Genomic DNA, 72,089 nt, shown 5'->3' on the forward strand with positions numbered 1-72,089 from the left:
ATAATAGATGTTTTTTTTTATGAAATAAAGGGTTTTTTTTTTTAGCTTTAGACTTTTAAATATTGCCCCTCCTTTAAAAAAAAAGTCTGGATCCGCCACTGCACGCAGGTCCTTTTGCTAGTTCACCCTATAAGCGAGAGTGGTTGGCAAGGGTGGCAATTTCCGACTCGACCCGTTACACGACTTGAAACCCACGCAGGAAAAACACGACACGAACACGACCCATTTATAAACGGGTAATTTTCGGGTCAACCCGCCACTGACCCATTTATAAACGGGTGGATTTCGGGTCAATCCGCCAACCCGTTTAATTACCTGTTTAACCCGTTTAACAAACGGGTCGTGTTACTACCTGCCAACCCGCGAAAAAAATTAAAGAAATTGAACCTTCAGCACACCCAATGGGTTTCGAACCCCAGTCAATTCCACCCCTCTCCTTGCTCCTTATCCATCTTGGTGTTGATAAATTTGTGATTATATGTTACAACATTTGATATTTATAATGTCTTTACAAACTGATGAGCACTTAATTATTACATTTTTATCCCTAAATTATATTTGTTAGTAATTATTCCTTATTATTTGAATTAATTATGCATCTAGGGTTTAGGGTTTAACATTTTAATCCCTAAACCCTAAACCCTAAACCCTAAACCCTAAACTCTAATCCCTAAACCCTAAACCCTAAACTCTAAACTCTAAACACTAAACTCTAATCCCTAAACCCTAACCCTAAATCCTAAACCCTACCCTAAACCCTAAACTCTAAACTCTAAACAATAAAAACTCTAATCCCTAAACCCTAATCCTAAACTCTAAACCCTAAACTCTAAATCCTAATCCCTAAACTCTAATCCCCATAAACTCTAAACTCTAAACTCTAATCCCTAAACCCTAATCCCAAAAGAAATTTCGTATAACTTATAAAATTTGTATCATATCACTTTTTTAGCGGAGGTGCAATATTGACTAAGTATGAAAAATGGTTTTTCGGAATAATCATTTTCTCAAGATAATTTTTGGCGGTTTTTATTCCTTACACATCAAATAAGAAAACTTGATTTTATGGGATTTTAGTATGAAGTATATATTGACTTAATGAGCCATCATTTTTAGCCTAAATCGTATTTTGCATTAAAACTGATTTTTCATATTTTGATTTGGTGGGAATTTGATTTTCTAGTACTTTATTTGAATCCAAATGGGGGGTACTTCCTTATTTACATTATAAACTTAAGTAAATGGAGAAATATAAAAATAAATGAAAGTAAAAGGACAAAGACTTAAGTTATAGTACAAAACTCATTTACCTTACAACCCAATAACCTGCTTACAACCCGATTAAAACCCTAGGTCAGCCCACATATATAAGGTAAAATTTCTCTCTATCTCTATCACATTCCAAAACCTAAAACTCACAGCCGTCATCTCCTTCTTTTCTCTCTCCCTCTGTCTGCATCCCTCACAACGGTCCCCTGCCTCACACAAAGGCTTCTCCCTCTCGTCTCTCCCTCCCATCCTCTGCATCTCTCAGTTCTTACATTCAGGGTGGTAGATGTGATCCAATGAAGATGCGACAGGAAAAAGCACGATTGGAGAGGAGGCAGCATGAAGGTAAAGCTGGCTTTGTTTCTTCCTTTATTCTTTGCCATCATTTTGGCTTTGAAGATTCTTAATTTTATAAGAATGCAACCAATAACTTTGTTTTTCATATTTATAACTTCTTGCGTGGATGTTATCTCTTTTGGTGCCTTTGTGGTCTTAATTTGTTGAGTGTCCTTATCCAGATGCAAAGAACGGTTGAGATTGATCCAAACTTGAAGATCCTAGAGGAACTTGAAAGATTAACTGGATTCTCTCCATCCCAATCTGCCGAGTGCTCTAATACCATCATTAACAATGGTGGCTGAATATTTGAGTTGGGAATGTGATGTTGTATTTTATGTTGTAATTTAATCAAAGATTTTTTTGTTTATGTTTGATTTGGATTTTAGAGTGACTTTGAAGTTTTTAATTTTATTGTCATTTTGGAATGTTTGATTTGGCAGAATATTTGATAGAATTTAAATTTGAAGCAAGCAGGTTATTAAACAGGTTATTATGTTATTAAACAGGTCATTAAAGAGGTAGTTTACCTGTTTATGACCTAACCCAAGCAAGTTAGTAAACAGGTTATTAAACAGGTAGGTTACCTGTTTATGACCTAACCCAACCTGTTTAGTAAACAGGTCATAAACAGGTCGTGTCGTGTCAACCCGTTTATAAACAGGTTGGGTTTGGGTTTGCATTTCCTAACACGATTAATAAATGGATCGTGTTTGGGTTGGGGTTTCTTGACACGTTTAAAAGTTTGACACAACATGAACCCGACACGACATGACCCATTGCCAGCCCCAACAGCCCCTCCAGTTGAAATGAATCCGCTTCTTCATTTATTACTCTATTTACCACTATATTAATTTGAAACATATACTTGCAATTAATCACATCATCTACCCATTACTCCATAAAAAAAGAAAAATAAATAAATGAAGAAAAATTGCTACCTCTTCTCTTTCAGGCCAATAACTTGCCCTTTTTTTCCCCTTTCACTTTATTGTCTTGTTGTGCACAATTTGCCTTTTTTTTTTCCACACCTTTCACATTAGTCAACATCTACTACCCAATATTCATCCCTTTGTCTCTCTTTCCCCATCTCAAAAGTTTTTTTTTTCTTTTTGTCCAAGAGTAAAAGGATCATTTCACAAAGGGATTAGGTCTTGAAAAGCAGTGGCCAATCCTGGCCATAGGATTTCTTTATTGAGCTCCTTGATAAGAAAAAGACTCAGGCCACTCTTGACTTGGTAATCAAGCATAAGCCTCGTATTAGGAGTTTTTTTCTTCTTCAAATGATTGTGCATTTTTACCAATGGTTTTAAACCTATACAAGTAAAAATATGTTTTTAAAACGGTACAAGTAAGAATACTTTATTTAAAATAATACTTCTTGAAAAGAAAAAGTCCTTTATTGTTTTTTGGTAACATTAACAATGATTCTTATTGAATTTACAGTTTCGAAGCATGAGTTTCTCTTTTCGTTTTATTCCTTTTGTTCTTTCACAAGGTAGCTAGTTTCATCAAGCATTCTCTGCTTTCGTCAATAACTTCATTGAAGCTAATGGCAAAGCTGATGCAATACAATTCCTTGTTGAGCCCATCTAAGATTTCAAAGCAAGTAACAAATTTTATAGAGCTCGGAGAATTACGGAAACTAGCAACATCATGGAAAGGGCACCAGACGATTTTGATGACATCTTTTCATTTTGGATGAGGAAATGGTGTTTGTATGCTGAAATGAGAAACAGTTTCATTGAAACAGACTGAAAGATTTTGACTAGAGATTCTGAAATGACGAAAAGGCAGAGGTAAAAAAGTTTTGTTCACTCATAACTTCATCTTTATCTCCATCTTGGGTAAAAGTTGCAAAAAATTAATGTAGCCATCATCAGCTTTCTCTGTTGTAACATTCAATCAACTAGTCCCAATTTAATAATTCAGTAGGAACACTGCATGCATTAATAAAATATGCTAGTGGGCAGGCCACACTTTTTTTTAATATTTTGGGTCAAGGCTGCCGACATTTTCTTTTTTTGTATTTTCGCTTCTTTCTGTTCCTTTTCTCTTTCATTGTCCTCCTTTTCGGGTCAACGTTCATCATCTTCTTCTTCTTCAGAAAACCCAAACTCGTGGGTACTATTCATTAGTCAAGAAGTCTGATTTCGAAAGCTCAAATCAGCAAAGTTCCTTCATCAAAGTTGTTCGTCTGTTCGAATACTATATCATACCCAAACATGAGCATCATCAGACGGGTCTAGCTACCTCGAAAAGCTTGTTTCTGCAGCTCGGTTTTCAACAGTTTTCTTTAATCTCCAGTGCTCGTTTGACAAAACGACCTTCTCTAAGGTTGTTCCTCAGTTTGAGAACTATGACATATCCAAAAATCAGAGCAATCCAACTACTCTAGCTATGTCTGTGGTAAGCATGTTCGTCACTTCCTCAGATTCTGTTATTATCACTGTACAGTACCTTATTCACTCTTGTATGTCACTTTATTCAACGGCTCAGATGACAATACTTCCTTCATGAAGGTCGTTCAAAAGTCTTTTCGGCAGTGGTACACCTGAAACAAGCTTTTGTTAGTTTTCAAGTGTTGTTTGAGTTGGTTATTTTATTTCTCTTTGGGAGCTTCACCCAGTATTTCGGACCAATATTAAGGTAAAGTTTTAAGATGCTTTTATTTCTGGAAATTTGTGTCTGAGTTGTTGGCCCAAGCCAGTTTTGAAAATGGAAGGACCAAAAGATAATTTAAAATAAGTATAAGTGCCAAAGTGCAAACAAAGGAAAATATAAAAACCAAAGTGAAATTATGGATAAGTCTGAAGACTGAAATGTATTGGAAAAAGTATAGGGGCCACGCCACAGTAAAAAATATATGGGAGATTCACTAATATACCTAATATAGGAGCCCAAATTATAAAAATACCCTATATAAAATGGATTTTAGAAATACACCCAAAGCTCATTTATAACATAACAAAAAGGCTTTTAACTTCTTTTAAATTACAAAACTGCCATTGATTTCTCAAAACAAACCCAATTCCAAAATATATAAACAAGCCCAAAATACTTAATAAGACATCAAAGTAATTTAATAATCAAAATTAAATTCAATATGGCCAATTGTCATTTTTTTGGTTTTTTTTGGGTTTGTTTATAGAAATTAAATGGTGTAGGGTTTATTTATAGTTTTAGTGTTAAGAATGGGTATTTGACTAAATATCTCAAAATATATATACATCGATCTTTATTTCTGGCTTTATTTCTCTAGTATTTGTAGGTAGTTGTTGTATGGCGTTAGTGAAATACTGAGCATTCGGATTGTGGATAGTGCTAATTTGCTGCTAACTTCAGGTTTGTTTTTCTCAGACATTTTAAATTTCAATTACCGACTACCTCTTGGCACAGACTTATGCGTTGGCTAGTTGACTTTTGTTTTTTTGTTTTTTGTTTTTTGTTTTTTTTTTACTATGAGTGAGAAATTAAATAGTGCTCGTTTGACATTGATTATTTTGATAAAAATCACTTTCTTTGACAACAAAGTGTTAGAGTAAATATACATTTATATATAAAAGGGTTGCCATAACTATTGATGACAAAAACTAGCATAAACTATACAGAAACTGCTTCTAAATTCTTTGAAACCACTGTGAAGCTGATATATATTGCAAAGAACATTTGATTTGTAAAAAAAAACCTATGCATGCTAAACTTTTATTTTAGGGGTTAACAAAAAAGTGGTGGGCCTGTTTGGGAGTGCTAAAAGTGCTTTCTAACAAACAAAAATACTTTTGACAGCTTTTGATATAAAATGTTATAAGTGTTTCTAGGTTGTGGAAGCGCTTTATGGAGAAGAACCTACTATGTGCTTTTTCATAAAACACTCATAAGTGCTTTTCTAGGAAGCAATTGGATTATTTTATGAAAATTTAACATCTTTATAATAAAAGCGCTTTTGCCAGAAGTGCTTCCTAGAGAAGCAGTCCCAAGCAAGTGTTAGAAGCATTTCTTTCCAACAAGCAGGTTAAGGGTTTTAGTACCCTTTGGCGCATACTTTTTGAAACATTCTTCACAACCAATTCCGTTTGATTTGTTGACCAAAGCCAAAAATTAAGTGAAAAATCCAAACCAACCGATTCGGTTTGGTCGGTTTGGCAGTTTATCAATTTTAAATTGCAGCCCTAGGTGAAATGGAATATGGGGCGACAACTATGGTGAGATAAGAGGGTGGGAGCCGCGTCTGGAAGTTAGATTGGGGTAGGGGCTGTTTGGCCTCGTAGCCTAGCATGGGTTGGGGGTTCCCCTTGAGGTGGGCGATGTCCCTTTAGAAGATAGAGTTAAAATATTTTTTCTCATTTTTTAAATTCTTCTTTAAAAACAATCAAGGGAGCTGACCCTTGGGGGCTTTAGGTTGCTTTGCCTGGGCCTTGTTGCACACACGCATACTTGTATGGATTAATCGCAAACTCAATAATACACGATCTACTCTTCAGACAAATAGGGTGCCTAAGATTTAAGGACTAGTATTCCTTATTGCGAATTAATATTCTTGTTTGACATATAAGTACAACTTCCACAAAAAAACTTTTGATTGATCGCATTTAGTAAATTCACCATCTATCGAGAACATGCATACTTTTCTTAGTATCTCTACATGAATGACTAGAGAACAATCATCCTTCTATTTAACCAAACATAAGATGCCCCAGTTTTTATGGATTATCAATACTCAATTAATAATCCTATGGCTATGAACTATATTGACTATGAGGATGAGAGAGCAAGGTCTCATGAATCTAATTAACTTTTTTACTCTATCTATTTCATATCCATTGGACTATTGTTTAAGCATAGAACTATTAATAGGAATATTTCAATCAGTAATGATCTCGTCATTAATTTAATTTAATTTCTAAGAGCATCTATAATCATGCTCTCTACTTTTTAGTTAAAATATAGCTTGAAACACACAAAAGCTATTTTAGGATCTCTCTATAAAATTTGAACTCTAATCATAGTCCCTAGTTTAGGGAGTCATAAATACTATAAATATTTTTTATTCAATATAATTGGTCAATCTCTATAAATAAAATAAAATAAAAATAGTTAGTATTAATTAAAAGTTTAAAATATGCATAAAACAAAGAGGCATTAAATTATAGGGAGCCACTAGGAGTCCTTTTTCTCTTCTCAGATTTAGGAGCTCCTAGAGGTCTCCCTATTTTAGGAGGTGGATAGGGAGCTTTGGTTGGAGAGTTGTATTTTTTCAATTCCTCTCAAAAATTTGTCTAAGAAGATGGTTTATGAAGTCCATTGTGGATGCTCTAAGTAAATATAGATAATATCCATAAAAGATTACATAAAATGATTAGGTTATATGAGATATTTCCCACACAATATATAGTGGAACAATATTTTAGGTGGCCCTATGAGTTGGGCTTGACTAAGCATCTATTAATCGTGTGTTTATGGCTGGCTCGACTGAACTCATTTTGGGAGTTTCACTAAAACACCCAAAATGGGGGCTGAAATTATAAAAAAAACCAACACCTAAAACACTTTATAAACACACCCAAAACCCATCATTACACACACTCAAAACCCATTTATAAACACACCCAAAAAATATACAATTGTTGATTGTGGGGTTGATTTTGGGTGTGTTTCTATGTTTAAATAGTCTTTGGGTTTTTTATAAATACATGTCTAAGATTAGGTTTATTTATAAATATCTAACTCATATTTTTTAAGAGAGCTTAGAGCATCTACAATGGACTCCCTAAAACACATTTTTAGACAAATTTTACGGATGAATTGAAAAATAGGGAGACCTCTAGGAGCTTGTAAATTTGAGGAGAGAGAATTTGAGGAGAGAGAGAGAGAGAGAGAGAGAGAGAGAGAGAGTCCTAGTGACTCCCTATAATTTGATGCTTGGGGGACCTATTAAGACGCAAGGAGGTGCATCTGCACCTTCCCTCGCCGGAAAAACAAAGTAAAAGTCTTTGTCCTTTTACTTTTATTTATTTTTGTATTACTCCATTTACTTTACAATGTAAATAAGGAAGTACCCCCCATTTGGATTCAAATAAAAATACTAGAAAATCAAATTCCCACCAAATCAAAATATGAAAAATCGGTTTTAGTGCAAAATACGATTTAGGCTAAAAATGATGGCTCATTTAGTCAATATATACTTCATACTAAAATCCCATAAAATCAAGTTTTCTTATTTGATGTGTAAGGAATAAAAGCCGCCAAAAATTATCTTGAGAAAATTATTATTCCGAAAATTCTTTTTTCATACTTAGTCAATATTGCACCTTAGCTAAAAATATTCTGGGTCCGCCATGCTCCCTTATTTTAATAGTATCTTAACCATTTATTTAATGTCAACTATTTTTTGTTGTTGCTTTTGTGTCTGCACTTTATTCAAAATTTTAATTTAAAAATATTAAAAATATTTATGACTCTTTAAACTAGGGAGTATGGTTGGAGTTGAAATTTGATAGAGAACTCCTAAAATAACTTTCTAGTATTTTTAGCTAAATTTTAATTTAAAAATATTGAGCATGATTGTAGGTGCTCTTGAACTCAAGTTTAGCCCGAGTTTATGAAATATTGAAAAATCAACCAAATGCAAATAAGAATGATAATATAGTATAACCCTAAAAGATTGATCGTCACTCTAAGGGAAAAAAAAAATCAATGAACATTTTTAAGTACACCTTGTATGCGTAATACGGTACAAGTTTAGATTGTGTTTACTGTATTTTATAAAATTACAATAATATGGTTACGTAGTAAATCTTGTACGCGTGTTACAATATAAGTATAGTCGAAATAACAGTGGGATTTATATAAAATAAACTCAACTCCAAGTAAATATTGATAGATAGGATAGGCCTCGCCCTCTCTACTTAAAAGTCTTAACTCAACTCCAATTATTAAAAAAGGAAGAAGATAACAAAAACGGACTATACTTATTTCTAAAAAGGACTACGTTTGCATGCATTACATGGTGCTTGGCAGCTTGCTTATAAATAATTTATGTAAAGTGAAATTAATCGGAGAATGAACCAATAATGATAATGATAACAATAGGGAATCTGCTGTTCAAGTCAGTAAAATCATCATCACGATTTAAGACCCAAGTAAAGCACTTGTGACATTTTAGACACTCTTTTCTTTTTTAGAGCAAGGCCGCCTAGATCGATGAATCCCTCTTAGTCAAGGTCTAAAATATCGATGATATCGAAAATATCGGTAGTTCAAAAATACGGAAATTTTAATGGAAATATCGGGATATTATCGATATTAATAAAAATTGAATAAAAACCACAGAAATTGTAAGAAAAACTTGAAAATTTTTATTGAAACTTTGGAGAATGTTTATTAATTTAGTCAATTATCTATTAGTTTATCACAAAAAATTAGAAGGAAATGTATTGCATGATGGATTTAAGTTGATTATACAGCGAGCTGCCAAACACTGTGAGTGTAGAAAATATGTAGTAATTAATGAAAAAAGATTAAACACACCATAATCATTTATATATAATAATTTACTACAATATTTTACACTTTATACATTGCATGATAAGATACATGAATGATTTAGTACCACATAGGGTTCCTATGAGGTTCAAAGATTTATTCTCATGTGAAAATTTGATTCTTGCAAAAAGAATTCAAAACAAAACAATATAAATATAAATATTTTAGCATATTATCACAAAAACATAAGTGATATGGTGGTTAAGGTGTTAGAGGAGTAAAATGGGAGGGGTTCAAATCCCCTTTGTGTTTTTTTTTCTCCCTTTTTCTCCCTTTTTTTCCCTTTTTCCCCCCTTCTTTTTCTTTTGTTTTCCTTTACATCAATATTTTCGATATTTTAGCGATATTACACCGATATTTTGATAAAATATTTCTGAAGTGTGAGCGAAATTATCGACATTGATATTTTCCGATATTGTCAATATTTATACGATATGTACATGGATATGTTCCAAAATATCCGTGATTCTTCGTCGATATTATCGATATTTCAGACTATGCTATGATTTAGGTCCTATAATTAATTTAAATTATTAAGACAGAAGAGAGAGAAAAAAGAAGAGAGAATCTAATCTAGGGGAACAACTGGTGTCAGTTAGAAAAAGAGGCTGCTATATTATCAGAGCCGGCCCTGGCCCAGGGCTACCAGGGCCACAGCTCGGGGCCCAAAATACAATGGGGCACAAATTTTTCTTAGTATATATATAACTAGGCCTGGGCGCGGATCGGTTTGGAACGGTAGAGGGCTCTTCCGTTAACCAAACCACAGACTTCGATAGACCATTTTCTCTTCCGTTAACCAAACCAAAGATTTCGGTAGACTTCCGATCGGTTAACCTAACATTCGGTTCGGAACGGGTCGGTAGGCCGGTACTACCATAATAAAAACATACTAATAAAAATACAATTTATAATAATTTCACATGACATAAGTTCTTGAACAAATACACCAAATTATCTTTGTAAAATACAAAATCAAATAACCTAGTTTTAAAGTTACAAACAAACATTAAAACTACATAATAAAATAGCAAATAACGTTACAAAACAATAAGAAATTAGTTTAAACGCTTCAAAGAACCAAAAATTGCAGCATAGAGGCCTAGTAATCTTCAATCCAAATCTGATTTGTGTACTGTAGCCAAAGAAAAAGAAAGTTAAGAAGAAATATCAAGTACTTGGGCATGTTATTTGAGATAAAGGAAGGTTATTAATCAGTATACCATTCAATATGTACTCATGGACTAGCAACCACTTTCTCTTTCATTTGAGAACTAGAATATACCTCTACATCATTAAACAAATTATGAAAGTGAGAAAATAAACATATGTCATAGACTGAGCTGCAGCTTTTCTTTTTAAGTTATTCAGTGGTGGAAGTGAGGGAATAGCATTTGATGAAATATCCACAGTTTGTGCAGAGGTTGGTGTAGGAGTTAAACTTACGTTTGACATAGGACTAGTAGATAAACTGAAGGTTTTTGCAATTGAAACACAAATTAATTAAATTAAACAAAAAGACATGAGTGATATTACATATAGCTTTCTGCAATTGAAACTAAAGCTTAAAGCTAAATGATTCATTCCTTGCAATATTTAAATACTAAGACATTTGAATAGTCAACATTTGTTCCAATTCATATAGCTTTTAATCAATATATTTGCCACGTTTTGCACCAAAAAAGAAAGAAGAAAAGTTGCAGGTCCCTCTGCAACTTCTCATCTCCTTTTCGTTTTTCTTATTTTTTGTTCTGCTGGGCTAAGAGAAAAGTAATAAATTCTTTTGAAAAGCAAAGTACCTTTTAGATCGATTGTAGAAGATAAGAGAGCGATGGTTGCTGTATAAATCAGTGTGAAATGATAAGAGTTCTTCTTATGCAAAATACCCTGCTTGAAGAGATGAGGGCGATGGTTGTGCGGCCAAGCTAACAGAGAGAAGGGAAAGTTAAGATATTTGGGGGTTAGAGGGCGGCTGAATGAAACTAAAAGAGGGAAAGTTAAATTTTAGGGTTAATGTGGGTAGTGTTTCAGTGTTTTGCAGTCTACAATAACTTAATATCCAGACACTAATAAATAGATACATATATTAGTACTTAAATAATAAAATAATTATAAATATCGGATCGGTACGGGTTTTCGTTGGATTAGGGATATTGTTAACCGTTAACCAAACCAAACGTTTCGGTACGGATCGGATCGGAATAATTAAAATTAAAAAATAATTATTTAACCAAACCAAACCAAACCGTCGGTATGCGGATAATTCGAATGAGATGCCCACCCCTATCCGCCGAAGTCTGTGGTTTGGTTAACGGAAGAGCCCTCTACCGTTCCAAACCGATCCAAGCCCAGGCCTACTTCATACTAAAATCCCTATCCGTCAGTGGGTATCTCATCCGAATTATCCGTGTACCGACGGTTTGGTTTGGTTTGGTTAAATAATTATTTTTTAATTTTAATTATTCCGACCCGATCCGTACCAAAACGTTTGGTTTGGTTAACGGTTAACAATATCCCTAATCGGACGGAAATCCGTACCTATCCGATATTTATAATTATTTTATTATTTAAGTACTAATATATGTATCTATTTATTAGTGGCTGGATATAAGTTATTGTAGACTGCAAAACACTGAAACACTACCCACATTAACCCTAAAATTTAACTTTCCCTCTTTTAGTTTCATTCAGCCGCCCTCTAACCCCCAAATATCTTAACTTTCCCTTCTCTCTGTTAGCTTGGCCGCACAACCATCGCTCTCATCTCTTCAAGCAGGGTATTTTGCATAAGAAGAACTCTTATCATTTCACACTGATTTATACAGCAACCATCGCTCTCTTATCTTCTACAATCGATCTAAAAGGTACTTTGCTTTTCAAAAGAATTTATTACTTTTCTCTTAGCCCAGCATAACAAAAAATAAGAAAAACTAAAAGGAGATGAGAAGTTGCAGAGGGACCTGCAACTTTTCTTCTTTCTTTTTTGGTGCAAAACGTGGCAAATATATTGATTAAAAGCTATATGAATTGGAACAAATGTTGACTATTCAAATGTCTTAGTATTTAAATATTGCAAGGAATGAATCATTTAGCTTTAAGCTTTAGTTTCAATTGCAGAAAGCTATATGTAATATCACTCATGTCTTTTTGTTTAATTTAATTAATTTGTGTTTCAATTGCAAAAACCTTCAGTTCATCTACTAGTCCTATGTCAAACGTAAGTTCAACTCCTACACCAACCTCTGCACAAACTGTGGATATTTCATCAAATGCTATTCCCTCACTTCCACCACTGAATAACTTAAAAAGAAAAGCTGCAGCTCAGTCTATGACATATGTTTATTTTCTCACTTTCATAATTTGTTTAATGATGTAGAGGTATATTCTAGTTCTCAAATGAAAGAGAAAGTGGTTGCTAGTCCATCTTGAGTACATATTGAATGGTATACTGATTAATAACCTTCCTTTATCTCAAATAACATGCCCAAGTACTTGATATTTCTTCTTAACTTTCTTTTTCTTTGGCTACAGTACACAAATCAGATTTGGATTGAAGATTACTAGGCCTCTATGCTGCAATTTTTGGTTCTTTGAAGCGTTTAAACTAATTTCTTATTGTTTGGTAACGTTATTTGCTATTTTATTATGTAGTTTTAATGTTTGTTTGTAACTTTAAAACTAAGTTATTTGATTTTGTATTTTACAAAGATAATTTGGTGTATTTGTTCAAAAACTTATGTCATGTGAAATTATTATAAATTGTATTTTTATTAGTATGTTTTTATTATGGTAGTACCGGCCTACCGACCTGTTCCGAACCGAATGTTAGGTTAACTGATCCGAAGTCTACCGAAGTCTTTGGTTTGGTTAACGGAAGAGAAAATGGTCTACCGAAGTCTGTGGTTTGGTTAACGGAAGAGCCCTCTACCGTTCCAAACCGATCCGCGCCCAGGCCTACTTCATACTAAAATCCCATAAAATCAAGTTTTCTTATTTGATGTGTAAGGAACAAAAGCCGCCAAAAATTATCTTGAGAAAATGATTAGTCCGAAAAACTATTTTTCATACTTAGTCAATATTGAGTTGAACATTTCATGCTTGAGTGTGATTGATCATATTTTTAGTTTCTTTATTGATATTGCCTCTAACTTGTTGTGGTGATTGTTTAGATTTTTATTGTCATTAGTTCTATTTAATATAAAATATAAAACTCTGGAAATCTTAAAAAGACAAAAAAGAAAAATAAGACATACGTCAAAGTCTAAAAAAGATCTTTAGAAAAATATTTTCTTAAAAAAAATCAATGCTTAGTTTATTTTTAAAAAAAACTACAGTTTCAGTTATTAATGTTTGTACATGGGCACACTTTAGATTTTCGCCCTAGGCGCTTGAGAGCTGAGGACCGGCTCTGTATATTATACACTAACACAAAAGTGATTGTGTATGCTTTCTCGAGACTTCTTTGCCTGTAAAGTGACACTTGTGTAGGTCCTTGTAGTCCATTGGTTTGCACTTTGAGGGAGAAAATTTTTGTTGTAAAAGATGGGTTTGAACTCAAAAGCAAGACAACATGAACGAATCCTAAAGTAAATAGACAAAATGACTTTTCTTCTTTTTCAGACGCATAAAAGATAAGACAATCGAGAAGAGAGAGGCCCACTGATTTGTTTGTGCCAAACGTTTTAATCTTTTCTTGTTTTTGTTTTGTTTTTTTATTAGAGCAATTAGAGTTTTCAAATGAACTGCTAGCTACCCTAATTACATCATTCTCACTGATTGATTGAGGCTTAATTATATTTGAGATTTTCTATTTAAACCCCACACTTCTCTTAGTTCACCCCATCTTTTAATTAAAATTTTCACAATTTCTAAGAAAACCCCACTATCTTCCCAAACTACCCTTAAATACACCCCAAACTGAAAAAATAAAAATAAAAGAGATTTTCTATTTAAACCCCATAATTTTCTTTGTTCCTAGCGGAAAAAAAACACAAACAAATGGAACTCCAAACCTGAAATTTAATTTGTATTTTTCTAAAACTTAATATGAAGAGTGGTGGGGTGTGCGTATAGATATACTAGGGTTAATTATTAAGTTGGATGACCTCTTTTGTCTTTTTACACAATAATAAAACTTACAACTTAATGATTTAAGCATTGGGGTGAACTAAGAGAAGTGTGAGGTTTAAATAGAAAATCTCTTATATTTTGATCCACATCATTGGATTTGGAGGAGTGAGGAGAGAAATGGATGGAATTAATGGTAAACCCAATGTTATGCCATCCCATCCCATTGTCATTTTTAAACTCACCCAAAAGTCATAGTTATGATTTGAGATTTCTTTTACTCGTTTGTGTAAAGGGGGATTAAGTGGCGACGACATAAGATACATCAAATAATGCATTGCATGTGTCAAAGTTTTATAATTGAGTTGTCAAAGTTTTATAATTGCATGTCTCAAATCGTAACCGTATGTGTAATTTTATATAAAGATTGATCGTCCCTGTGAGGAAAAAAAAAATCAATGACCAAACTTGAATGAAGCAAACGCAAGCTATTTCATAAAAAGATGTGAGCTGCTAACGAGATTTGTCAGCTGGGCACACCAAAGCTCAAGCTGGGGTCATTTTAACAAGGGGAGAATTTCACTTAGACTCCCTGAAGTTTGGTATAATTAGAGTCAGATCCCACATGTTTCATTTACAACCACACCCCTTTTGTTAGTCTCTCTATCTCTACAAATCTACCGGTGTTAACTAGGGGTGGGCAAAAAAACCGATAAACCGAATTAAACCGAACTGAAAAATGAGATTTTTTTTTACCAACCCGAAAAAGTCAACATTGGACCTGACCCGAACTGTTGGCTTCGGTTCAAGCTTCGGGTCTAAAAAATTTTGAACCGATGGACCTGAACCGAACCGCATAATATTTAATTATATATGCATTTTCCATGTGTCATTGTCTAATTGGCTTAAAGAAGATTTTCCGTATGTCACTGCCTGGGGTTGCTTACAGCGGATCCCTCATTAATTTTTTTCTTCCTACGCGACTCTCACTCACTTTCACTTAGACTCAGTCTTCTCTTCTCTTCTCTCTAGGGGTGAGCACGGGTCGGGTTGGGTCGGGTATGAGCCCAAACCGTACGCCGACCGGAGGTCATCGTCATGCCCATTTTGGAGACCGCCGCCGCGCCGAGGAGATGCAAGACCGACTACAATCGACACGCCGAGGAGTCGGTGCAGTTTGGTTTGGTTTGGCGAACATCGATGGAAGAGGATTGAACTGGGATTGAGGGCTTGAGGACCACTTCGTGGTTGGGGGGTATGGGGAGGAAGAAGAAGCCGAGGAAGAAGACGGAGAGAAGAACAAAAGAAGAAGAAAATGCAGCCAGCGGGATGAAGAAGAACAAAGAGAAAGATGGAGAGAGAAGAGAAGAAATAAGAAATGATGGCTGGGAGAAAAGAAGAAAAAGCAGATGAAGAAGATGGGAGAGATGGATAGAAGAGAAGAAAGAAGGAAAGGAATGATGACGGTTGGGAGAAAAGAAAAAGAAATGAAGAAGAAAAGAAGAAAAAGCAAAGGAAGAAGATGGAGAGAATAACGAAAGAAGAAAAAGATGGAGAGAGAAGAGAAGAAAGAATGAAAGAAATGATGACGGTTGGGAGAAAAGAAAAAGAAAAGGAGAGTTTGTGGGACGGTTAGATTGTAATAATCATACAATTGTAATATTTATTACAATCTAACCGTCCCACAAACGCTCCTTTTCTTTTTCTTTTCTCCCAACTGTCATCATTTCTTTCATTCTTTCTTCTGTTCTCTCCATCTTTTTCTTCTTTCGTTATTCTCTCTCTCCATCTTCTTCCTTTGCTTTTTCTTCTTTTCTTCTTCATTTCTTTTTCTTTTCTCCCAACCGTCATCATTCCTTTCCTTCTTTCTTCTCTTCTATCCATCTCTCCCATCTTCTTCATATGCTTTTTCTTCTTTTCTCCCAGCCATCATTTCTTATTTCTTCTCTTCTCTCTCCATCTTTCTCTTTGTTCTTCTTCATCCCGCTGGCTGCATTTTCTTCTTCTTTTGTTCTTCTCTCCATCTTCTTCCTCGGCTTCTTCTTCCTCCCCATACCCCCCAACCACGAAGTGGTCCTCAAGCCCTCAATCCCAGTTCAATCCTCTTCCATCGATGTTCGCCGAACCAAACCAAACCGCACCGACTCCTCGGCGTGCCGATTGTAGTCGGTCTTGCATCTCCTCGGCGCGGCGGCGGTCTCCAAAATGGGCATGCCGATGACCTCCGGTCGGCATACGGTTTGGGCTCATACCCGACCCAACCCGACCCGTGCTCACCCCTAGTATATTCTATTGATTGGAGGTAGAAAGTGAAAGTATCCCAACAAAACCTTTTCACAGCAAAAAGAATATGGAACCCGATGCAATTGCATCTTAATAATCATGTCCAACTAGATATTTGGGCCCAAACAAAGAAAATCCAATTTCTCTCTCAATTAAAAGTGGACGTTCTGGAAATTATTTATATGTCCCATTGCTAAACTCACCATCTAATTAGCTAATTAGATGATACGTTAATGGAGGAATTTCATTTTTGTCTAGACCAATATTAGGATAGAAGAAGGTAAGGGTTATAAATTAGCACTGAAATACTACAACAGAATTTTTTTTGGGTGATATTATTTGTGCTGCACTTTAAGCTATCCTTCATGAATTTACTTTTGTTTAAGAGACCCTTAATTTTTCCCTTTTTGGAAGTTCCCTAGTTAAATATTTGCTGCTGCTAATCTATTTAAATCTGTAATTTGTAATCTGTATGTGATTTAAATTTGTTTAAATCTGTTTTGACTCTGTTTCTTGCATCTTTGAATAGGAAATTATCTTTAAGGCTTTTGGAAGAATGGATGCAGCAGATTTTTTGTAAGGATATTATCTTTATGTGTATTTTTGTGATGGGTTGTAATCTTTAATTTCATAAGTTTAATTTGGTTTGTGTATTATTTTTTGTAATGGTTTGTAAGAGATTATATTTCCTTTCCTTGGTTGGTTGGTTAAATGTGTGAATGTGAGATTCATTTAGTTTAGAAACTTAGATTGGAATGATGGATTTTTATAGGTTGAATTTACATAATTTCAGGTTTTGAAAGATACGTAAAAAGTGTTTTGGGCTTGTTCATAAGAATTTAATAGGTTTTGGCAATTTGACTACAAAAAAAGTGTTTTGGCTGAATGAAACTAAATCTGATTTGAGTTTTGTTTTGCTAAAAAAATATGATTTGGGCTTTTTTTGGCTGAAAGTAAATAAGATTTGGGCTTTTGAAAATGTTAAAATTGGGCTCAAGCCCAAACTGATTAGAACACAGAATCGACCTGAAAACCGAGGTCCATTTCTAATTTAGCCCAATTTCGGGTTTCACCCTAGACCCGACCCGATCCGAAAACTGAGTTTTTCATCGGTTTGGCCCGCGGGTCGGCCAAAATTTGACCCGACCCAAACCGTGCCCAGGCCTAATGTTAACTATAATTCAAAGGTCAAAATAAAGACTAAAAATTAAACAAAATAAAATAAATAAATAAATAAATCCTAGAACACCCCAAGAACCTAAGCCCAGAAAACCACCCCACCCTCGTCGCTCATAATCATCGTTTCAAACCTGCTATGATTGACATAAAAACTAAAGTTTAGTTGCATATCTAGAAACGCTTCGTTTCAATTCTAATGAAACCAAATCACCATCCATGAAACAACCTGGAATTAGATGGGAGGATTTCAAATTAAATTGAAACAGAGCATCTCATCGGTTGCATATCATATCATATCATGTGTGAATCCATTGATGATGGGACAATTGAGAGATCTAAGAACCCCATGACCTTTAGCAAATCAAGGAGTGGGAGGTGGGTGTTTGGCAAACGTGTTTGTCATAGTAGGAATTGAGAAACAGAAATAAGAGAGAGATATACCGGCGGTGACTGTGGTTATGATGGTTGGGTGTCTTGAGAAGTTTTTTGGTGGGGGAGGAGGAAGAGTGTTCATAGATTATGAGTTACAATTGCTATGTGATTTGTTTGGTTGGGTTTTTGATTGGTTTACCTTTGATTTTTTCATAATTAAAATTGTAGGTGTTGAACCGCTTGCATTTTTCGTTTGAGAATTTCCTTGGTCTTATTTTTAATGACAACCCAGAACTCCACTTTCAGCTTTGCTAATTCAGCTCCCAAACTGAGGCTCACCCGCCGAACCCTACAATATTTGGCGGGCAAGGAAACTGTAGCAATAATTGCTAGATAGGTACCTCAATGAGTTTCGAACCCCAAACAGGTGGTTCCCTGTAGAAGAAACTAAAAACTCACGGCAGCTAACTCAAGACAAGCAAACCAAATAACACAGCAAGCAAGTAAAAACTCACAGACACGGAAGAGAATAGAAGGAAGAAGACTCTTGCTGGAAAACTCAGAGAGAATATGGAAGAAAGGCTTGACCCGTCTGATAAGTTCACATTCAATAATAATAGTTTTTTACAACAACACTCTCATTACAAAACAAGAGACCAACGTCTCTTTGAGAGACAAACTTTTAGTCAAAAGAGAAAAAGTTGCCTAGAGGACATCAACCGACATCATGCCTATAGGGTAAAACAAAATACCCTATTGAGTTAATAAACAAAGCCAAGTCTAGCCGACAGCATGCTTACATGCTTTTACAAAATATGGATAAAGTTGGATTCCTTTGGCTTGGTTTAACTTTCAACAGCCTCCCTTAAACCAAGCTCATCATAACTCTGCATTCCCATCATCTTCTTCAGCTTCATGAACGCATCCATCCTGAGACCCTTAGTAAATATATCTGCAATCTGTTCTCCAGTTGGACAATATTGAACTTCAACCACCTTATCATTTACCAAATCCCGAATGTAGTGGAACTTCACAGGTATATGTTTAGTCCTCCCATGAAAAACAGGATTCCTTGCCAATGCAATCGCTGAATTATTGTCACAATAAATTGTTGTGGGGCTCTTCTGTTCATGATGAAGATCACCAAGTAATTGGCGCAACCATACTGCTTGTGTAGCAGAATTTGTGGCTGCAATATACTCTGCTTCAGTAGATGAAAGGGCCACAACTTGCTGCTTCTTTGATGACCAAGAAATCATTCCAGAACCAATATGAAATGCATAGCCTGAAGTACTTTTTGATGTTTCAACATCACCAGCCCAATCACTGTCCGTGTATCCTTCAAGCTTCACAGGACAATTAGCTGAATAGAAAATACCATCACTTTGAGTTCCTTTGACATATCTCAGAATTCTTTTTGCTGCCTGCATATGTAACTGTCTTGGAGTTTCCATAAATCTACTAATTAACCCAACACCAAATGTGATATCTAGCCTAGTAGCAGTCAAATAACGCAAGCTACCAACCAACTCTTTGAAAAATGTTGGATTAACCAAATTTCCAGCTCCATCTCTCTGTAGCTTCAATCTTTCTTGAACTGGAGTTGAAATTGGCTTGCATGACTCCATTCTAAAACGTTTGAGGATGTCACCAGCATATTTCTTTTGAGAAATAAAAGTCCCTTGTTCAGTTTGTTTCACCTCAATACCAAGAAAATAACACATCAATCCCATATCAGTCATCTCAAATTGAGATGCTAAAGCCTCCCTGAATTCTGCAATCAATCTCATATTATTTCCTGTAATTATCAAATCATCCACATACAGACAGACAATAACAACATCCCCTTGCTGATTATTTTTTACATACAAAGTATGTTCATATGGACACCTTTGAAACTTATGCTCCATGAAGTAAGAATCAATTCTGGTGTACCATGCTCTTGGAGCTTGTTTAAGGCCATACAAAGCCTTTTTCAGCTTACACACCATGTCAGCTTGCCCTTGTTTTACATAACCTGCTGGTTGCTCAAGATAAACCTCTTCTTCCAAGGTTCCATTCAAAAATGCAGATTTTACATCCATTTGGAATATCTTCCAAGCATTATGGGCAGCAAGAGAAATAACAATTCTAACAGTATCAAGCCTAGCAACAGGAGCAAAAACCTCAAAATAATCAATTCCTGGTTTTTGCTTGTAGCCTTTAGCTACTAACCTTGCCTTGAAACGATCCACATCTCCATTCTGCTTGTACTTTGTCTTGTATACCCATTTAACTCCAATAGGTGTCTTTCCTTCAGGAAGAGAAGTAAGCTCCCAAGTGTCATTCTTTTCAATTGCATGAATCTCTTCACCCATTGCTTTAATCCAGTGCTCATGTTCACATGCCTCCTCAAATGATAGAGGATCACAATCTGCATACAAGGCAAAATTCACAATTTCTTCATCTGAGGCAACATTTCCTGTCATTTGATAATCTTGGAAGCGAGATGGCAATCGATGCTCACGTGTTGACCTTCTTGGCTCAACTTCCTGTTGAATTTCTGGTTCATTTACTTGTTGATCATCTCCAAAATGATAATTATCAGCTGCTGGAAAATATGTTGCAGGTCTGCTTTCATTCAAGGACCAATCCCAAGTTCCTTGCTCATCAAAAGTGACATCCCTGCTGATTATAACCTTCTCTGTCTCTGGATTATAAAGCTTGTAGCCTTTTGTGACTGTGCTGTAGCCAATAAAAATACACTTTTCTGCCTTCTCATCAAGTTTCTTTCTAATATGATCTGGGACATGGGAATAAGCAATGCAACCAAACACACGAAGATGCTGAATATTTGGCTTCCTGCCACTCCAAACTTCATAAGGAGTTCTTCCATTCACACTTCTGCTAGGAGCCCTATTCAAAATATACACAGCACAAGCAACAGCTTCTGCCCAAAAATACTTAGGCAGATTCTTCAATTTCAGCATACATCTCACCATATCCATAATTGTTCTGTTTTTTCTCTCAGCCACACCATTTTGCTGAGGTGTATACCTGGCTGTCAATTGATGCTTTATCCCATTCTTCTCTAAAAACTCATCACAGACTATGTATTCTTGGCCTCTGTCAGTTCTCAGTACTTTTATCATTTCACCACTTTGTTTCTCAACATAGGCCTTGAACTTCTTGAAAGTGTCACAAGCATCAGATTTGTTCTTTAAGATATACACCCAAGTCTTCCTGCTGAAATCATCAATAAATGTAATGAAATATTTTCCACCACCGTGTGAGGTTGTCTCAACACTACAGAGATCAGAGTGTATCACTTCAAGAGGCCTTTGAGCTCTAAAGGCTTGTCCTTTAGGAAAACTGTCTCTATGCTTTTTACCAAGAACACGGGTCTCACATAAATCAGTAGGCACAGAAATATGAGGCAAGCCAAATACCAAATTTTTCTGAGCAAGGAGATTTAAACTGTTAAAATTTAAATGTCCATATCGCATGTGCCATAGCCAGTTATCATCAACCATCATTGAGCTGAAACAAGGTAATTTACAGTAACTGAGATACAATGGAAACAGCCGGTTTGGTGACATTTTTACCTTTGCTATTAGTCTATGATTGGCAGCATGGATGGTGCAAACTCCATTGACAATTTGGATGTCATATCCTTTCTCTGACAACTGTCCCAAACTCAACAAATTGTGCCGCAAACCAGGAACATAGTAAACATCTGATATGGAATTGGACGAGCCATCCTTTAGCCTGATAGTGATTCTCCCTTTTCCTTTGGCTGGAATCTTTGTTTGATCACCAAATGTGATCACAGACTGCACAGACTCATTCAAATCACTGAACAAATCCTTATGCCCACACATATGATTACTGCATCCAGTATCCAACAGCCACTTGTTTTTCTCATCATCATTTACAGCATTAAAAGCCAGCAACAAAGTTTCTTCATTGCCTTTATCATTTTCTGCAAACTTAGCATGATGCCCCTTATTTTCAAACCTCTGAGAATTGCATTCATTTTTGTAGTGGCCATATTTCTGGCAGTTAAAACACTGAACATTAGATTTATCACGAGCTTGACTCCAACTGTTGCTATCACGGGCTTGGCTCCAATTGTTGCTTCTTCCTCTTCCTCTGCCTCTTCCTCTTCTGTTTTCAAATCTATTCTGAACCCTTCTGTAATTTGAGTTATGATTCTTGCCATTTGATCTTGCTTCATTGCAGGACTCCTCATTCTTAGAGTCATTCTTTTCCTTCTTCACGTTCACTTGGGCCTTCAATGCTTCTTCAATCCCAATCTCTGACTTCTCATTTAATCTTTGCTCATAAGCTTGCAGTGAACCTTGCAACTCATCAACTGTCAAAGTACTAAGGTCACGTGTCTCCTCAATAGCTGTAACTTTGCCTTCAAACCTGTCTGTCAAGGTTCGAAGTATTTTCTCCACAATCTGGAGCTCTTTCATATCCTCACCATTGGCTTTCATTTGGTTAGCCAAGGACAAGGTGCGTGTGAAATAATCAGAGATGGTTTCTTTTTTCTCCATCTGCAGTAGCTCAAACTGTCTTCTCATGGTCTGCAACCGTACCTTCTTCACCTTCTCTCTTCCAATATAGCTGTTGATCAACACATCCCATGCCTCCTTAGATGTAGAGACATGTGCAATCTTCTCATAGACTGCTGGATCAATTGCACCAAAAATGTACATCAAGGCCCTGCTGTCTTTCTTCCTATTTTTCATCAACTCTTCTCTCTGGTTCTGTGTGAGAGTTACTTGATCTCCTGGTTCTGCAAATCCAGTTAATACAACATCTGTGTACTCCATCACTTTGAAGAAAAGCTCCATCTGAGAACGCCAATATTGGAAGTTCCCCTTCCCATCAAATTTACCAACAGGGCACTGCACAAAGTCATTTCTGTTTGCCATCCTTCTTGAGCCTCAGCTCTGATACCAGATGTAGAAGAAACTAAAAACTCACGGCAGCTAACTCAAGACAAGCAAACCAAATAACACAGCAAGCAAGTAAAAACTCACAGACACGGAAGAGAATAGAAGGAAGAAGACTCTTGCTGGAAAACTCAGAGAGAATATGGAAGAAAGGCTTGACCCGTCTGATAAGTTCACATTCAATAATAATAGTTTTTTACAACAACACTCTCATTACAAAACAAGAGACCAACGTCTCTTTGAGAGACAAACTTTTAGTCAAAAGAGAAAAAGTTGCCTAGAGGACATCAACCGACATCATGCCTATAGGGTAAAACAAAATACCCTATTGAGTTAATAAACAAAGCCAAGTCTAGCCGACAGCATGCTTACATGCTTTTACAAAATATGGATAAAGTTGGATTCCTTTGGCTTGGTTTAACTTTCAACATTCCCCAACCACTAGACCACAACTCACAGGTATGAAGAAGGATAACAATAAAATCAATGACTAGTATCTATAAATAATGAGTTGGAATTCGACCCAAAATTTTTAGTGTGGAAAGTGTACTGTTTGTTCTTGTAACCATGACAATACATTTTTTTTAATGTTATGAGACTATTTTTTGTCGAAAATGTTATGAGAATTGATTGGTGGGGTTTTGGTTGGTTTACCTTACTTTTTCATAATAAAAATTGTAGGTGTGGAATCGCTTGCAACAATTTCATTTGGTTTGAGAATTTCCTTAGTCTCTGGCAACTTTATATAAAAAGTCAACAGAAAATGGAAGAGATTTGTACTTCAATTGCATCTCAAATTGTAGAACCACCAGTGGCACTAATTGGAAGACAACTCAGCTATCTAATGTGCTACCATTGTAAGTTTGTAACATAGAAAGTCTAAAGGAGGTGCTTAAAAAGCTTGATGACAAGAAAAATGATGTGCAAAGATCTGTGGATGCTGCAAAAAGGAATGGTGCAACCATCAAAGATCAAGTTCAAAGCTGGCTGGAGGAAGTAAGCCAAATATTTCGTGAAGCGAAAGAACTTGAAAACAAAGTCAACAAGCAAAGGCGGTGTTTGTATGGATTGTGCCCAAGTCTGAAATCGCGGTATTCTCTGAGTAGGAAAGCCACGGAGATTGCTCAGCGTGTACTTGATCTCAAACTAGACGAAGGACTTTGTAATAATGCTGCCAATCCTGCACCTGTGCAACAGCTAGAGTCAATAATCTCTAGTGAAGGTTTTAAGGGTTTTGAATCCAGAAAATATGTCATGAATGATGTGCTTAGTACTTTGAGGAATGAAAAGACAAGAATAATTGGGATTTGCGGGATGGGAGGTGTGGGTAAAACCACCATGGTGAGAGAAATCATCAAGAGATTAGAAGGAACGAGTCTATTTGATGATGTTCTGATGGCAACTGTCTCCGCAATTGTAAACATTGGGACAATTCAAACTGACATTGCAGACTCACTGGGTATGAAATTTGTAGAGGAAAGTGAATCCAGAAGAGCACCAAGGCTACATGAGAGAATCAAGCAGAGTAAAAAAATCCTGATTATATTGGATGATGTTTGGTTAGAGCTTAAATTACAGGATGTAGGAATCCCTTTCAGTGATCATGAAGAGTGCAAAATTTTGTTGACATCTCGAAATGAAGAAGTTTGTAAAGTAATGAGTTGTAAAGATGACATTTTTAGAGTCCAAGCCTTAAATAAAGAAGAAGCATGGGAGCTTTTCAGTGCGACTGTAGGTGAATCCTTGGACAATAATCCTGAATTGTCTCATGTTGAAAAATTAATTGTTGATGAATGCAAAGGTTTACCCATTGCTATCATAACTGTTGGTAAAGCTCTTCTACCAAGTAATGGCAAGCATGAATGGAATACAGCCTTGCAAGAACTGAAAAATTCCCTCCCTGAAAACATCCCTGGAATGGAACCCGAGGTTTATTCTTGCATAAAAGTGAGTTATGATAAATTGAATAGTAATGAAGTCAAGTCATGCTTTTTACTTTGTTGCTTATTTCCAGAAGATTATGATATACCGATTGAGTATTTGGTAAGGTATGGGTTGGGTCGAGCACCTTTTAGAAACACCAACACAGTCGAAGATGTAAGAAACAAAGTGCATTCTTTCGTTGGACAACTAAAAAGAAGGTATTTGTTGCTGGATAGTCTCAAGAAAGAGTGTATCAAAATGCATGACATAGTTCGTGATGTTGCTATATCAATTGCCTCAAAAGATCCTCACAGATTTATGGTAAGATCGTTTGATACAAAAGGTGGAGATGGAGGATGGTTAGGAGTACAAAAAGCTACAAACCAAGAACATTACAGTGCAATTTCATTAATTGATTTTAAGTTAGATGAAGATAATACAGATGGTTTGGAGTGCCAAAAACTTGAGCTTCTACAACTGAAAAATTTCTCCAATTCAGAATATTCCCACCACTTTAAAAGGCTGAAAGAACTCAAGGTTTTAGCTTTCTTGGGGATGGATATGTCAAGTTATTTGGCCTCAAAAATATCTCTAGCACTCGGAGAACCCAAGTAGCTTCATACCTTGTGTCTAGAGGATTGTAAATTGGGAGACATATCTCATGTTATTGGAGTTTTTGAGAATTTAGAGATCCTCAGCTTTGCTCGCTCTGAAATCAGTAAGTTGCCTAAAGAAATCAAAGATCTTCAACGATTAAGGATTCTAGATGCAACAGATTGTAAAGGACTTGAAGAAATTCCTCATGGTGTCTTATGCAACTTAGGGAGGTTAGAAGAGTTGTACATGGCAAAAAGCTTTCTCAATTGGGAGCCAACAATAGGAAGCAAGGACGAAATGAGCATGGCAAGCCTTGATGAGGTGACGTCTCTATCTATTCATTTAAAAGTCTTAGCCATAGAAATACCTGATGGTCAGATAGTGCAGAATGGGTTTCTCTTAAAGAACGAGCATATAAGACTTCATTTATCTATCAATACTAGTCAGTCACATGAAGAAGAAGACGACTTAATGCCTGGTTATCTATTTGAAAAGAGTTTGATGCTTTATGGTGATGTAAAGGAATATATGGAGTTTGGAACAGTTGGATACCTTTTGAAGCAATCTGAAGACTTAAGCCTACACTACACATGCAATTTAAAGAGTTTGATGCTTTTGAAGCAATCTGATGATCAAGTGGGCTTTCAACGCTTGAAAGTTTTATCAATCATGTATGACAAGGACATAGAGTATCTTATGAATGGAACAGATTGGACTCGTCAACATCTAGACAAGTGCTCCTTTATGTACCTAAGATCCATTGCAATTCACAGTTGTCATGAGTTAAAATATGTCTTTTCACTATCCGTAGCACAAAACTTGGTACATCTCCAAAGCTTAACAGTTCGAAGTTGTACTAAAGTGGAAGAGATCATATCAAAGGAGAGAATGGAAGATGATAATGCATCTCACATGATAAAATTGTCAAGATTAACAACTTTGAAGCTTCAGTATCTGCACAAGCTCCTTGGTTTCTACACGAGCAACCAACACGACTCTACCTATGAGGTATATATGTATCTAAATATGTTAGTTAAACAAATAATTAATATTTTGATGCTTAAATGGTACATATGCTTTTGCAATAAATATGTCTTTGAATATTGCTTTTTGCCTTATTATTTCTACATACATAAGTTAGAATAATAGTTAAGTTTGTCTGCATATGCAATAAATGTTTATTGGTAAATAGTAATTTATGACAGAGGATGTGGGAATATAGTTAAGGCAATTTGGAAATAAGACAAATGGTGGAAATTCATTACTTATGTATTTCTTTCTTTTTGGCTCATGTGTAAGTTCATTATTTATGTAGAATTAATTAATGTACAGATTATAAAGCCCAATGATGAAAGTGTGAACAAGATGAAAGAGACTAGGAATGACGATCAAGTTGCTGGGTCCACCTCATCTAAAGCACTAGTGGGAGCAAGTTGTAATGCACTATTTCCTTCAAATTGCATTTCATGGTTACCAAATCTAGAGGAACTAGTGGTGTCGAAAGGCAGGCAAGGGTCAGAAGAAAACAATGAACCAGTAGTCAATGTGGTATTTGATTTAGAAGGGCATGACTCAGCATTTTCTCAATTACAGACATTTCGAGTGGGGTATTTAAATGAGGTATGTAAGTGTTTGTTTGCATGTGATTTTCATAGCAATTTTAGAGTGCCTTGGATTGCATGGAGATAAGTAACTTGAAGTTCAAAGCATGTACAACTAGAGATGCTACCTTCTGTGAGTAATATATAGTAGGTACCCATAGCACAGATATCACGTGCTAAAATTCATGATAAGCAACCAGCCACGCAATCAAAAATAGAAAAAATAATGAAAGAATCACGTGCCCTAATCATGGGTCCAATATCACACCACAGAGCAACTCAGAAAACAGCTTTATGATATGACCCATGCGCCGTGCTACTTGTTTTCTTGTTACTAAAAATAAAAAAATAACAATACCTGTACCACAATTATTGCTTTATGATATGAGTTATAATATTAATTCTACGCATTACTCAAATTTTAAGTTATATGTTGTCTTGTCTATTAATCTCATAACACATGAGTGAACGAAGTACCATATAATAATTTCTCAGTAGAAAGAGCAAATGAGTCGAACATGAAGTTGTCGCCTTTATGAGTAATACGTGGAAGTCACTCATTGATTTATTGAGTTGTCATCAAATAACACTATTTTTCTTCTTTTACATCACAAGGAGCATTTGTGGAAGAACGTTCAACCTGGATTCCAAGGTTTTCAAAATGTAAGATCTTTAACAATTGGATATTGTTATGATCTGAAATATCTATGCCCCTATGAAATTTACAAGCTCCTTGTGAATCTCCAAGAAGTCAAAATATACATATGTGAGAATATGGAAACTATAGTACTGGCAGCTGCTTCCACAGAGGACAATATCCATGAAGAAGGGGAAGAGACAAGTGGCAGTGGCGCGATGACTTTGTTTCCCAAACTACTCAATCGCTTCACACTAAATGACTTGCCAAACTGTTGCATTCCTAAAAGGACACAAATTAATGTGCAAACAACCAATTAAAAATACCCGCAAGTGCACGAATCTATCGAAGTATAGATTATGTAAGTACGGGGTCGATCCCACGAAGAACTTGTCGGTTTCCTATAAGTTCTAATTCGAGTACAAAGAGAACACTTAATTAACACACCACAATGCACAAATGCAAATTTGAAACTAAAAAGAAAGTAAAGAAATGTAAAAGAAACAAACAAAACAAAAAAAAGGAAATGTGCTGTGAACAGTGACCAACGACCGGTCGTGAGGTAAGAGCGACCGGTCGTTTTTGGTCTGGCGACCGGTCGTTAGGTAAAAGCGACCGGTCGTTTTAGTACAGAGTCGAAACTTCAAAATTATGTGCTGAGCGACCGGTCGTGAGACACTAGCGACCGGTCGTTTTTGGGCAGAGTCGTTTTCTCTGTTTTTTCCGTTTCGACCTCTGTCCAGTGTTTTGCCTATAACTTTCCAACCATACGTCCAAAATTTACGTTCTTTATACGGTTGGATTCAGCACAGAAAATGGAAGAACACAACGCGGACCAAAAGTCCAAAACAATTACGGAAACAAATAAAAACAGTAACAAAGACACAAAACGTGTCGAACACGCAACTCACACACACATTTGGGGGGGGGGGGGTTTGATTTGTTTGATGTGACCTATTTCTATTGCATGAAAGTAAATGGACTTTGAAATTCAATGAGAAAGGCAGAGATGAATTATCAAATAGTGGAATCAAGATGTAACAAACACTAGGGTTTCGGAATCCACCTTAAACAATTCTACCAATGTTCATGGATACTCAAGTGATGAACTCTAAACGTGTTGATGAAGATGTTCGCAATCAAGACCAGTACGAGTGGCTCAAGATGCATTGATTCTCTCTAATGTACGTAAAGTGCAGTACGAGTGCTACAATACTTGTGCCTTTCCTATAATCGAATCTAGGTGTGCTTAGTACTTTGATTCAATTACAAGAAAAACCCATTAAGTTCAAAGAGAATATGAACATCACAAGAACCCTAATAGCAATGGTGTTTACATTAGGTATTCAAGAAACCAATTCACATGGATGATTCTTACTTCATCCATTTATTGCTTAGGATAACATGAAGATACACATAATCCCAACAATCTCAAGAAGCATGCTTTCAAAGATGGCCAACCAAGGAAAAACACACATCAAGGATAGATTAATTTGGTGAATTGGAATTCATCAACAATATCTAGAAATTCATACATTCAAGTATCAAAACAATAAGGTAATCATGTTTAGGGCTTCAACCTAAGCCCTAGCTATGGAGTTTAGTTGCTCATACTCATTCCAAATACAAACTCAAAATAAAATTAGAAAGAGTTTACAGATTTTGAGAAGATGATGAAAGCTTCAAGGTCATCAATGGTGGAAGCTTTCTTCTCCACTTAGCTTGGCTGCACCTTGGCCTTCTCCAAGCTCTAAGCTCTCCAAAATCTGCTCTCCTCTGTGTAATCTCTCAATGACTTTTTTCCCCACGTTCAAAAGGCTCCCCAACTTCAGATTGCAATTCCCTTTTGCTTCCCTCTCTCCTCCTTTCCAGCTTTTACTTTTAGTATTCTAATGCAAAGTCTTCACCCATTGTCTTCTTGTCCCCTTGCAAATGATGAAGCCTTGTCCTCACAAAGATGCCAAATGCTTCAGAAAATTTCTCATCTACTAAGGTAAATTCTTGTTACCAAGTGCTATGGTAACAAGAATAATCAAGATAACACAATGGAGGTAAAAGCTGGCCAATTCCGGATTTCCAGAGCTGTGGTAACATGCTGGATTGGTTGGATAGGCAATACTTGTCCAATGAAGCTCAAATTTGGATATGTTGTAGTTAACATCCATTGGAACAAGTTTCATGAAGATCTTCACCTCATCCGAGTACCAGAGCATGCTGATCCCAGGCCAAGAAGTTGACCTACGAAAATGAACAAAAACAAAGTTTATAACCAATAATGCACTTTTAGCTCATTTTCATTCCAACCAAGGTAAAATCTAAGAAAACACAAAAAGGAAGTAAAAAGCTATAAAATGTCAAGAACTAACTCAAAATAGTGGGTGAATAACATGAAAAATCATGTGTAAAAATGAACCGAACACAAACCTCGAGAGATTTTGCACTGATGCCTATTCTTTTGCATGGTCCTCCTCCACGAGAAGTATGCACTTGAGAGATTGTAGAAAATTAAAGACATTGGGTTTTGCACCAGTAAGCAAAAAGCTGCCTGTAGTTGCAGAGAATTTAAGTGATGATCATGAAAGAGGCAGAGAAGAATCGGGATTTGGATGTGCATCATCAACTGGATTTGGATATGGATTTGGATGTGCGCCACTAGTCTGCTTACAAAGTCGTCCATCTACTCGCAACTTTACTCAAATATTGCCCCGCCTTGTACATAGAGAGGTACGTCATTATTCTAAAGCAATATTTAGTGTCGATTTTGTGAAAATTGGTCTTAGGTATAGATGTCATTGAAGATAAAATATAAATAAAATGAAAAAGGAAAGTTAAATGGGCTTGGCCCAAGCACGGCCCATGACAATTGTAAACACTTGTTCATTTTTATTTGGGAAATGATCACCATTATTTTCACAACCAGTCTTATTGATATCTAGAATGTGATAATATACAATAATTAAACTGCTTAGTTAAACAATAAACAATATTGGTACCTTCTTTTTATACGAATACTGGTAACTAGCTTAGTTCAACAATAAACAATTCATTTTTCATTTTTAAACAACGTTCTTGATTTCTAGAATGTGATAATATCTCATATGTTTATGATTGAAACACTAACAAATTAATATACAATTACTTTTCTACCATTTTGCCAGGTTACGCCGGCAAATCTTCAGACCTCAAGTGCTAGCGACAATCTAGAAGATCTCCATGTAGAATGGTGCAATTTATTGGAAATGATATTTTTGGTTCAGGAAACCCCTTCTACTCAAGCATTTGATAAGCTGAGGGAATTGAAGTTGCGGTATTTACCAACGCTGAACCACATATGGGAAACGGGTTTACAAGTTAGCTCAGGCTTTGGAAACCTGAGATTACTGCGAGTACAGGGCTGTGACAATTTGAGATACTTGTTTTCACTGCACATAGCCAAACTTCTTACCTGCCTTGAGACAATAGAAGTTTCCGAGTGTAGTGCGATGGAGAAAATTGTTGGCGAGGGAGAAGGAGAAGGAGAAAGTATTAAGGATGAATTGACATTTCCGCACGTGAAGTATATCCAACTTGAGTATTTACCCAAACTTGAATTTTTCTGCTCTCAAGCTTATACTTTGAAGTGGTCGTTAGCCTTGAAGAAAGTCAGGGTTCGAAAGTGTCCAAAATTAAAAGCGTTTTCTCCTGAGTCTCTATATGTATAAGCAGCCGACATAGACCTGGCAATATTACACACGACCCGTTAACACGACACGAATTCGCACGAAATTATAAGTATTTGGGTTGAGCTTAATGGGTCGGGTTGAAAACGGGTGAACCCGTTAGCCACCCGTTAAGCTAACGGGTCGTATCGGGTCAATTCGCGAATATTCGCATCCACCCGTTAAGGAGGGTATTTTTGTAATTTTCCAAAATATTTTTTTAAAACATATCTTAATTCCTAACACCAAACAGATGCTTCTTCTTTTTTCTGTTATTTTTTATCTCTCCATCTGTCCCACTTTCTTTTTTAATATTATTTTTCCTTCAACCTATTCTCTCTCCGTGACTTCACTTTTTTCTTCTTCTTTCCCCCTCTCTCTCCATCTCTTTATTTTTCTCTTCTTCTTTCCCCTTTTCTCCAGCTCTCTTTTTTTCATTTTCTTCTTCCTCTTTCTGTCATTCTCTATCTCTCCTTTATTTTTAAAAAAATATATCTTCTTCTCTCCACTCAAAAGACCTAGCCCAGTCAAGAGAAGATTGTTGTGAAACGGAGACCTTCATCACGGCGACATCACCTGAGATTTTAGATTTCTTCATGTACTTCCCCATCTCTCTTTATTTCTCTGTTTTTGATGTTGTTGTTGGGTTTTAAGTTTGGATTGAATGAGAGTAACTGTGAAAGTGGTTACCCGAGAGAGAGAGATGGAGGGACCAATTTTGTAAGATACTTGAGAGAGAGAGAATGGGTTAGGGCTGAAACGAAGAAGGGAAAGAGGGAAGAAAAGTTAGGGCTCGGATTTGGGGGAAGAAGAGTTAGCTTTGGGTAATATTTTTTTTCTTCCTGTTTATTCTTAACGGGTCGTGCGGATTTTTTGCGAATGGTAACGGGTCGTGTTTGGGTTTGATATTTTTCACCCGTTAAGTTAACGGGTCGTGTCGTGTTCAACCCGTTATAACGGGTTAACACGAACACGACCCGGAACCCGTTAAAACGACCCGTTTGCCAGGTCTAAGCCGACATGTGTCTATAAAGCGTCCACGTGGAAAGAAAAGAAGGTACGTTTTCAATTGAACCAAGCACTATGGTCGGTCACTATAAAATCAGTAGAAGATATATATAGCTTAATATATTTTCATGAATTGGCGTTGCTTTTTATTTTTCTTTGCCTTATCTTTCGTATGTCATTAGTCCATCTCCACATTTTTTAGTATTATTATTATTTTTAAACTTCTTTTCAGGATTTACTATTGTTTAACCATTAGAGAATAATTTCTATACCATAATTTTGTCTCTAATTGGCACAGAGAAGCCATAAACCCCTGATACCTAAGCTCTATGTTCTTAAAGATTATACTAAGTACCCTGATAACACAAATGTAACTCAATAAAAAGTACCTTAATTTACTTATATGCTTTTAATTGGGCTCATTCCCCTGATATACGCCCATCATGGACTATAATACAAAATAATCTCTAATCATAATAAACGTTTAAATCTAAACTCCCACGAACTATTTAATAAAAAATAAAATAAAAGTTGGATTTATTTGAAATGTCTATATATGGCTCGTGAAAATTCTTATTTATTAATAATTTTTTTATTCTTTATTTTGTATAATCTTTGAGAAGAATATCATAAGAAGCCAAGAAGCTAGGGACAAGACTACATGATATGTTGCGGTGCACATCTACAAGATACCATGACATACCAATTTCGTTACCGTTGTTTTCATCACTGATTATACATGTTCTTTGTTAATGATCCTCATATCTTGCCATTGCATCTCTTTGATCAGATAATTTAGTTATTATGTTTAGTTGTATTATAAAACTGGATTTATTTGGACCTTCCTTTTAATATGTAATATTACCATATTGAATATTTGGATGTTTGGCTCATGAGAATTCAATTCATCTTAAGAACTTAGTCATTTTGAGTATAATATCCTGAATTTATGTTTCTCCATTGAATTGGGTGAACTCAACTCTCTCTCTCTCTCTCTCTCTCTCTCTCTCTTTTTATATATGTATATGCACTTTCATTCATACATACACGTATACACATGTGGGAAGTGGTGATTTAGTGAAAAGCTAAGTAAGACACTACAACAAAATGTTGCTTTAGTGACGATTTTGTCAGCAAGGAATTATATTTTCTCGTAGAAGTATCCTTTCAGCGAGGAAAATGTTAAATTTTCGCAAAAAGTGACTTGAATTTCGTTTTCAAATTGGACCAAGCTATAGCGACGACAGGTTGGATGCAGCGACAAATAATGTGGACGTTGTAGATTTTCACAGCGACGAACTATTGTTTTCCTTGTGGAAAGTATAGCGGGAATTTTTGACAATTCCCTCCAATATTATATAATCCTTGCAATAGAAGACTTTTAATGAGGCATTAATTTCCTTGCAGTATGTCTCCCACATCGTTAACGAGGAAATAGTTGTTTCCTCACAGATAGTTTAGTATGAATTTTTGACAATTCCCTTCAAACCTATAGCAACAAACAATATATAATCCTCACAATAGAAGCTTTTTAAAGATGAATTAATTTCTTCTCCCAAATTATTTTCACCATTTATTTACAAGGAAATAGTGTTTTCCCCGTGGCTTGGCATCTTCATCATTGTTTTGAAGTTCAGAAAGGAAGCACACTCTGCTGCATGGGTTTGTGAGGTTGATGAACAATGGAGGATTGGTTTAAATGAACACGACGATCGTTCAGACACCTGCATAAATTGTAAAAAAATTCTTTTGGTTAGGGTATAAACTAAGTCCATAACTAAATGAAAAAAAAAATGATCATAACTCAGGAAGACGACAGAGACTTGCATAAAATATACAGAACTCGTTCCCAAACTGTTCCAAAACAATGGGGAGTTAGTCTACTGCACCGAACATTTGACAGAAAATTGTTCACACTAAACTTTTATATTCTTCATTTATGACTACTTTAAACTTTTAATTTGAATTAAATGTCACAAAACACGGAATTGTAACCAAGTAATTAACCCTGTAAGTGAGAGTGGTTGGCAGCAGCCCCTCCAGTTGAAATGAATCCACTTTTTCATTTTTTATTCTATTTACCACTATATTAATTTGAGTGATATTGTCCGTTAACAATTAATCACATCATCTCTTTCACGCGAATAACTTGCCCCTTTTTTTCCTTTTCACTTTATTGTCTTGTTTTGCACAATTTGCCTCTTTTTTCCCACACCTCTCACATTTGTCAACATCTACTACCCTACTACCTATCCCATATTCATCCCTTTGTCTGTCTTTGTCTATTTCCTCACATACACTCTCTCTTTATCATTGTTTTCCTTACTTTCACTGGTCTCATTTTAAAATTAGCCACGTGCCTTGTTCATGCTTTACCTTTCTGGTTAAAGGGGAATACCGCTAAATGCCACTCACAATTAAATTTAATTTGCAAATATCACCCTTAGTCATACATTTTACAAATACAATCTATAAATCACACATGAAAAACTATAAAACAGAAATTAAACTAAATGACTATGAATATACCGATAGCGAGTGTAATCGTCGTGGTGCAAACCATGCTGCATCTGAGCAGATCAAGAGATGCAATACTGTAAAAATCAAATTAAAAAAAAAGAAGACAAAGACGTAGTGAGGGTCATCGCTGCCATAGAAGCAGTGGCCCAGGACCAGAGGATTTCTGCCCCAGTTTCTTTATTGAGCTCCTTGATATTTCTTATTGAATTTACAGTTTCGAAGCATGAGTTTCTCTTTTCCTTTTATTCCTTTTGTTCTTTCACAAGGTAACTAGTTTCATCAAGCATTCTCTGCTTTCGTCAATGACTTCATTGAAGCTAATGGCAAAGCTGATGCAATACAATTCCTTGTTGAGCCCATCTAAAATTTCAAAGCAAGTTACAAATTTTATAGAGCTCGGAGAATTACGGAAACTAGCAACATCATGGAAAGGGCACCAGACGAGTTTGATGACATCTTTTCATTTTGGATGAGGAAATGGTGTTTGTATGCTGAAATGATTAGCAGTTCCATTAAAACAGACTGAAAGATTTTGACTAAAGATTCTGAAATGACGAAAATGCAGAGGTGAAAAGTTTTGTTCACTCATAACTCCATCTTTATCTCCATCAGCTTTCTCTGTTGTAACCATCAACAGGGCGACGGCCATGGGCCTCCGATTTTTGGGGCCTCAAATTTTTATATATTAAGTAGTAATAAAGTAGTAATATTAATTAAAAATAAAAAAAAACATAAAGAAAACAAATTGAGCCAGAGAGACCGTTGAATAAACAATCATCATCTGTCTCCCACTCCATCCTCACGCATGCCTTCTTTTATCTTTTGTACATCCTCATCTGTCTCCCACCCCACGCATGCCTTTTTTATCTTTTATTCTTTTTTCTGCCCAGCAGCTTCTTTTAAAACTCAAGATTTCTCAAATAATTCTCTCCCAAACACCTCTCAACTATCAAATCCGTCAGCCCTGTTCACAGATCCAAAGCATCAACTTCCTAAGCTCAAATCGAAATTCTCCCTCTATCAAACTTGTTCCTCTTCATCTCTACTATAACATGTCCAAAAATTAGCCCAATCAAAGAAATTTAGACACCTGAAATGCAGTTTTAGTGTAAGTATGTCGTTTGATTTCTTTTATATACATATTTGAATTCTTTATACATATTTTTTATATTATTGCAGATGTGAAATATAGATCAATTGAAGTGAAAGCTCTGCAAGATTAAAGTGGTTTAATACAACTTAAGCATAAACCAGGTTGTATTGGTTTTTTTTATTGCTTAAATTTAGTTTTTTTCCTTTGCTGGTTGTGTTTGGTTGCTTCCTGGTTGTGTTTGGTGTGGTGTGTTTATTTTGTTCATTTGTTGTCTCTCACTTTCTAGATTTAAGAGTTGCAGTAACAAAAATGGTTAGGAAACATGAATCTGGAAGTCAAAAAAGAAATAAAATGAGAAAAATAGAAAAAATGATTCAAACTCAAAAAGGAGCTCTTGATAAGTTTTTTTAAACTAGTTCTTCAATTGACGATCCATCTGATGAATTAGTTAATGAATCACAACAACCAATTAGTCAGGAGGAAGAAATGAGAGAGAATGATACAAATGAATTGAATGTGGTTGGTGATCAATTTGAGAATGAAAATGAAACAAAACAAATAATTCATGCTTTGAATATCTATGATCCAAGAATTTGGGATAACATTGATAACAAAACAAAGGATATTTTAATAGAAAAGGGTCCTGTAAGAGAAAGTAATCTCCAGTTTCCTATTGATGGCCTCTCTAGGCATTTTTCATATTCTTATTATACAAGAAAGTTATCAAATGGGGAGGGTCAAGATAGAAAATGGCTAGTGTACTCAAAAGATGTGGACAAAGTATATTGTTTTTGTTATAAAGTGCTATCATAACCTTGGCCCCTTACATTATTAATATCAAGTTTAAGACACTTTAATACAGCTTGTAACTCATTAAAAAGCCCACATCCAGATGTATCATCCACTTTCAAGAATTCTAAAAAAAATACTCTTCTACCTTTATGGGAGCATTTGACACATCTACACATCGAATTATTAAAGTCATTTGCTCATGGTTACTTACATCTGGAGTACAATCAAGTATTACAGAAAAATATTTTGCCTCTTTGATTTTTTCAATGATAGCACTTCTAACCTTGGAGCCTAACATACCAATAAACTCATTTTGAATTTTATGACTAAGATAGTGATAATGAATCTCATTATTTTGAATACGTCTAAAATGCTCTTGCAGTACCAAATCAAATTCTGCAATTAATTCAAGCAGCCCCAAAAAGTTACCATTGTTATCTTGGTAAATTTTCTCATTCTCTACACGAAAAACTAAATTTCTTTTAGCAAGACATCTCACAACAGAAATTATTCTTGCTAAAACCAATTTCCAATGTTCCTTCTCTTTTTTAATTTGCACTTGTAGCCCTTTATCAATTGTGTCATTCTTTTTCAATCTAATTTGCATGTCAATCCAAGTTCTCATGTTATTGATATGCTCAGTACTAGTTTCATGTTGTTTAAGCCTCTCACTTAAACGTTTCCAGTCATTAAGCCCTTCATTTGCCAACAAACTTCTAATTTTCACAGATTTAAATAACTTACAACAAAAACAATATACTTTGTCCACATCTTTTGAGTACACTAGCCATTTTCTATCTTGACCCTCCCCATTTGATAACTTTTTTGTATAATAAGAATATGAAAAATGCCTAGAGAGGCCATCAACAGGAAACTGGAGATTACTTTCTCTTACAGGACCCTTTTCTATTAAAATATCCTTTGTTTTGTTATCAATGTTATCCCAAATTCTTGGATCATAGATATTCAAAGCATGAATTATTTGTTTTGTTTCATTTTCATTCTCAAATTGATCACCAACCACATTCAGTTCATTTGTATCATTCTCTCTCATTTCTTCCTCCTGACTAATTGGTTGTTGTGATTCATTAACTAATTCATCAGATGGATCTTCAATTGAAGAACTAGTTTTAAAAAACTTATCAAGAGCTCCTTTTTGAGTTTGAATCATTTTTTCTATTTTTCTCATTTTATTTCTTTTTTGACTTCCAGATTCATGTTTCCTAACCATTTTTGTTACTGCAACTCTTAAATCTAGAAAGTGACAGACAACAAATGAACAAAATAAACACACCACACCAAACACAACCAGGAAGCAACCAAAAACAACCAGCAAAGGAAAAAAACTAAATTTAAGCAATAAAAAAAACCAATACAACCTGGTTTATGCTTAAGTTGTATTAAACCGCTTTAATCTTGCAGAGCTTTCACTTCAATTGATCTATATTTCACATCTGCAATAATATAAAAAATATGTATAAAGACATGTATAAAGAATTCAAATATGTATATAAAAAAAATCAAACGACATACTTACACTAAAACTGCATTTCAGGTGTCTAAATTTCTTTGATTGGGCTAATTTTTGGACATGTTATAGTAGAGATGAAGAGGAACAAGTTTGATAGAGGTCGATTTGAGCTTAGGAAGTTGATGCTTTGGATCTGTGAACAGGGCTGACGGATTTGATAGTTGAGAGGTGTTTGGGAGAGAATTATTTGAGAAATCTTGAGTTTTAAAAGAAGCTGCTGGGCAGAAAAAAGAACAAAAGATAAAAGAAGGCATGCGTGGGGTGGGAGACAGATGAGGATGTACAAAAGATAAAAATAATGCACAACAAAAGATAAAAGAAGGCATGCGTGAGGATGGAGTGGGAGACAGATGATGATTGTTTATTCAACGGTCTCTCTGGCTCAATTTGTTTTCTTTATGTTTTTTTTATTTTTAATTAATATAACACTTTATTACTACTTTATTACTACTTAATATATAAAAATTTGAGGCCCCAAAAATCGGAGGCCCATGGCCGTCGCCTTTCGCGCCCACCCCTCCGGGCCGGCCTTGTATAGAGGGTGGGGGCCGCGTTTGGAAGTTAGATTGGGGGAGGGGCTGCTTGGCCTCGTCGCTTAGCATGGGTTGGGGGTGCCCCTTGAGGTAGGCGATGTCCCTTTAGAAGACACAGATGAAAATACAAGGTTTTGTTTGTTTTTAAAAATAAAAAATATATATATATTTTCTTATTTTTAAATTCTTCTTTAAAAACAATCAAAGGAGCTGACCCTTGGGGGACTTTAGGTTGCTTTGCCTGGGCCTTGTTGTACACACACATACCTGTATGGATTAATTGCAAACCCAATAATACACTATCTACTCATAAGACAAATAGGGTGTCTAAGATTTAAAGATTAGTTTGCGTTATTGCGACTTAATATTCTTGTTTGACATATAAGTACAACTTCCACAAAAGAACTATCGAGCACATGCATATTTTTCTTAGTGTCTCTACATGAATGACTAGAGAACAGTCATCCTTCTAATTAACTAAACATAAGATGCCCCAGTTTTTATGGATTGTCAATACCCAATTAACAATCTTATGGCTATGAACTATATTGACTATGAGGATGAGAGAGCAAGGTCTCATGAATCTAATTAACTTGTTTAAGCATATAATTAATTATTAATAGGAATATTTCTATCAATAATGATCTTACTAATTTAATTTAATTTTGACGGAACTGGTAGTTGACCGGGTCTCTCTCCTTCTCTCTCTCTCTCTCCAAATCTAACGGTGTTAACTATAATTCAAAGGTCAAAATAAAGACTAAAAATTAAACAAATTTAAAAATTAAAAAAAAAAAATCCTAGAACACCCCAAGAACCTAAGCCCAGAAAACCACCCCACCCTCGTCGCTCATAATCCTCGTTTCAAACCTGCTGTGATTGACATAAAAACTAAAGTTTAGTTGCATATCTAGAAACGCTTAGTTTCAAATCTAATGAAACCGAATCACTATTAGGAAAAATCAATAAATGACTTATAATATAAGATGACAACGATAATTTATTATTCAATATTGTAGAGAACAACAAACTACAAAAATCAATATAAACGTATAAACAAAGTAAATACAGGAAACTGACTTTTATTGTAGATAGAGGCTTGCGTATTTCGCAATGTCCTAAAGACAGAATTTCGCCTCCTCTCAGTGCTTGAAGTTCAACGGGCGTCTATCTCCCAGGATTCAACTATCTATAATCCAAGGGTCCAGCACCGGATCCTTGGATTCTGGCGAACGATGGTGTGTTTCTCTCCAATACAATTTGTAAGTTTAATGCAGTAAAAGATGGATAAAAGATGTTCGTATTATGGCATAGGACTTCTGCTTTTATAACAGACTCGCGTACCCCTTCAAAATAGCAATTAACAACAGTTATTCGTGTTCAAATTTCAAACAAAAAGATAAGTCTTTTGGTTTGAATATAACACCTGCTAAAAGAAATCCGAAAATAAAAATAAAAATATTTATATTATTTTCGGGCCCCAAGGCCCAAGGCCCAAGTCTTGATTAATTAAATATTATTATTAATCAAGCCCATCATGCAAGCCAACCATCCAAGCCCATCATACCACCAATTTCTTATTTAATTGGTGTAAAGGTTTCATGCTTATAAAGCATGAGAAACCTTTTGGTTTCTCCAATGTGGGACTACATTTGCTTTCAAACTTCCAACAATACCCCACATTTGAAATGCAAATGCAAATTTGTTTTAAGATAATGCATGCAGACTCAAAAACTGGAGAGAAGATCAGATAACATACACATCAGGATAAGTGTCTTTTGGACTTGAACTTTCCTTAGTGTAGACGTATCGGATCTACTTAATGAATCAGTGGAATTCACAACCTTGAACTGTTCATTATGTTGTAGTAAACCGAGACAATATGCCACACATGTATTAAATCTATACACACTTAAGTTCATGCGGTTGTGTTCATTTTGGTCCTGAACAAGTCCTGGTTTCATAGGAGCTTTAGAGAATATAGTCATATAATTCTCATAAATGCGACCCCACATTTACTCCTAAATAGGTAACGTTAATTAAAAGTATTCTGCCATACTCCTTTTGAATATCAAAATATTAACGTCATTAAATGTTTTGTATAAAACATACCCTAAAACTTCTGCAGACAACACACTTTGATCATAGGAATGAGTAAATAGTGTGTTCAAGCCTTGAGCCATTCCCAACCAGTTTGCCTATTGAACCTAGACCATGGGATCTCCAATCAGCTAGGTTAGGGTTCCATCAGGTTAGCTCATTGTGAAATTGACATTAAACCCATTCCCCTCGATGCATATTTAATTTGCTCTCTAGGTAGGCCTTTTGTCAAAGGATCATATTTAATTTGTTCTCCTTTGACTTCACATAATCTAATGAGATTATTCCATTTTTGAGCAACTGTCTAATCGTGCTATGTCTTCGCCTTATATGCCTAGATGTACCATTGTATATCTTATTTTTGGCTCTTGCAATAGCTGCCATGTTATCACAATGAATACCTACTGCAATTATTGGTTTAGGCAATAGCGGTATATCTTCCATAAAATTTCGAAGCCATTCTGCTTCTTCAACAGCCTTGTCCAAAGCTATGAATTCTGATTCCATAGTTGAACGTGCTATACACGTTTGCTTGGTTGATTTCCAAGCTACTACTGCCCCTCCACACACAAAGACATAGCCACTTGTGGATTTCGTTTCACTTTCACCAGAAATCCAGTTTGCATCACTATATCCTTCTAAAACTGGTGGATAACTTGTGTAATGCAAACCATAATTTATTGTGCCTTTTATGAATTGTAGCACTCTAACCAAAGCCTTCCAATGATCATCAGACGGGTTGCTAGTATATCGACTAAGCCTGCTAACTGCGTAAGCTAAATCAGGCCTTGTACTATTCATCATATACATTAAGCTTCCAATCACTTGTGAATATTCTAGCTGAGATACTGCATCTCCATTATTTTTAGCTAGATGAACTGATGGATCAAAAGGAGTCACTACGGATGGATCATCAAAGTGACCAAATTTTCTGAGTATTTTTTCTGCATAATGGGACTGAGTCAAAAAATAACCTTCTTTGGTTGTTTGAACTCTAATTCCAAGTATGACATCTGCAAGTCCCAAGTCCTTCATATCAAAACTGGAACACAACATTTTCTTTGTAGAATTAATAATGTCTTTGTTGGTACCCATTATGAGCATGTCATCAACGTATAGACATACTATGACACATGAGTTCTTGAAATTTTTCACATATACACATTTGTCACTCTCATTGATCTTAAAACCATTTGACAACATAACATGATCAAATTTTTCATGCCACATTTTTGGTGCTTGTTTAAGTCCATACAATGACCTAATTAATTTGCACACTTTCTTTTCTTGTCCTTTAACCACAAATCCTTCTGGCTGTTCCATATAGACTTCTTCGTCTAATTCTCCATTCAAGAAGGCCGTTTTAACATCCATTTGATGTATGTCCAATTTATATATGGCTGCCATAGAAATTAACATTCTTATAGATGAAATTCTTGACACAGGTGAATATGTATCAAAATAATCCAGCCCTTCCTTTTGTCTATAGCCTTTTGCTACTAGACGTGCCTTATATTTGTCAATAGAGCCATCAGCCTTCAATTTCTTTTTGAATATCCATTTATGACCAATTGGTTTATTACCAGGTGGTAAATCAACCAATTGCCATGTACTATTTTGTAAGATGGAATCCATTTCACTTTTAATTGCTTCCTTCCAAAGAGAAGCCTCACTTGAAGCCATTGCTTCCTTGTATGTTTGTGGTTCCGCTTCTGACAAGAAGGTTAGAAAATCAGGTCCATAGTTTCTTGGGATTTTCGTTCTACTTCCTCTTCTTGGTTCCATTTCATTTTCATGAACCCTTGATGAAGAAGGAATGTCACTTTGATTTTGTTCAAGTGACCTCTTTCTATTTGGAAAGGACCTATTTTCTTTGTAGGGATAAATATGCTCAAAAAATTCTGCATCTACAGATTCTATAATAGTATTAACATGAATATCAGAAATTTCAGATTTAACTACTAAGAATCTATAGGCTGCACTATTATTTGCAAAGCCAATAAACACACAATCTACTGTTTTTGGTCCAAGTTTAACTCGTTTTGGCAAAGGTACTTGAACCTTTGCAAGGCAACCCCACACTTTGAGGGTTTTATATGTAGGAATTCTACCTTTCCATACTTCATAAGGAGACTCGTTGGTCTTCTTATGTGGAATTTTGTTCAAGATTGTATTTGCAGTAAGTAAGGCTTCACCCCACAGATTGTGTGGAAGCCCTGAACTATTCAACATGGAGTTTATCATGTTCTTGAAAGTTCGATTTTTCCTTTCAGCAACACCGTTCTGTTGAGGTGTATATGGAGCTGTAGTTTGATGAACTATTCCATGTTGAGCACAAAATTCAGAGAAGGCTGTAGACTCATACTCTCCTCCTCTATCAGATCTTAGAGTTTTGATTTTCCTCTCTAATTGATTTTCAACTTCAGCTTTATATGTCTTAAACATATTCAAAGCCTCATCCTTGCTATTTATCAAATAGACATAGCAAAATTTACTGCAATCATCAATGAAAGTAATGTAATAATTCTTTCCTCCACGAGTTGGTGTTGATTTAAAATCACAAAGGTCTGAATGTATCAAACCCAGCAACTCATTAGACCTTCCAAAAACAGATTTGAAACTTTGCCTTGCAAACTTTGATTCTGTGCATATTTCACATTTATTATTGTGATCAATTTTAAAGTTTGGCAGCAACCCTAAATTAATCATTCTATCTAAACAACGAAAATTAACATGCCCTAATCTAGCATGCCAAATATCACAAGACTCAACAATATAAACAGAAGCCTTATTTATTTTATTAATAGCATTAGTAGCCAATACATTGAGTTTGAACAAACCCTCAGCCAAATAACCCTTTCCCACAAACATTCCCCCTTTAGTAAGAACAAACTTGTCTAATTCGAACACAAGTTTAAAGCCCTTATTGCTAAGCAATGGACCAGACACCAAGTTCTTTCTAATATCAGGGACATGAAGCACATCTAGAAGGGTCAGTTCCTTCCCAGAGGTAAATTTCAGCAGCACCTTTCCTTTTCCAGCAATGGCAGCAGTTGAGGAATTTCCCATGTAGAGTTGTTCTCCACCAGAAATCTCTTGGTATGTAGAGAACATACTCTTGTCGCCACATATATGCTTAGTTGCACCAGTATCGATCCACCAATCCTTTGTATCTAAAACCATGTTGGTTTCAGATACTACAGTAGCCAAAATATCTTCTGTTACATTTGCTTGATTATTGGCAGAATTGGCAGGACCTCCATCTTTCTTGTGGCGACAGTCTTGTGCCTTGTGTCCAGGCTTTCCACACACCTAGCAACTCCCCTTTATTTTCTTAAAGTTCTTGCTGTTTGGTGCCATTTTGTTGGAAAAGGATTTGCCTTTAAATTTCTGGGAATTGTATTTTGGCTTTCCAGCAGAGGCTTTGCCTTCAACAATGTTGGCTTTGGCTTCAGAGGAAACACCATCCACTTTCGCAATGATTCTGTGATCCTGTTCAACCCTTAGTTTCAGAACCAAATCATCCAGGGTCATGTCAGATTTCTTGTGTTTCAGATAGATCCTACTTCTCTATGATAGAACCTACTTGAAAGTTCTCGTTCATGATCATGTTTTCATTGTGCAATTCATGCATAATGATCTGAAGTTCTTCCACTTGATTAACCACTGACTTGGAGTCCACCATTTTGTAATTCAGAAATTTCCCAATGACAAATTTCTTTGTACCAGCAACTTCTGTTTCGTACTTCTTTTCGAGAGACTCCCACAGATCCTTGGCAGTCTTGTATGAAGAATAAACATCATACAAGGTATCATCCAATGAACTGAGAATATAATTCCTGCAGAGAAACTCAGAATGTTTCCAAGCATCAATAGCATTTAATTTATCTGCAGGTATCGGATTCTCTGTTGCCACAGGAACTTCCTCTTTGACTACATGAGCCAAGTTCAGTGTTGTCAAGTAAAACAGCATTTTCTGTTGCCAGCGTTTGAAATCCACCCCTTTGAACATCTCTGGTTCCTTAACATGAGTTTTGACGCCATTGACATTGACTATATCAGTCACCTTCAAGCCACTTGCAGATTCTCCCATTGTAAGAGTATTCTGTCTTTAGATTGTTAGGAAAAATCAATAAATGACTTATAATATAAGATGACAACGATAATTTATTATTCAATATTGTAGAGAACAACAAACTACAAAAATCAATATAAACGTATAAACAAAGTAAATACAGGAAACTGACTTTTATTGTAGATAGAGGCTTGCGTATTTCGCAATGTCCTAAAGACAGAATTTCGCCTCCTCTCAGTGCTTGAAGTTCAACAAGCGTCTATCTCCCAGGATGGCCAAGGCCCAAGTCTTGATTAATTAAATATTATTATTAATCAAGCCCATCATGCAAGCCAACCATCCAAGCCCATCATACCACCAATTTCTTATTTAATTGGTGTAAAGGTTTCATGCTTATAAAGCATGAGAAACCTTTTGGTTTCTCCAATGTGGGACTACATTTGCTTTCAAACTTCCAACAATCACCATCCATGAAACAACCTGAAATTAGATGGGAGGATTTCAAATTAAATTGAAACAGAGCATCTCGTCGGTTGCATATCATATGAATCCACTGATGATGGGATGATTGAGAGATCTAAGAATTCCATTACCTTGAGCAAATCAAGGAGTGGGCTGTGGGTGTTTGGCAAACGTGTTTGTCAAAGTAGGAATTGAGAAACAGAAATAAGAGAGAAAGAGATAGCGGCTGTGGGTGTGGGTGTGGGTGTGATGGTTGGGTGTCTTGAGAAGTTTTTTGGAGAGTGTTTATAGATTATGAGTTAGAATTGCTATGAGATTTGTTTGGTTGGGTTTTTGATTGGTTTACCTTTGACTTTTTCATAATTAAAATTGTAGAATTTTCCGTTGAACCACTTGCATTTTTGCGTTTGAGAATTTCCTTGGTCTTTTTTTTTTTTGACAACCCAGAACTCCACTTTCAGCTTTGCTGACTCAGCTCCCAAACTGGGGCCCATCCGCCGAACCCTACAATCTTTGGTGGGCAAGTATACTCCAGCAATAATTGCTAGATAGGTACCTCAGTGAGTTTCGAACCCAAAACAGGCGGTTCCCCAACCACTAGACCACAACTCACGGGTATGATGAAGGATAACAATAAAATCAATGACTAGTATCTATAAATAATGAGTTGGAATTCGACCCAAATTTTTAAGTGTGCAACGTGTACTGTTTGTTCTTGTTACTATGACAATACTTTTTTTTTTTTTTTTAATGTTATGAGACTTTTCTTTTTTTTTTTTGGTTGAAAATGTTATGAGGCTTGATTGGTGGGGTTTTGGTTGGTTTACCTTACTTTTTCATAATAAAAATTGTAGGTGTGGAGTCGCTTGCAACAGTTTCATTTGGTTTGAGAATTTCCTTAGTCTTTGGCAGCTTTATATAAAAAGGCAACAGAAAATGGTAGAGATTGTTACTTCAATTGCATCTCAACTTGGAGAGGAACCAGTGGCACTAATTGGGAGACAACTCAGCTATCTAATTTACTATGATTCTAACATAGAAAGTCTGAGGGATGCACTTAAAAAGCTTAATGACAAGAAAAATGATGTTCAAAGATCTGTGGATGCTGCAATAAGGCATGGTGCAACCATCAAAGATCAAGTTCAGAGCTGGCTGGAGGATGTAAGCAAAATATTTCATGAAGCGGAAGAACTTCAAACAAAACTCAACGTGCAAACGTGGTGCCCAAGTTTGAAATCTCGGTATTCTCTAAGTAGGGAAGCCAAGAAGATTGCTCAGCGTGTACTTGATCTCAAACTAGACGAAGAACTGAGCAATAATGTTGCCAATCCTCAACAGCTAGTGTTAATAATCTCTAGTGAAGGTTTTAAGGGTTTTGAATCCAGAAAAGATGTCATGAATGATGTGCTTAGTGCTTTGAGGAATGAAAAGACAAGAATAATTGGGATTTGAGGGATGGGAGGTGTGGGTAAAACCACAATGGTGAGAGAAATCATCAAGAGATTAGAAGGAACGAGTCTATTTGATGATGTTGTGATGGCAACTGTCTTCGCAACTGTAAACATTAGGACAATTCAAACTGACATTGCAGACTCACTGGGTATGAAATTTTTCGAGGAAAGTGAATCTAGAAGAGCACCAAGGCTACATGAGAGAATCAAGCAGAGTAAAAGAATCCTGATTATATTGGATGATGTTTGGTCAGAGCTTAAATTACAGGATGTAGGAATCCCTTTTGGTGATCATGAAGGGTGCAAAATTTTGTTGACATCTCAAAATGAAGAAGTTTGTAAAGTAATGAGTTGTAAAGATGACATTTTTAGAGTCCAAGCCTTAAATAAAGAAGAAGCATGGGAGCTTTTCAAGGCGACTGTAGGTGAATCCTTGGACAATAATCTTGATTTGTCTCATGTTGCAAAATTGATTGTTGATGAATGCAAAGGTTTACCCATTGCTATCATAACTGTTGGGAAAGCTCTTCTACCAAGTAATGGCAAGCATGAATGGAATACTGCCTTGCAAGAACTGAAAAATTCCATCCCTGAAAACATCCCTGGAATGGAACACAGTGTTTATTCTGTAGGATTTTCAAAACATTTTTCCAAAGTTCATTTGAATATTAAACATGCATTTAATCAAATTAATCGCAACGGAAGTCTATGGTGGTTGTTTAAATTCAAAAACAAAACTTCTTCCAAGTATCTTAAGTCATGAACATTGATATGTTTTTCATAAATGAAAATTCAAGAGAAATGATAAGATCTAATTACCCTTGAAGCAATTATATGAACCAATTTGTGTTTGGTCTTCTCTTGATGATTTCCTCTTTGTTGATCTCTTCTTTGATCTTTGATCTTTGCTCCTTGATCTTTCTCCTCCATGTGAGCCACAAAAGTATATGGCCTCTAAGTCTCCACACCAATGGAACCTTGAGATGAGAAGAAGTATCTTGAGAATACTTGGATGCTAGTGCAAGATTCTCAAGATTGGTTTCAATCTAAACCACTTTGAAAAATGAAAGTGTTTCACTCTTGAAAACTCTCTTTCTCTCTCTTTTTCTCTCCCAAACCTATTTGGTTGATGTTGGATTGTGTTTGTGTGTCAAATGAGCTTATGGAAACAATTCCCATACACATTCACTTAAGCATTTTCGGCCAAACCCCATTGGGCTTCCAAAATTGGGCCTTATGACACTTAAACCATAATATTTAGTTGTCTTAAGCCCTTGGGCTTGATACCCAACCATTTGGGCTTCCCGTTAACTATTACCGAGGCCCAAATATGTTTTTACACGTTGTAAATCATCCACATCAAATCAATCAAATTGATTTCCTCATTCTCATTTGTATTACTCAAAGTTAACCATTTAAGGTGTGCGATCCATTAGGTTCTAATTAGCAAGGCAGTGGGAAAATATTAGAACTCTTTCTAACCAACTAGAATTAAAACCCCTTTTTAATTCTTCCTTTATTTGGATCGATCACAATCAATCCTAGGACTTCCACAAGTCAAGAGTGACATCTAGCAATATATCAAGGCTACCCAAGCTAACCAGAATAGATGAAGAACCTATTCAGTTGGAATTACAATGCAATACGGTCCTTCTCTTATACAATGTTTCAAATCATATTATTAGGGTACGAATTGTTTATGTCAAACCCCTAATATGATTTATAACCTCATGTGATTCAAAAGAACATGATTAAGAACAACTTTCTAAATCAAGCTCAAAATACTTTGGCCAAAGATTTACTGAATCACATCTTGAAACATTCTCCTTCTTTATCGAAAGTAGAGATTCCTTATTGTACATTCACATGCCCCTATGATGAATTAAGAGATCCCAACAACACTTAAGACAAATCTTTTACGGCTTGCCTTTAAGAGCTATCAAAGATCAATAACGCATCACAGGACAACCATGATGCCTCAGGTCTAAGGACTAATTTGCATTATTGCAACTATGAGTTCTCATTTGACATGTAGATAAATACTCCATATGAGAACTACGGTTGATCGCGTTCAGTGTACTCATTCACTAATGAGCACCCACATACTTGTATTAGTGTCAACTACACAAATGGTTTGAGACTAACCATCCTCCCAATTGAGCATACATAATATGCGCTAATCTTGACGGTTTATCAATGCCCATTTGATAACCTATGATTAGGAACATTTTGGGATGCTACAGTTAGAGATTAAAGGTCTCCCGAATCTAATCTTCTTTAGATTACTTTATCTCTTATTTAGCATACCCTGGACATTTGTTTCTTTCCTCGATGTAAAAGATAACAAATTAAGTTTGCCCTTTATATATCATATATGAAATGTATTCTAAGGAGATCACATCAAATGTATTGGCTCTTAGGGCACATTTCTAACATATTCTTGCATAAAATTGAGTTATGATAAATTAGAGAGTGATGATGGAGGAAGGCTTGGGCTTTGTGTGTTTACAGCAATGGGTTTTCTGGAAAGTGGAGGATAAGCTTGCCTCTACTTGGTTTGGTATATTTGAGCTTGGGATAGCTGGGGCTTGTTTCTAGGTTTGGAATGGCTGAAGTTGGGTGATTTCCGGCAGCAATGAGAATATGCTTGCTCATGCCGCCTCCCCCTGGTTTCCTGGTTAAGGCCTCCTTTTATAGGCATTCGAGGAGCAGCAGTTGGTCTAAGGCTTTTAATAAGGATCGTTGAGACAGTGAAAGCTGGGCTTTAATGCTGGTAGGTTAAGTGCTCGAGGAAAACGCGTGATAGCTTTGGTTTTTATGCTGGTAGAAGAGGGTCAGTGATTTAATGCTGCAAGGTTGGCCGTGTTCTCTCTGCTTACCCATTCAACGGGCTCAAGAAAATGGGCTTGGGTTTTGGGGCTCCCAAGCAGCCCAAAACCTCCATTCTTTTGAACCTTTAATGGGCCTCATGGATCCTTGTAACTATCCACACCACAACCCGCTCAGCAAGCCCCAGAGATGTATGTGGTTTGGGCCCACTTAAGCTTGTCGGGTGGTTTAGCATAAGAAAATGTATTATTTGCTTAGCATGGCATGTACACTATTTCTATATTTATTAAATGAATTAATTCCCGACATACAGCTGAGATTAACGCATGACCAACTTTACATGTTATATTGGGCTTGAATTATCTTTGGGCTTCTTGTAACATTTTGGGCCTCAACATTAGCCCCCTTGATTATTGGGGCCATGAAAGAGCTTTGAAATGGTCCGAATAATCAATTTCTAGCCCAAAATGAACGGCAGTGGCATGGCATGGCTGGTTATTTCCGATTAATTGTTTCGAAATCACAGCCAGGTCTTTTCCGGGAAGGTTGGAGGGGTCACAATGGTCCCACTTAAAACCCAATCTTCTTAGACACCAAAGGTGTCGCCTTGAAGAACTTTCCTAGACACTGTAACATCAGAGGTTACTGGAGTTACCAAAAGTTGGCATGCTAGAAAAGATAATGCTTGGTAGAATTTGTTATTTAGCTCGAAATAACTTAGCTTGCACGATTCGTTTGCTTGAGGGACTAGAGATGCTTGATTTAGCATGGTTTGTAAGAATTGCATTGACTTGTGTGTTTTTTTTGTATGCTTGTTGTGCTTGTGATATCTTGTAAAAATGATATTAATCCTTTTAAATCTTTTGCAGCATAGGCTTCTTGGTATTTGCTTCAGTCATTGCATGGTGTGGCTTGGGCTAGACCTTGTTGCAATGGTAGCATGATTTTTCTTCACGATCATGCCACTGATTCTTTACTTCTACATTATTTGTTGATGATTTTTTGATTTTCCAAGTTTCACAATCTGGATTGTTTTTGGTGTTTTGCAGAAAGTGCTTCGGATCGCCAAGAATTGCTTCCCCGTCTTGTCTGAATCTATGATTATGCCACTGAGTTTGCTTGTATTTACATCTGCCACCAATCTTGCTTGAATCTACAATTCTGTCACCACTTTTGCTTAGATTTCGAATTCTGACATGACTTTTACTTGGATTTACGGTTCAGCCACCAATTTTTCTTAGATTTCCAATTCTTCTACCAGTTTTGCTTGGATTTACGATTCTGCCATGAAAGTTTCCTGGATTTCCAATTCCGCCACCACTTTTGCTTGGATTTATGATTCTGCCATTGGAGACTATTTACTTAGGCAGAAATTGTATATATGTAGACACACTGAAAAACTGATTGTAGACACACGTGGGATTGTCTCCAAAATTTCAGCATGGAGAAGTGATATTTTGGAAACTCATATCAGAAAACTTTCTTCACCAAAGTTGATCATCTGCTCGATTATTATAGGCTGTAAAAATTTCAGAATTTCTTGAATTTTGTTGGATGCCTGAACCTGCTCCACAATGTCTGTGTTCATTCATGGCTGGTGAGCATCTGCATGTTCGGTTTTCTACACTTGTTTTTTAATATTTGCTGCTTGGATGATTTCGATATCTTCATGAAAGTTGCTTGAAATTGTGTTGTTTAAATCATATCCAAAATTCAGAATCATCCGACCATTGTAATGTCCTACGGCTTCATTTTTCGGAAGTATGTTCCTCAATTGATGTTGATTCCTTTGTTGCATGCTTATTTTCCATGCTTGAATGCTTGAGTTCCTCTGTATTTCCCATAGTTCGTGAATTAGACATTGAATCCTGAGTTTGAGCTTATGATGGAGGGCTTTAACTTGGTGATGAACAAACCCTACACAAGCTTTCCTAATTAATGCATGCTAAGTGTTTGTGAAAAAATCTCAAAGTACCCTGTGGATGTCCTGTGACTTTCCGAAACTTTTTCCTTTGAATTTGAACTGGAGCTTTTGACACATGAAAGTAGATTTCTCGATGGTTACATTGGAATTGGTTTTGTGGAATTTGAAGCAAAAATGAATATTTGGTGAAATTTCAAAGTAAGGATTAAGCTGCTGAAATGGTGCAGTTTCTGCTGCATGGCTTATTTTGGGAATCTGTTTGGCATGCTTCCCTAGCACCAAATGAAATGAAATTTTGCGAAAATGAAGCTTGATGTGTCTAGTTTTGATCTGGAAAGTTTGGGATTTTTTGGCTGTAAGCTTGATTTCTAGTGATTTTCCAAAGTCTGGATGTTCCAGCTAGAATGGTTGGAAAGCTTGTGTATAACTTTTGCTTGACATGTTTTTGCATTGAGCATTGGCCTCATTCACTAATTTGCTTTCCTACGCCATTGTAGGATTTAGCTTGGCTGCTTTATGTGAATTTCCAGATTTTGGAATTTGAAGAAGTTGCTCTGCAGGCTTGTCTCTTTTATCTTTGCAGGGCTGATTGTGTTTGTTCTGCTTGCTTGCTTGCTGTCCTGCATTTATTTATTTATTTATTTATTTTTCCAGGAGCTTGCTTCAAAATGGGGAGGGCCTCCTTCTTTGGTTGCCTTGGCACTACAACAACTTGAATGATGGTGAATATATATGATGAAATGGCATGTCTTGGTCGTATATGAATAATCCTGATAGTTGGCCCGGATAATTTGTCTGCATGGCTGCTTTGAATTTGGCATGGTTGGGTCATTTATGTCTAGCCATATGTGCATGATTTAGCCTTTTCGTGAGTAAATTGCGTGTTTATAGTTCATAGCTGCTGGAAATGCTTATAACACTGCTTGAAATGCTTTTCTTATAGCTGGAGGACTTGAAGGTGCTGGAAACTTGTAGAGTGTAACGAACAACCGCTACTACTCCAGAAATTTGGGTATTTGGGCTTTCTCTAGTTCTCAGCAAGGAATTCTCCCCCACCGAATGACCTCATGTATCTATCTTGCTTGGCATGTTGCTTTGAATTTTGAGAATTGAGCATCTCCTTTATCTTGGCATTGAGTGCTCTGGATATTTCTAAAACATGATTTTGAGCGATATTGTTGTAACATGATGTTGAATGGTATTGTTGCGAGAGCATGAATTCGTCAATTTGCTTGAAAGGCATAAATTGCTTGGAATACCTTAATGGAATGTAATTGCTTGGCATGTGGATTGGTATTATGCCCTGTGAATTTGCTATTAACTTGATAGCATGAAGGTGAGTGTTGGTCGCTTGCACCTTGACTTGACTGGGAAAATTATGACTTGATTGGGGAAATTTATGCTTCCGGCGCCTCCCTTTGTTTATGAGAACCTTTCCGGTGCTTGATTTTGGCTAACGTATTCTTTTGTTGAGAAGCTCCAAAGCATGAGAAATTTAATTCGCCGTGAGTTTGATAGCATGAAAGTGGATTTTTTGTTGCCTGCAAATTATGCTTCCCTATTTCCAGCACCAATTTCCCTTTCCAGCATCAATTTCCTCTTTCCTGCAACAATTTCCTCTTTCCAGCACCAATTTCCCTTTCCAGCATCAATTTCCCTTTTCAGCACTAATTTCCCCTTTCCAGCACCAATTTCCCTCCTTCCAGCACCAACTACCTTCTTCCGGAAATAGTGAAGGATGAAAGTATATAGCTTGGATTTGCTTGAAGAGTTGTATACACTCCTATTAATATTTTTTTTAATAGATTTGCTTGGCACGACTTTCTTCCTTCTCTGATTTTGCTTGGTAGGAAGCTCCCAAGTCATTTGGATTTGCATTTGACTCTTCCTTTTGTTAGATTTGCTTGGCATGACTTTCTTCCTTTCTCTGATTTTGTTTGGCAGGAAGCCCCCGAGTTGCTTGGGTTAGAAATTAGCTGCAAAGCTTGCGTTGCTGTTTCCAGATGTGTTGAGATGTTGTGTGGGAAAACATAAGAGTTTTTTTTTTTTTTTTAAGCATTGATATTGAAGGATCCGCAGACATAACACTAACACCATCGGAAATTTCAGGCACAGACAAACAGTTTGGAGGGACAGGTATTTGAGACAAGATGTATCCATCTTGAGGAAAATAGCCTTTAGCAGAAAGTTTCTTCCTGGTCTCTTGATGGATTCTTTTCAGCATCTCCATCACCTCACAAGGAAGCAAAGTTCGTATGTGGCCATCACCATAACGAAAACCATATCGTTCAAGGAAATTCCAGAAACCAGGTGGTGTTCTTGATTTAGAAGGCCGCTTCAATTGCAAGGAACAAGAACCATCTGTTGGTTTAATCTCTCCAATAGACACTTGTGAAGCATCCTCACAACATGAAGATAGCATTCTCTCTGCTAAGCCAGCATTCTTGGTTGGAAACTTGTTCTCTTTTCATTTTGTCTTCAGTGTGGCTTTGTTTGCAGGCTATGAAAGACGATATGATGGTGGTGGCAAGTGAGATTTAATGCAGCAAGAAAGAGAGAACGGTCACGCAGTCGACAAACAGACAAAAGGAAAAAACGACAATAAAAAGATAGGACAGAAATATATATATATATATATATATATATATATATTTTAATGAAAGATGTGTTGCAGTAAGCAATCTTGTCAAAAGAAAGAGTAGAACAAGAGAGCAAATAAAATAAAAACATAACGCATGGCACTGGCAGCATAGGAATCCAAGAAAGAAATAAACTAAAGAGGTGTGGGCTTCAAAAGAAAAAAAATCAAAAAGGCACTCTTCTTGCAAAAGACCTAGCCGCCACGAAACTTTGAGTTTGCCCAGACCAGACTGACCAACGTCGTCGGCCCAGTGGCCTGCCTTTGTGGGGACATGGAAGAGGGCTAACTTGGAGCTACCCCTCTAAATGCCCGGTTGACCAAGAGAAGCAGAGCATCCACTGAGTCTGCTGCAGATTGTGAGATGGAGTGCACACAGCAGTCGCCAGCTCCTACTGAACCAGCCCAGCTACCAAATCCCCCTACCTTCTCTTGCATCTTCAAGGATAAACTCATGAATAAGATGACCATGGCAAAGAACCTCGGGGTTGACGTGAACTCTTTGGAGACGGACTATGCAGATCTGAATGATGAGGAGGATGTGGTGACCTCTCGCGAAGAGTGTGGCCCTTGCATACAGTTCTCTGAAAAAGCTATGTCTCGCCTATGTGAGCCATGGCAAAATGCGCTCATTATCAAACTCCTTGGCAGACCTCACACCTACAATTTCCTCCATGCCCGCCTACAACAGAAATGGAACCTGAAGGGGGGATGGAAATTAATTGATCTTGTGAATGACTAGTTTGTTGCCAAATTTGATCTGGAGGAAGATCTTAACTTTGTTCTTACAGGAGGACCGTGGATAATATCAGGTCAGTATCTAGTGATGCAAAAGTGGCGTCCTGGGTTCTGCCCAGCAACTGCCCACATTACTAGAATGGCAGCTTGGATCCGTGTCTCAGCTATACAATTAGAATGTTTTGATATTTGGGCATTGAAACGGATTGGAAACCTGCTAGGGAAACTCCTGAAGATTGATGCCCTCACCACTGCTCAGAACAGGGGAAAATTCGCCAGACTATGTGTGGAACTCGATCTGACCAAACCCTTAGATGCCTTTGTTCAGATTAACCATGTTTGGTATAACATTGAGTACGAGGGCCTCCCAGAAATCTGCTACTTGTGTGGGCACTATGGACACAAGAAAGAGGCTTGTAGCCTCAAGACAGATCCTGCGGGGAAAAATAATAAATCTCCAAGTACAGCTGATGCGGAAGCTATGGGACAACCTGATAAATGAGAAATCTATGGCAGAAATCGAAGGGCTGAGAGGGCCATGGATGAACGTGCCCCCAAGAAGGAAACCTAAAGCGAGAGCTACGGAAGGACAAGACAGGCCCTCAGGAGGCAAAGGTCATGGGTCCAGATTTGAAGCCTTAAGAGAAATGGATGGCAATACAGAGTGTGATGCTGTAGGAGATGCTAGGAATGCCAGCCAGAAACAGCCATTTATTACAGATACCTCAAAATGGACGGCTAATCCTGGGAAGAAAGTTTGGACAAAATCCAAGGTCGCCAAGTCTGGTACTAGATCAGTGCTGAATGAAATTTCAAACTTGCCAGTCTAGAAGCAGAGTGCCATGAGCCTGGGTTCAAAACATGAGGAACCCCCGAGTTGCTCAACCTCTAAAGCTGGGTTTTCTACTGGAAAATCAGTGATTGGAGGAAGGCCAGCCTTAAATAAGATCTCAATTAATGCCCAGTTATCCAACTGGGTCAGTGGACAAAACACGTATAAAGAAAAAAGGTTGTATATTTTTGGTCACGAACCCCCCAACATAGATGGCAGCAATGAAGAGATTGGGAAAGAGCCTGACACCTACATGGATGCCAACACTTCGATCCCTGATCCTCATGAGGAAACCTCCCTAGATCAAGAAATGGACCTTATGGAAGGCCAAGCCCAAGCTGCCAACGTGGAAGCGCCAAGGGATTAGCCTTGCAAGTTCTCCCTTTTCTGCCCTCCTCTTTTAATGATTATTATCTGTTGGAACGTTCGAGGTGCTGCCAGCACCAAATTCAGACCCACCGTGATGGAATTAACCCACAATCACAATGTTGATATCCTTTTTCTCTGTGAGCCTCGAATCAGCGGAAAGAAAGCAGCCGATACAGTGCAGTCTCTTGGTTTCCCTTGCTATGAGATTGTTGACGCTGTTGGCTTTTCTGGTGGCCTTTGGCTTTTATGGAAGGATACAACTGTTCATCTTGAAATCCTTGGCACAACTGACCAATCTATTACAGCTTGCGTGACTAGTCCCGGGAAAAACCCTTGGCTTCTTACTACTATTTATGCTAGCCCCTGTGGTCCTAAAAGAGAAAAACTATGGGAGTATCTTGATTTTGTAAGTAGCTGTCATCAACTGCCATGGGTCCTTGCTGGAGACTTTAATGAACTGCTACATGTTGAGGACAAACTAGGCGGTGCCCTGAACATCAGACAGAAAGGTTTCAGAAAGTGGTTTGACAATAATGCCATGGTTGATCTTGGCTTTTATGGTCCTAAGTACACTTGGACAAATAAGCGGGTTTTCGAACGTCTTGATAGAGCTATCTGCAATATGGGGTGGAGAAGTCTATTTTCAGAGGCCCATGTTAAGCATTTACCTCGGACTAAGTCTGACCACAACCCTATCAAGCTATGCTTAAAATCTGGTTTTGCTTCTTCCCCAGCTAATCGGCCCTTCCGGTTTGAGGCTATGTGGCTTAAGCATGAGGGGTTCAAGGACTTTATAACCCAAAAATGGCAACAGCTCTCTGGCCCAGTATGGGTGAAATCTTATGGGTTGGTGGAACCCCTTAAGCTTTGGAACATCCAGATCTTTGGTCATCTAAAACAACGGAAAGAGAGACTCCTAGCTAGAATCAATGGCATCCAAAAGGTGCTATGTTCGGGCTCAAACAGGTTTCTTCAGCAGCTGGAAAGCTCCCTAGTGGATGAGTACAACACCTTACTTGAGTATGAATCTGTTTTTTGGCGCCAAAAATCCAGAATACAGTGGCTACAAAATGGGGATAGGAACACTAATTTCTTCCACATGACTACAATTATAAGGAGGAGAAAGAACAGAATTGAAAGACTGAAAAATGATAATGGTGATTGGGTTGAAAATGCTGATGATATCAAGGCTTTAGCTGCCCGATACTTCTCCAATCTGTTCACCCAGACCCAGGATGTGCAATGCGACCTGCATATTCCTAATCTTTTTCCTACTATTGCTAGTGTGGATCTTAACCTCCTCACGAGAGATGTTGATGCTGTGGAAGTTAAGGACATCCTTTTTAATATTGGCAGTCTAAAAGCCCCTAGTGCTGACGGCTTCCCTGCAAGCTTCTATCAAATGTACTGGGAATTATGTGGAAAAGATATTATTGATATGGTCTCCAAAGCCTTTGCAGACTGTCATGTGGCTGAAGGGCTGAATGATACTCTGATAACTCTGGTCCCTAAAGTGGCCAGCCCTCAACCAATGGCCCAGTTCCGCCCCATAAGTTTATGCTGCACCCTCTACAAGGTCCTGTCCAAAATCATTGTTGCTCGTTTAAGGCCTCTGATGTCCACCCTGATAAGCCCCAATCAGGTTAGCTTTGTTCCGGGTAGACAAATTACTGACAATATTCTTGTAGCTCAAGAGCTCATGCACAAATTCAAGAACTCTAAGGGGAGAAAGGGCTTCATAGCATGGAAGGTTGACTTATCTAAGGCCTATGACAGACTAAACTGGAATTTTATCAGGGTTGTTCTCAATGAAATTGGGCTTCCTCCCATGTTTAGCCATTTGATTATGTCTTGTGTTTCCACTGTAAGATATCAAGTGTGTGTCAATGGGGAGCTCACTGACAGATTCACTCCCACCAGCGGCATTAGACAAGGGGATCCCCTCTCCCCATATCTTTTTGTCCTGTGCATTGAGAAACTCTCCCACATCATTTTTGACTCTGTTCGGAGGAAGAAGTGGAAGCCTGTGAAAAGTTCTCAATCCGGTCCTCTTGTCTCCCACCTCTTTTTTGTTGATGACTTGATTTTATTTACTGAAGCAAGCACCCAGCAAGCTAGAGTGATGAAAGATTGCCTTGAGAATTTTTGCAGAGCCTCTGGGCAAACTGTTAACTTTGACAAGTCTACTATCTACTGCTCTCCCAACACCAGTATTGCGTTGGCTACTGAAATTAGTTGCATCTGTGGCTCTCCCCTCACTGAAAACCTTGGTCAATATCTAGGGATGCCTCTTCTCCACTCAAGAGTCTCCCGCAACACTCATAGGAAGTTGGTGGATAAGGTCCATCAGAGACTGGCCTCTTGGAAGAGCAACCTTCTGTCCTTGGCAGGAAGAGCTACGCTGATCCAAGCGGTAACTGCTGCAATCCCTGTGTATGCTATGCAAACCGCTAAGCTCCCAGTGTCTACCTGTAAAGAGCTTGACCGTGTGAACCGGAATTTCTTCTGGGGAGGAAGTGCTAATAAACAGAAAGTGCACCTCTGCCAATGGGATTTGATTTGCAGACCCAAATCCAAAGGTGGCTTTGGCTTCAAAAAAACCTCTGACATGAACCAGGCTCTTCTTGCAAAAGTTGGATGGCGCCTTCACTGTAAGGATGTAGGGTTATGGGCCAAAATATTCGAATCCAAATATTTAAAGGGAAAAACCATGTTTGACTCTTCCCTAAAAGAAAAACAAGGCTGCTCCACCACCTGGAAAGGGGTTCTCCATGGTGCTGACCTCCTTGGTAAAGGCATGCAATGGCGGATTGGTAAGGGGGATACTGCTCGTTTCTGGAAAGACCACTGGCTTTCTACTGGACCGCTGCTGAATCATACAAACAATTTAACCCCAGAGCAATCCAACTGTAACATCAACAGCTTTGTTAAAGATGGCTGGTGGGATATCGGCAAACTGCGTTCCATGCTCAGCGAGGATCTAGTTCAACAGATCATTAGCTCCCCTGTTGGGTTTAATAGCGAGCTACAGGATTCTCAGATCTGGAAGCCTGTTGCCAATGGTATGTTCACTGTCAAAACTGCTTATGAGCTTCTTTTTCCTGATAATTACCAGGTTGATCCCTTCTGGAAAATTATTTGGAAATTGAAGATTCCCCCCAAGATACAGATTTTCTTCTGGCTGGCTTACCACGATAAAATCTCTTCCAATGATCAAAGGGCTAAAAGAAATCTTACTTCTGACCCTTCCTGTGGTATCTGTGGTTGGACTTTGGAATCTGCTCTCCATTTCCTCAGAGACTGTCCCAGAGCTCAGAGTATATGGACTAATGTGCTAACTTTTCCTCAAAACACACAATTTTTCAACACTGATCTCAGAGCCTGGATCTGTAGTAATCTGATTACTAAAACTGGTTGGAGTGCTGGTTTGCCTTGGAACATTGGGTTTGTCTTCACTTGCTGGTATATCTGGAAATGGAGGAATCAATTTGTTTTTAATGAGGAGGAACCCCTTCCTTTCAGCCCTCAGTCTATCATCTTGAAAGCCGCTACAGAATGGTCCTCTAATGCCTATGCTCCTCAGTCGAAAACCCCCAAGACTCTTGTTACTCTTGCTTGGGAGCCCCCTACTGCTGGCTGCTTCAATCTGAATGTGGATGGGTCTCGGAAAACCTTGACTGGAGCTATTGGAGCTGGAGGTGTGATTCGTAACTCTGTTGGGGAGTGGATCACAGGTTTTACAGTGAACTTGGGTAAGGGTCAGATCTTAGATGCGGAGCTTTGGGGTTTATTCTTTGGCCTCAAACTGGCAACAAATAAAGGTATCCCTAACCTTGTGGTTGAAATGGACTCTGCTACTGCAGTTCAGCTCCTCCAAAAATCTGGGTCTCCTGACTTTCACCCTCTTGCTGGAGTACTCTCTGACTGCAGAAAGTTTATTAGTCAACTTGAAAACTGTGGCGTGAATCATGTCTACCGTGAGCAAAATTGTGTGGCTGACAGTCTTGCCAAGGCAAGCTTCAACCGTGATCTGGGCATTTGGCCCCTTGACTCTCCTCCTGATTGGATTGGCAACTTACTAGCTGAGGATGCGATGGGGACTTCTAAGTCCCGCTGGCTTTGCTTGGATTTTAGTTAGTTTTGTTTCTTGCTGGGGCCCTGCCCCTCCTACTCACCAAAAAAAAAAAAGAAAAAAAAAAGAAGAAAGAGGTGTGGGCTTCTCAAATCATGAAAAGAGGAGAGCATGGGAAAGAAGTCAAGTTGTAATTTGAAAAAGTGAGATAGATGGGCGTGAGATAAAAAGAAAACCTGTTCTTTTCACAAAGCAGTTCAAAAAAATGAATAAAGAAATGCAAGGACTTGGAACACGATAGAATGAGATGAAGAAAAAAAAAAAAAAAAAAGGAATTGTGGCGTGCGCCGAGACTAAGAGAGAAAATATAAAAGGAGTAAATCGCGCTTTGAAATAGCACAAGGATAGCATGAGTGAGAGAGAGGCAGGGAGATATGAAGACATGTTGTGAAGTAAACAAAAGTAAATACAGCAGAGATAGAGATCGCAACAAAGTGTAGGCTTTGGATGAAAGAGAGGGGAACTCAGAAGTGAGCTAAATAAAGAGAAGAGACCACTGGCTCATAGAGATTTGAAAATAAAACTCTGATCATGTGTTTGGGGGTGGTGAGAATTCACCAAACCCGGGTGCCTTTTGGAAATAGAGAATTGGTTGGGTGTAAAGAATAAAAGTCGGCCGGGGTGAGAGGCTTGAGATGCGGCCCGGGGTGTGGAAAAATTGCGGCCGGATGTCTACTTGGTTGGGAGAGTGTGGCCGGGTCTATTGTGAAATGCGGCCGGGTCTATTGAAAAAGAAATGCGGCCGGGTGTTGTGACTTGGGAGTTCCAAGATGGAGCGGATGGGGTTTTTTGTTTAGGCGGAGACAGATTTGCTGGGTAATGCTTGAATGTGGCTTTCCAAGTATGATATAATATATATATATATATATATATATATATATATATATATATATATATATATATATATATAGCCTAGAATCTAGAAGAACTAAATTCAAAAGGACTTTTAACTAGTAATAGACGGAAGACTTAGAGTTGGATTTGGCTTATGTGTATTTAAAGACTTGAAGACTTTGCATGTGTATGAAAACTTTGCATGTGTATTTAATGGAGTGAAGACTTGGAAGAAGAAATGGAATTGTTAGCTACGGAAGAGAATGGAGAGTATGACTAAATAATTGACTTGGTAGATGACTTGGGCAACTAACAAATAAAAAATAGAGAAATAATGAATAAAATAAATTATTGAATGGATGCAAATTGAAACTAATAAATTAATCATAAACTTAAAAGAAAATTAACGTATGAGAATAAATTGTATAAATAAAAAATTATGAGGGCACTAAATTTAATTAAATAAAGAATATAAATTAATGAAAATAATTGGACTAACATAAATTAGAATTTGAAGGACTATGAAATAAACACAGGAAATAATATTAATTGAAAATATTATTAACTGTGGAAGCTTTGAAAACAAAGTAAGAACTTACAGAAATCTTAGTTCAATGAAAGCAAGCAATGTCACGCAGGACACTCACACTCCACTCTCACTTACAACTATTGTAGTTGCCTCAGGTCTACAAACTCTGAGAGAACTTTGAAAACTGAAAGAAACTTACAATGCTTACTAAACAAAGCTTGGAGATACAACTGACGGAAGGCTTCTATTTAAAGCCTTGGCATACAAAAGAGGACAAAATAACTTTTGAATTAACTTCTACTTTGACTGAAGTGAAAAACATTTAACTTTGAACTTTGTCAGGGCATCTTTGCTTTTGGCAACTTTGAATTGAAGGGCATGGGCATCTTTGAATTGAAAGGCATGGGCATCTTTGAAAAACCTTTAACTTGTCAGGGCATCTTTGAATTGAAGGGCACATCTTTGAATTGAAAGGCATGGGCATCTTTGCTTTAACTCTGGAGAAACAGAAAGGCATCTGCTTTCACATGGGTGAAAGGACTTTAACTCTGCTTTTGGCTAATTTAACTTTGGCAGAGGCATCTTTGACTTGGAGGGCTTCAATCTTCAGAGAGATTATAAGGATCTTGACTATCAGGCACATAATCGGACCAAAGCCAAATAAGCCCAATCAATCGAGTCATTCAGTTTGCTGATAAGTTTCCAGATCGAATTCTAGAAAAAAGTCAGCTCCAAAGGTTTCTAGGTTCTTTAAATTATATTTCTGATTTTTATCAAAATTTGAGAAAATTATGCAAGCCTCTATTTGATCGTCTCCAGAGCAATCCTCCTGCCTGGACTCCAAGTCATACAGAAATAGTTAAGCAAATTAAGCTTCATGTCAAGTCTCTTCCATGCTTAGGTATCCCTTCAGTCAATTCTTTTAAAATTGTTGAAACAGATGCCTCTGATATAGGTTATGGTGGTATTCTTAAGCAAAGAATTAATCCTAATTCCCCTGAGCAAATTATCCGTTTTCATTCCAATGTCTGGAATCAAGCTCAGAATAATTATAGTACTATTAAAAAAGAAATTTTATCTATTGTTTTATGCATAAGCAAATTTCAAGATGATTTATTAAACCAAAAGTTTTTAGTCCGTGTTGATTGTAAGTCTGCAAAACATGTTTTAGAAAAAGATGTTAAAAATATAGCTAGTAAACAAATTTTTGCAAGATGGCAAGCAATTCTGAGTGTTTTTGATTTTGAGTTAGAATATTTGAGAGGTAGTGAAAACAGTATTCCAGATTTTCTTACAAGAGAATTTCTACAGGACAAACAAGCAGAGCCATGTCAAGCAAAGAAAAAGAAAAGAAAAATAAAGGAATAATGCAGTATAGTCAGACAAGCCAACCAAGCCCAGGCCAGAATCAACCCAGAATCCTTCCAGCTACCTTGATGCCTACGCCAGTCAAACAAGAAGCCAATGCCCAACTTGTGCCTTTTCCAGGTTATATGCCCATTCCAGTTAATAATAGATTTAATCCTTTAAGCCAACCTTCTCTTCGCCCTAATTATCAGTCTGTCTTAGTTTCCCAATACGATCCTTTTATTGTTCATCCTCCTATGCCTTCCCAGAGCCAAAGTCCTCAAAGCTCAGTTCAAAGGTCCAAATATTTTCCTAGAAGTAATAGTAATCTTTTTTCTATTGAACCTTATCTAGAAGATTTGAATGACCCGATCAAAATAGCCAAGAAGTTTTTCCCTCCTAATCTTCATTATTTTCAAAGTCATCCTTCAAAGACTTTAAGATTTTATAGGGATATACTTTATGAAACTCAGTCAGCAGATATTAAGCCCATCAAAGATAAGCAAACAGATGCCACAATTTTTCATTCCCTTTACATACGTCAAATCATTAAGCCAGAACATTGGAGCAAAAATGTCTATGACCAGTTGCCACTTCAATCAGGCCTTACTTATAATTACGGAGATTACATTGATGCCTTTTATACAGTTTTATTTCATCAGCATGAAGATTTCAGTCATTCATGGTTTATGAATTTTGATGCCAAGTTCAAACCCTATTTTCCTTGCTGGTTTCTCCAATGGTGGAACATCAATGGACCCTGTTGGGAAATCATTCCAGAAGGCCTTCGACCCACATTTAATTATTTTGGTCAAAAGCACCAATTGACTAAGCAAGAAAAATTCTTTCCCATGCTTCTTCATTTCTTTGCCAAATACAAGATTCCATGGATTCTAAAATGGAGTTATCAAGCCAATTGGGATTCTAAGCATTTAATCCGCCATTGTGTAGTCAAATGGTGGGACAAAGTCATTTTAAATAATATTATTAATGAAGTCCATGCAAGTTATCCACCTATCCAGATGCCAGTCACTCAAGCCAAAGAAGCCTCTCCAAGCAGTTCAAATGCCTCCCTCAAAGGGAAATCTAAGAAAGAATTAACAGAATTAGCAGAGCAACTCCTTGCTCAAGTTTCTCAAATGAAGGATGAAGATGAAGACGATGCCAGTCCAAAGTCTGAATCTTCTTCAAGCCAGATGCCCAGTGAACAATTTAGTCAGAAGCCTAAGCCTAGATGGTCCGATTATGTGCCTGATAGTCAAGATCCTTATAATCTCTCTGAAGATTGAAGCCCTCCAAGTCAAAGATGCCTCTGCCAAAGTTAAATTAGCCAAAAGCAGAGTTAAAGTCCTTTCACCCATGTGAAAGCAGATGCCTTTCTGTTTCTCCAGAGTTAAAGCAAAGATGCCCATGCCTTTCAATTCAAAGATGTGCCCTTCAATTCAAAGATGCCCTGACAAGTTAAAGGTTTTTCAAAGATGCCCATGCCTTTCAATTCAAAGATGCCCATGCCCTTCAATTCAAAGTTGCCAAAAGCAAAGATGCCCTGACAAAGTTCAAAGTTAAATGTTTTTCACTTCAGTCAAAGTAGAAGTTAATTCAAAAGTTATTTTGTCCTCTTTTGTATGCCAAGGCTTTAAATAGAAGCCTTCCGTCAGTTGTATCTCCAAGCTTTGTTTAGTAAGCATTGTAAGTTTCTTTCAGTTTTCAAAGTTCTCTCAGAGTTTGTAGACCTGAGGCAACTACAATAGTTGTAAGTGAGAGTGGAGTGTGAGTGTCCTGCGTGACATTGCTTGCTTTCATTGAACTAAGATTTCTGTAAGTTCTTACTTTGTTTTCAAAGCTTCCACAGTTAATAATATTTTCAATTAATATTATTTCCTGTGTTTATTTCATAGTCCTTCAAATTCTAATTTATGTTAGTCCAATTATTTTCATTAATTTATATTCTTTATTTAATTAAATTTAGTGCCCTCATAATTTTTTATTTATACAATTTATTCTCATACGTTAATTTTCTTTTAAGTTTATGATTAATTTATTAGTTTCAATTTGCATCCATTCAATAATTTATTTTATTCATTATTTCTCTATTTTTTATTTGTTAGTTGCCCAAGTCATCTACCAAGTCAATTATTTAGTCATACTCTCCATTCTCTTCCGTAGCTAACAATTCCATTTCTTCTTCCAAGTCTTCACTCCATTAAATACACATGCAAAGTTTTCATACACATGCAAAGTCTTCAAGTCTTTAAATACACATAAGCCAAATCCAACTCTAAGTCTTCCGTCTATTACTAGTTAAAAGTCCTTTTGAATTTGCTACCAAAAAAAAAAAAAAACGTGTAACCAAGCTGGAATTCAAAGCCTTCATCATTGTATGCTTTTATTATATTATAAAGTGAGTAAGTGAATGTGGCCAAAGCTTGGAATTGAAATTGATGTGGCCAAAAGTTTTTGTAAAGCAAAGTGCAAAGGTGCGGTGGAGTTCGGCTGGAATTACTAGGAAGTTCGGCAGGATTTTGTAGGATATCTCGGCGGGATTTTGTAGAAGTTCGGCGGGATTTTGTAGAAGTTGCTGCCGGATTTTTTGGTTTGGAACAAACACAGTTTTGGAGAATGGCGGCCGGGGTATTTGGTTCCTTTGCAAACCGGGCTGAAAGGGTTTTGAGTTGGGAATTAATTGACTTATTATTATATATATAAAGTAAATGAGCGTGTGGAGGTGGGATAATTCACCCAGGCACCTTGGAGAAATCGGCCGGGCTAGGAGCTGAAAAAATGCGACCGGGTTCTTAGGCAAAGGCGTGGCGGCCAAGTCTTTTAGTTTGGAATGTTAGAATTGTTGTGGCTGGAGGGTTTTTGCTTGAGCCCTCCCTATCCTACTTCATGATAGTATAATATGTATATGTATATAAGGGAATGAAGACATGCGGCCAGATTGGAAAGCTTGAGCCTTCCTCATCCTTATGCTATTATATATATATATATATATATAATGAGTAGTGAAAGCATTCAAAGTTGGATGCTTGGCCGAAAGTCTCTTTTTCTTTGTCTTGCTTTAATATATATATGTAATGGAGGAACTTGCTTTCCAGGATTTGACCAACAAATGGTTATAGAATAATAGTAATATATTACTTTGGTAATATAATTATTCATGTGGGAGGCATCCACTCATCGTTTGGGCGGAAACTAGTAAGACAGCTATCCATCATGCGGCCGACAAGGTATGGCCATATAAACAAAAAATAGAGAACTCCTTTGCCAACGGGTTCTCAACCAAGGCTAGAATTTCCAAATATTTGGAGAATTCATCATGCGGCCGATATCAAATATTTGGAGTTCACATGCCACTTAATGTTGGTGGGAGTCTTAATCAAGTCCAAAGCTCAGCCTACAAGTTCCAGCAGATGTTTTCCTACAAGTGGCGGAGTTTAAAGACAGGAAGACATTAATATTGGGAAGATTTCCAAGACATCGGGTAGTTCATGCATGGAGCTCCGGAAGGCATTAATATTGGGAAGATTTCCAAGACATCGGGTAGTTCGCGCCTAGAGTTCCGGAATGCATTAACATCGGGAGGATTTTCAAGACAGAGTTAGTTGTATGGCCAAACCCATGAGCTGAAGGATCTCTATAAATAGGTCATCAGAAGAAGAGAAGAGGACTCCGACTCAACACACAAAATCTATCTCTTTATCCTGTACTTATCAATTCATAGTCTAGGATTTTATCTTTCAAGCTTTTCATATTATCCAAGTTATTCGTTTTCCTAGTGTAAGCTTACATTCTTGCAATTTAATTTCAATTGTCTTTACATTCAAGTTTAATTCAAGTCTTTATCGCTTTAATCTATTTTATCGCATTTACATTTATGTCATTTCGTTTACTGCATTTACATTCACTACACTTATCACAAAAATCCTAAAAATAGTCATACAAAGCTCAATCATCCTTGACCTCAAGGAAGAAAAAGAACCTAGGCCAAGGGGAGGTTCCTTGCTTGGCCGATCAATCGTTTGATTAAAAGTCAGAAGCGCAAACACACTCACACGATCTTTCCATCCAAGCCATCAAGTGGCTTGGTGGTGGCACGCCTACGCATCTCAAGAGAAGAAGGATCAAAAACTCCTTCAATCGGCCTACCTGGCTGAAAAGAGGGAAACATAATTTGGCACGCCCAGTGGGACTAACTATATGAGCGACCGAAAGGAATGGCAACATTCCTACCAGCCGATGAACTACAACGGCTATGATGCTTATGGCTCGAGTAGCCAATCCATCGGCCAACATGGTGACTACAACCACTATGGCCAATATAATTTTACCCATCAAGGTGGGCCTAACATCCAATATGACTCAAGTAGTCAATTTGGTAGCCAATATGATAGGCACAACTATGTTGGCGGATTTGGTGGCCAATATGTTGGGCACAACTATATTGGTGGATATGATCTTATGCACCAAAATGGTTCGAATAATCAAAATGGCTTTGGTGGCCAAACTAATCAAGTGGCATGTGGGCAATACACTTACCCAGATGGCCAAAATAATCCGACCAATGTTTATGATCAGCTTAATTATTATTCCCATCAAGCAGATCATCCAATTGGTTTTGGTGGCCAACATAATCCCAAGGTGGGTGAGATGCCATCTAGTGGCCATACCCACATGGTGGAAGAATATATAAATGAGATGACATCTAAGATAGAAGTTGTATTAAAAGAGTTTGCAGATGAATTACAAACTTCCAACCACGACTTTCTCGTCCAAGGTTTGCATAGTATTTCATCTCAACTTAGCCAACGAGCTGAGGGGCAAACCCTCAACCATAACCTTATTTCTCAATCACAAGAGGAAACTTCTGATATGGTTGCAATTAGACCACCCGTTCCACCTACTCCTCTAGGGAAAAATGAGGTTGGTAGAGAATGTGAGAGTGAGAAAGAGGTGGGCGAGATGACTTTAAAATCGAATATTCAAGGCGACCTTCCTATTGAGAATCTGACATGGGTTGAGGAAAATGAGTCCACCCAAGGGGATGAGACCCAAAAGGTGGTCACCAATGATATGTGCAATATGGTCCAACCCAAGGCAACCATCTTAGGATGTAATGGCCTACGATCTAGTGAAGAAGAAGGTCGGAGCATGACTCAAGATGCAAAAATAATAGACATGATTGTAGGAGAAAAACTCGACATTGCAATACCACAATTGCAAGTGGTCAAGTTTATTGAGCCCCAGCCAAAGGCCAAGATTGGCCGACCAAATGGACTTGGGGGGCATGAAGGGTCGGCCAAAGTGATGGCTAGAAGTTATCCGGGTAGTTCTAGTCATCCTAGTATTTCAACCCATTGCCAACAAAATGGCAAGATCCAAGTCAAGAACAAGAAGGGCTCCAAGGTTGGAGTAAAACATGGTTGGCCACCGCCATGGTATCCGGAGCATTTTGATCAAGAGGAATTTCCACAAGGATTCAAAGTTCTGGATTTTGCATTATTTTCAGGAGATGGACTCCAGTCGACCGTGGAGCATATTGGTCGATTCACTGCCCAATGTGTCGAAATCGAACATCGCGAGGTCTTGAAATTAAGGTTATTCCCGAGCACCCTCACGGGGGCTGTTTTTTCATGGTATGTCAAACTTCCTCGGAACTTAGTTCCAAATTGGCAGACCATGGAGCAAAACTTCCTCGAACAATTTTATCGACCGGAGCCAGATGTGTCAATGGCCAACTTGGCCAAGATTCGCCAAGGACCAAACAAGTCAGTCCAAGAATCCTTGGGGAAATTCAGAGAAGCAAGGGCTAGATGTACGGTCAACATGCCTGAACTTGAGTTTTCAAAGTTGGCTGAAGGTGGGTTATTGCTCGATCTTCAGAAGAAGTTCGAGGGTATTGAATTTCGCGATATTTATGACCTCCTACTTCGGGTGGATCGATGTGAAGATCTTTTAAAGGAGGAACAACAAAAGAATCGGCCGACATCTCGACCGACTTTCTATAAAGATCTACCAAAACCTCCCACATCTAGAACCATGGCTGACCACGTGATGGATGTCGAAAATGTGGATTCGAAGGAGGCAGATGAGGAAGTCTTCCTAGAAGAGGAAGAAGAATCGACGGGGATAAACTTGGCTGAAATCGTGGTCAGTGAACCACACGTATGCAAGGCTTTGTCCAAAGCCTCCAAGGATCAGAGGCCGACAACGGTCCAGATTTCTAAGTTTAGCAGAACTTCTCAAAAGGGAGTCGGAACCAAGTCCTATACCTTTGACATTTCGAAAGCCGAACTAATCTTCGACCAACTTTTAAAAGAAAAGATGATAAAATTGCCAAATGGTCATGATATTCCGTCGGCTAATGAACTTAGAAACAAGACTTTTTGCAAATGGCATAGTGTATGGTCTCATGCAACTAACAATTGCCTTGTTTTTCGGAATGTCGTGCATGATCTCATTGATCGAAAGATCTTGAAATTCCCAGAGAAAGCTACAATGGGTGTTGATCAGAATCCATTCCCAAATACTCAGGCCAACATGGTGAATGCCAACTTCCCAAGGCCAGATCAACCTCGACCAAGATTAGACTTGGGTGGCTCTAGAAAAGCAGCAGCTGAGAGAAGAGCAAGGGAGAACCTGATGGATCCTAAGGCAAAGGGTAAGGCCAAGATGTACCCAGAAGTGATAAAGGCTCTAGAAGAAAAAATGCCAATTATGGAAAAACTTCCCAAGGCTATTGTGCTATGCAGCCGATGTCAATGTGAGGTCTTATTGGAGGTAGTTCTACCAAAACCCAAGGACCCAGCCAGGGAACCGATTAAGGAGACAATCAATGACCAAGCCCAGACAGGTAGACCAAAAAGTGCTGGGAAAAATATGATTAAAAGTTCAGCCGAGAATTACGGCCCATATAGCCCAAGGGGCATGATGGAGACTAGGCCGAACAAACGGCCATTACATGAGTACCAAGATAGGTACGCAAGGCCACGATATCAGCCCAAGAGAAGAAATCATCTGATGCCACTAAAGTATGAAGATGTTGATTCGCTGAACCCAAGCCAAGATAAAAATAGAAGCATGTGGGTTTCGGTGAGAGAAGGAAAGAATCGAGATGTGGCCTATGTGTCAAGACCTCGCCCATCTGATGGTAGTGGTTTCCTAACTTTCAAGATGCCAAACACCAAGGCAGGACAATGGTATAGGAGTAGAGGTTCGAAGTTGCCTCCAATACTCTTGAGCAAAACTCAAACAAGAAGGGCTCAAAGACAATATGCTGCCACTTGTAAAGCGAAGTTTGAGTGGGCGGACGAGAGGCAAGCCCAACTTAACCGGTTGGTCGACCTTCGAGAGAAACTTCGACTGGAAGAGTTGGAGTTCGCCAAAGCTGATGTCGTGGCTTCGTTAGAGGCAGCAGCGGCTAAGGAGGTGAATGGTCAAGTCGTGGTGCCGGCCTTAGATGAGCCGATGTTGGAGTTGGAGGCTCATTTGATCGGAGCCTTTGAAGCAAACAATCTCAAGGCGGAATCTAGCAAGCCAGTGAAGGTGTTGGATGATGGGCCATCAAGAGTTGGAAGATTTAAAAAGAATCAGCCCAAGGCCAATCCTTCGACCTCCAGGAGGCAAACACCAATTAAAGTGGCATCACCACCCCTGGTCAAGGAGAAAAACGAAAATGACCATGAAATGGTCGAGGATGTCAGAGGAAAGCCCCAGACGACAGAAGATAAGCTGACAGCGGAGGATGACCAAGTCATGGTCGACGTCCAAACATCCGTAGTGGAAGAAAAGGCCGAACCAACGGCCAACGTAGAGACTGAAGAGACTTCAGAAAACCTAGGGGGCGCTTTGGCCAATGATGAAGAACTTTATGGGGAGAATGAAGAGTATGGTGATGACGAGTATTTTGAAAACCTCCCAGAAGAAGCTATGGAGCAACTAGCTAATGAGTGTAGGGAAGAGATTACCAAGTTGGAGAGTGAATTGAAGACAAGTAAGACCAAGGTGAAGTTTGGGGACTTCGACGAGGTCGATGCTATGGTGGTCACACTTCCACTATATTTCGAAGCTCAGCCAGGTCAACCAAACTCTATGGATGGAGATCTTTTTGACGAAGTCGAGTCCATGGTTCAGATGGGAGAACCAAAGGAGATCGAGGTAATTCGGGAGACTCCGAAGGCAGAGGTAGCTCAACCTCAAATTGTGATGCCAAGTGCGGAGAAGCAAATGCCAAAGAAAGTGTGGTTTGAAATGCCCACCAAGAAGATGTCTTCCCATCTTAAACCTTTGCACGTAAGTGCTCATTTTGATGGGGTTCTGGTAAGCAAAGTTCTAGTTGATACGGGAGCCACGGTGAATATCCTCCCAGCTTCAGTGATGAGGAAATTGAAGAAAAGCTCAGAAGAACTAATTCCGACTGAGACAACGGTTAGTGGTTTTGTGGGAGACACCACGATATCGAAAGGAATCATCCCACTCCAAGTCAGAGTAGGGGGAAAGGTCAGGGTGACAGCTTTCTTGGTGGTGGAAACAACGGCTCACTTTACCGCATTGTTAGGTCGAGATTGGATTCACGGAAATATGTGTGTCCCTTCCTCGCTCCATCAGACTTTACAGTTTTGGCACGAGGATGGGAGCGTGGAATTGATTCAGGCCGACTCACGACCTTTCATGGTTTCAGCCAACACGGTGGAGGCTAGGTTTTACGAGGATGATCTTGGTCCTCTTTATTTTACAGGGTCAGATATGAACGGCCGACCTACGGGAGTCTCGGCCAAGAAGTTGATAGACTTGGGGGCACACGATGCCCAAGCAGATGGGGAGCGCCCCACGATGTCTGATTTTTTCTCTCTCAATGAGTGATACAACCACGAAGGAAGAGAAGAGAGCCGCGGTGGAAGAC

The 72,089-nt window shown here is 37.5% G+C and overlaps 3 protein-coding genes and 5 long non-coding RNA genes across 8 annotated transcripts; 7 read left to right on the top strand and 1 right to left on the bottom strand.

Annotated features, from left to right (window-relative positions):
- The first annotated feature begins 1,407 nt into the window (after positions 1 to 1,407).
- Positions 1,408 to 2,033, top strand: LOC110765035 (uncharacterized). Its single transcript, XR_002527976.2, has 2 exons — positions 1,408 to 1,614; positions 1,788 to 2,033. It is a non-coding gene; the product is annotated as an uncharacterized LOC110765035 (long non-coding RNA).
- Positions 2,034 to 3,552: 1,519 nt separating this feature from the next.
- LOC110765023 (uncharacterized) lies at positions 3,553 to 17,279 on the top strand. Its single transcript, XR_015833536.1, has 4 exons — positions 3,553 to 4,014; positions 4,105 to 4,254; positions 4,868 to 4,950; positions 17,030 to 17,279. It is a non-coding gene; the product is annotated as an uncharacterized LOC110765023 (long non-coding RNA).
- Positions 17,280 to 23,381: 6,102 nt separating this feature from the next.
- Positions 23,382 to 31,453, top strand: LOC110765028 (disease resistance protein RPS5-like). The gene is made up of 7 exons (XM_088248461.1): positions 23,382 to 23,453; positions 23,880 to 25,485; positions 25,606 to 26,522; positions 26,847 to 27,117; positions 27,711 to 28,019; positions 30,172 to 30,476; positions 30,911 to 31,453. Exons 1-7 carry the CDS (start codon positions 23,382 to 23,384, stop codon positions 31,451 to 31,453), a joined length of 4,023 nt encoding a protein of 1,340 aa, XP_088104587.1.
- Positions 31,454 to 31,744: 291 nt separating this feature from the next.
- On the top strand, positions 31,745 to 33,366 carry LOC110765024 (uncharacterized). Its single transcript, XR_002527966.2, has 2 exons — positions 31,745 to 32,507; positions 33,082 to 33,366. It is a non-coding gene; the product is annotated as an uncharacterized LOC110765024 (long non-coding RNA).
- A 2,432-nt stretch (positions 33,367 to 35,798) lies between these two features.
- LOC148296270 (uncharacterized) lies at positions 35,799 to 36,245 on the top strand. Its single transcript, XR_015833579.1, has 2 exons — positions 35,799 to 36,086; positions 36,158 to 36,245. It is a non-coding gene; the product is annotated as an uncharacterized LOC148296270 (long non-coding RNA).
- A 514-nt stretch (positions 36,246 to 36,759) lies between these two features.
- LOC148296271 (uncharacterized) lies at positions 36,760 to 38,787 on the bottom strand. Its single transcript, XM_088248165.1, has 2 exons — positions 38,401 to 38,787; positions 36,760 to 38,317 (listed from the first exon to the last, which is right to left on the bottom strand). Exon 2 carries the CDS (start codon positions 38,092 to 38,094, stop codon positions 36,988 to 36,990), a length of 1,107 nt encoding a protein of 368 aa, XP_088104291.1. The 5' UTR covers positions 38,095 to 38,317; positions 38,401 to 38,787; the 3' UTR covers positions 36,760 to 36,987.
- Positions 38,788 to 46,500: 7,713 nt separating this feature from the next.
- Positions 46,501 to 47,016, top strand: LOC148296272 (uncharacterized). The gene has a single exon (XM_088248462.1). The coding sequence runs from the start codon at positions 46,501 to 46,503 to the stop codon at positions 47,014 to 47,016; it is 516 nt and encodes a 171-aa protein (XP_088104588.1).
- A 4,216-nt stretch (positions 47,017 to 51,232) lies between these two features.
- On the top strand, positions 51,233 to 53,193 carry LOC110765034 (uncharacterized). The gene is made up of 3 exons (XR_002527975.2): positions 51,233 to 51,441; positions 52,423 to 52,490; positions 52,712 to 53,193. It is a non-coding gene; the product is annotated as an uncharacterized LOC110765034 (long non-coding RNA).
- Positions 53,194 to 72,089: the final 18,896 nt, after the last annotated feature.

This window comes from Prunus avium, chromosome 2 (assembly GCF_965620075.1).
Source record: "Prunus avium chromosome 2, drPruAviu1.hap1.1, whole genome shotgun sequence".
NCBI lineage: Eukaryota > Viridiplantae > Streptophyta > Magnoliopsida > Rosales > Rosaceae > Prunus > Prunus avium.

Coding starts and splice junctions, on each gene's coding strand:
- LOC148296271 (XM_088248165.1), bottom strand. CDS start 38,094: ATGGTTAGGAAACATGAATCTGGAAGTCAAAAAAGAAATAAAATGAGA.
- LOC110765028 (XM_088248461.1), top strand. CDS start 23,382: ATGGATAAAGTTGGATTCCTTTGGCTTGGTTTAACTTTCAACATTCCC. Junction 23,454..23,879: donor CACTAGACCACAACTCACAG/GTATGAAGAAGG, acceptor GAAAGTCTAAAG/GAGGTGCTTAAAAAGCTTGA. Junction 26,523..26,846: donor AACACGACTCTACCTATGAG/GTATATATGTAT, acceptor ATTAATGTACAG/ATTATAAAGCCCAATGATGA.
- LOC148296272 (XM_088248462.1), top strand. CDS start 46,501: ATGGTAGAGATTGTTACTTCAATTGCATCTCAACTTGGAGAGGAACCA.